The 53023-nt window shown below is 35.8% G+C and overlaps 1 long non-coding RNA gene across 1 annotated transcript; it reads right to left on the reverse strand.

The window, feature by feature from the left end:
• Window positions 1-16337: 16337 nt before the first annotated feature.
• LOC112482666 lies at window positions 16338-33889 on the reverse strand. The gene is made up of 5 exons (XR_003047378.1): window positions 33792-33889; window positions 32727-32798; window positions 30636-30740; window positions 17541-17671; window positions 16338-16679 (listed from the first exon to the last, which is right to left on the reverse strand). It is a non-coding gene; the product is annotated as an uncharacterized LOC112482666 (long non-coding RNA).
• Between the last annotated feature and the right edge of the window lie 19134 nt (window positions 33890-53023).

Here is a 53023-nt window from a genome sequence, read left to right on the forward strand (position 1 = left end):
CGCACACACTCGCGCACACACACTCACCACGTACACACAACCACTTTTCTGCACTTACACGTATAGATCTTGTCCCACACACATACTTTCATAGTTCTTCAAACACAGGCACTCGCCAAATTCAAGCTCGGCATCCTCCTGAACGCTCACGAAGTGCACACTATTTCCCTTCTACTTACATACACAGGACACACTACACCCTAAACCTCACAGCCCCAGTCTGTCCCACAAGTTTGAAACAGGGAGGAAAAGAGAAAGCTTGCGGAAGAAACAGTGTTCATCTCTCGCAGACATCACTGTGTTCGTTGCTTGCATTCTGTTCATTACCCCACTAACGGTTCAAACACAGATCGCTCCTCTCCTCCCAGCTAAGTGGCCAGTTGCACAAGAGGTGGACAAGAGGCTTACTCTTTTTATTCCGTGGGAAAGGATGTTTTTTTCTTGAATGGGGTGAACAGGAAGTCGTTTTCTATATGTTTCTCAAGAAATGGATTCAGCTGATTTATAAAGTAGAGGAGCAGGAGAAAAGCGGCTCTGAGATTGCAGCGGTGGTGAGCTAGATGCAGCTGGCATCTAGGCAGCGCTGTCTTGTCAAGGTTAAGAGCGTTTTTCTGTTCTCAAGATCAGTGTCTCACAGATGATAACCGGCAAATGAACCTCTGATCCTACCTGCCCCCAAGCCAGCCCACCCACTCAAACTTAGACTTGAAGCACCAGGGAAGAAGAAATTTGCTAAGAATGCCCTTGGAACTGTTTTTTCCCAGTTCACACTGATTCATACCCTCTTTTGCTTTGTGACCGAAAGCAGTTTTCTTTTTACTTTTTTTTTTCTGAAGAGGGATGAGATAACATTTTGTCACTGTGCCAAAGAGGGACGCTTACTGGCTGGCCTACACAAGGGGCGAGCCATATCACTGGCATGGGGGCTGGTAGATAATCATATACTATGCTTTAAGTTAATCGAAATTAGTATAAGTCAGTGGCCTAGTTAACAAGAATTGACTCTGCTGGGTACTGAAGTGTAACTGACATGAGGAAACTGGGAATGTGGGAAGTCAAGTGACATGACTAAGGTCAGACAGCAGAGGATAAGGAAGCCAAGAATCAAACCCAGGTGTGTTTATTTGATGCATACTCTTCACAAGACCCTGCCTTGTTGAGCAGAGAACGCCCCTTCTCTGGTTGCCTGCTGAAGAACCGGGAGCAGATGTACAACATAACTGCTTGATTTTCACCACCATATTTTCCTTCTCTAAACTTACTAATTACTATGCAAAGCACTAATTTAAGTACCAAAAGAAATTATCAAGGCGTCTTGCATCAGAGATATTTACTGTCTTTTTCTGGCAACAAATATTTTATGGGAACCTACTCTGTGCCAGGCACTGTATTAGGCCCAAAGAATAGTGACCAAAAGCAAACATCATTCCTGGAGCTGACATTCTACTGAGAAAAATAGAATGTCGACCAAAAATAAATAAATTACTCAAAAAAATGTAAAACTGCACCTACATCAAGCATTACAAATAAGATATTCAAGATATGAGAAACCATATAATGGAGTAATTGGATTTAGCCAGACAGGTAAATGGAGGCTTCTTAGAGACAGGGACTCTAGAGCTGAAAATAGAAGTTTGAGAAGGAATTAACTGGATGAAAAAGGGGAGGGAAGAGCTTTCCCTGAAAAAGATCATGAGATCATAATAACATCCCTGAAGGTAGCTATTCCTTGTTTTCCAGTTGGAGAAACTGAGGCACAATAGGTAAAATAACTAACCCAAGGTTGGACAAATAAGTTGTAGAATCAGGATTTGAACCCAGACAGTCTCCTTTGAAAATTAGACTTCAGGTGCTCTATACTTAGTCACTATACTATATTGGTTCTCAATAGGATCAGCAGAAGCAAAGATCCTATGGTTGAAAGAGGCAGCATGCATCCCTCCATTGGAGGAACTAAAAGAAGACCATCATAGTTGGTACAAGAAAACAAGGCATAAGAGATGGTGCTAGCTAAGGCAGGAGAGTTAAGTAAGGAGAAGAGCATGTAAAACCTACAGGCCAAGTTAAGGAGTTTTAATCTTTATCCTTAGAACAGAAGGAAGTCATGTAGAGGCTTTAAGTAAAGGATAATGTACTTAGATTTGCATTTTTAAAAGGTGACTATGGCTATAGTATAGAGAACAGATTGGGGGACAAGGATAACTATAGTATAGAGAACACATTTTTAAAAGGTGACTCTATAGTATAGAGAACAGATTGGGGGACAAGGATAAAAGTAGTTAGACCAATTAAGAGACTATCCAGGAAGTTTAGGTAATAGATGCTTATGCTTAGACTGGTGAAGATGGAGAGACATTAATGGATTTGAGAAATATTTTGATGATAAATACCACCAACTAAATTGGTGATGGATTTGGGTACGGGATGATGGAGAAGGAAATGTCAAGAATGACTCTAGGGTCCTGGCTAACATAATTGGAGAGAGATAGGTACCATTAATTGAAATAGGGACACTGGAAGAGGAGTGACTACACTGGAGGAAAGATGAACTTGTTTAGGCATCTTGAGTTTGAAGTGCCATTGAGACCCCTAGGATGATATGCCAAGTAAGCAATTGGACATATGGGTCTGAAGTTCAAAAAAAGGATCTTGACTAGAGATAAAAATGTTATTTCTTTGTTTATAGGTGGTAATTCTTACCATACACATGGGTAGGACTGTCTAGGGGAAGAGAAGAGAATTGGAAGAAAAGAGAACCAAGGAAAGAGACTTTCACAAATTCTAACAGTAGATGACAGTATAATGGGAAAGGAGATAGAAAGTGTTAGTAAGAGAAGAAGGAAAAAAAGCAAAATGGTGTCACATAAGCCCAGGAAAAAAGACTATTTCAAAAGGAAAGTATGATCATCTTTGTACAATAAGGGAAGTCAAAAATTTTTGATGTAAGTCACCGGGACCTTAGCAAGAAAGCCAGAATAAAGTGGTGGAGAAGTGAATACAGCTTATGAAATGAGGAGTAAAGACAACAATTTGGAAGGAGTTTGCCTGTGAAGGGGTGGGGAGAGCAATAGCTGAAGGATAATATGAGTAAGAGCCCTTTGTTGTTTATTGGATTGGTTGGCTGGTAGGTTGGATGATTAATCTAATGGGTAAGGTTTGAGCAGTGGAAAAAAAAACACACTGGAAATGATCCAGTTGACAGAAATTATATATATATACGTATGTATGTATGTATAAGGGGAAAAAAGAGGAGAAATCAATATTACAGGGCTTTGAAAGCATGGACAGAATAGACTCTAAGGCACAAGTAGAGGAGAAACAGCTCATCAAAAGATAAACAGATGGGTATCAATGTATGTGGTTTGCAGGTTTCATTTCTAGAACACAAGGGGATGCCATCTGATGGCTTTTATTTTTCCCAAAGAGTGAAAGTCAAAGTTATCTGTTGAAAGTGTAGGAGAAGGAGAGATGCCAGAATTTTGAGGAAAGCAGAGAGGGTTTGTTTATTTGTTTGTTTGTTTGTTTATAAAGGTTTTTAAATAGCCTTTGCATCTGTAAAAGAACGAATTAGTACTATTGAAAGTCCAGTTGAGGTTGGTAGTCATAAATTTATAATGGGATTAGCCTGCTTGTCCTGACTTTCTCCACCAGTGCTAAGCTTCTTGGATTCATAGGAAAACATAGGAGTCCTGCCAAATGCATGAAACACCAGGAGCTAAGAGGCAATGGAGCAGTGCCGGATGGAAAATAATTCCCAACACCGAAGTTTATACCCCGTACAAATATCAATCAAACATGAGGACAAATTCATGCTTAGTTATGGCAAGTCTCAAAAAAGATTACTTATACTCTATTAGAGCAAGCTACTGAAGATTGTGTGCCACCAAAACAAGGGAGTAAATAGAGATGCAGAGATAAACACGGAATATGGAAAATAAGAAATCCAGCATATGATAGAGACGAATGGGTTCCTCAGGATGATGGTAAAAGGAGAACAAAAACTGGAATAGGTCAGAAATCTTGGGATTGAGATTTCTTCTAGATTAAATTGAATTCCTGAAGAGTATGAACATATGTAGAGAAGATCAAGACAGTTGGTGGAGACTTTGGGGTTATATTCACGATAGGTTCATAGAAAATTATGTAACAAAAAATAAAGACAATAACTCTTTGTATAATAAAATATTATGCAGCAAAGTCAAAGTAGAGTATGTTACATGGCTGAGCCATAACCAGTATTTATATAGTTGTAATAAAGTAAACTATGAATACTGTTCTAATCTAAATTATAACTAGATTAGGAATTTGGAGGATTGGGAAGTATGCATGTGTGTCGTGGGAGCTTTGGGGTGGAGCAGTGGTGAAAAAATGAAACCTCATCTGCTTTAGGGGAATATCAATAGATGATGACTAAAACTTTTTAAAAATCAAGAAGTGGCAGGCACTGTAAGCCTGTTATTTGGAGCTGTGGAAGTAAAAACAGAATCAAGCTAAACATGTTAGAGGTGGTTGCCTGTAGAAAATGGGAAATGGAGGGAAAGCATAGAGTACTTCTGGTTGTTACAAAAGTCTTCTAGAACAAACTGATTCTTTAAACCATATGGATGCATTACTTTAATTTTAGAAAAGCTAATGATGTAACACATGCTTATAAAACCACTATTGAAATGATAAATAACAGAACCTTGAATTTACAACTTCTGAGTCCTGTGCTCTTACTACAAAAAATTGAACCAGAGTTAGAATAATTGATAATCTTTTTGTTTTCATAAAGCATTTTTGCTTTGTTCGTCTTTATCTTCCAAATCATTGAAGAAAAAAAAAAGAATTTTCAATTCACTCAAAGTATAGGAACAGATCAGATGTCAGGTAATCATTGCATAGATTTTTTTAATGAATTAAGGCTCTCAAAAAGAAAAATCACTAAGGAAAATTTAAATAACATCATATTACATTTTCAAGTTCACAAAATGTGAAAATCCATGAGATTTCTTTTTTAAAGAACAAGGAGTGTTATCTTACATTTACTGTAGAAATAAATGTCTAATTTTGATTAGTGGTCATCTGATGAAAAAAATTTCTCTCAGAAAATTTTAAAGTAAAATGGATTAGTATTCTTTTGTTTCCCCAAATTAGGCAAAATGCAAAACTATTGGTCCTAAACTTATGTATTTTTGGAAGAAGTTTCAGAACTTTATACTAAAAACACTTTTCTATTTTAATTTTAAAGCTTGGCATTTCAATTATGTTCAAATAATCTCAGCACGTGGCCAGATAAATAAAATGGCATACAAAGCTCTTAGTGGGCCCCCATTTAGCAATCCTATCCATTCTACTTTTATATTTTACACTCCAACAATACTGTAATTAGTAATTCCTGGTCTAGTGCTACATTCTCTTCAAGAGCTCTGTGCTTTGCAAACAGTGTCCATCCAACCTGGAACACTCTCTCATTTTTTTACTCTGGACTTCACAAACACTCTGCCACCTTATTTTTTATTTCCAATGAATGCTGTGCTTATTCCCATTGAAGCAATTATCTTTGCATATATTATCTTTATTATCATCATAATCATCACCACTATTATACATCTGATATCTGAGTTCCTGAAGGCAGAAAATGTACCTTTTTACTTTTGTATCTCTAGTACCCAGAAATTGCCTGGTATAGGTTTTAACCATGAACCTAGAAATGAGTGTTTAGAAATTATTCTGTGATACAGTTTGCACGATTATATAATAATCAGAGAGTAAATATGTTGAGGAGGAGCTTAAGAGAAAAGTTAAACTCTAATGCTAGAATTAAAAGCAGCCAATAGATCTTGGGTTTTCTTTTTCATACAACTTGGAAGTTTTGACTATGGGTAGTGGTGGGTCCTAGGTGTCTTTTTTATTATTTTAATGTGCCCAACCACAAACATGCACAGGAATAAGTATCCAAAAGGAAAATAAAAGCAGCTGATAGGTAGGGACATTCTCTTATCACTTTGCAGCTGAGGAAAAAGGCCTGGAGAAATGAGACAAATTGGTTTGAGCGCAACATTACATGAAAATAAACTTAGAATCATCAAGGTTGAATCCAAAAAATGCTCTAATCTAGTACTTTTACTTAAAAGTTCAAGAAACTGAGATCTAAAGACTCAAAGAAGAATAAAGTTGTACAAATATATGCATATTAACAAAATTAACAAAAAACGACTGATTTTCAGCAAAGCATTATCCAAAAAAAACTGTTTAGTTCCCCTTAGCTTTTTGGGTTTTTTTTCATTTTAACTTTTCGCTTAAATTTTTTGCCCAAAAATCTGCATAGTATATTTTGGAGATCAGTTTGCTCTTAAACAAATATTCTAAAATTGTATAAATTTTCCTTGCAATGTCAAGTTAAAAGAGCAGCAAAGTTTTCGATATTCTATTTTAATGCCTTTAGAGTTAGTTCTAGAAGGCATATTTGAAACAAACATAAATGAAGTAGTAAAGGAAGATGGGCATACCATGTATAATATCAGTGTTTATTCAGACTAATAACAATGCCTAACACTTACTAAGTATTTATAATTTGATGGACACTATGAATTATCTCATTTGGTTCTCACCTCAATCCTATGAAATCGGTACAACTATTATCTTCGTTTTAAAGAGAATAACTGAGGCCTTGAGAGAATAACATGCCTGGAGACCCAAGGTATAGTATGGTTGTGACTCAAATAGAAACATGCGACAGCGGTGATGCTCTTAACCATTACACAGGCCTCGCTCTCCTATCTGGAATCTATCACATTATATGCAGGTAATGTAAAATATTAGAGGTGGAAGGAACCTAAGGTTCATTGATGCTGGTAGTTTTCACATTTGAAAAATACAAACTACCTTTTGAATAAACTCTAATGCAGAAAGCCCATACAGAAAACTGGTAACGGAGTTGTTCTGATCGAAGAAGAACAGAGAACTCTCACTAGCTCAACTTTTTCCTTTCATAATTTCAGGGTTCCATTGATCTCATTCATATTCTCTCTCTCTCTCTCTCTCTCTCTCTCTCTCTCTCTCCAAAATTGCACAGCTCAAATCATCAAGTCATGTTCAAGTTTTTATTGTTTTCCATTCAGAAAAAGAGGGTTTTTGTGTTTTCCATAAGTCGAAGGCAGAGGAATCTAGTTGTCAGAGGACATCCTAGGATTCTTTTTCTATTTCGGTAAAATAAGATTCTTATAAAAAATATTCTGAAAAGTAAAATTTTCATGGGGATTTCAACACCTCAATGCTGAATAGTAATAGAGGAACATGGGTCACTGAAAAGGGAATAAATATGATCAAAATGGAAGAAATTAAGCAGCAAATGGAAGAATAAAAAGAAATTAACTTTCCCAATCACTTACCTGTATTCTAACATTGCCCAATACTTTGACAAAATGGGAAGGGCTGAGGGTGAGGTTGCTAGTAGTACTATGTTGAAAGTACCACCCATGGAGATATTTAAGTCCCAGCCTCACAGCTCCTGCAGTTCCAAGTTTCAAGGCACATGTTAATTGTGCTTTTGTCTACAGTACCATCAATATTTTACCCTGTCATCCAGGATACCTGGACTAACATTCACACACAAAGCTATTCTCATGACCTCCTGGGATGGAACGTTTTGCAAAAGACAACAGAATAAGCATACGCAAAATTGTACCTTCCTGAACTTTTTTGATGGACTGACAGTCTGCTGACAATATGACTTTTACATCTAGCCAGAAAAAGAAGGCTACAAAGCCATAAAAGCATCAAACTTCAGGGATGTGAGAACTGGTGCTGCTTCTAACACTACACTCAATTACAAGGTAAATTCCACCAATGCTATTTGTGTGCTAAACCTCACATCGAATGAAAATAAAAAGATTCCAGAAGTCAATGCCAAAGGAGCATTGAAAGTGAGCCTTCCTGGGAAGCTTGTGTGGCAAGAATGGTTCATAATAGGAAAAGATTGGGTCATCAAAAAAAAGACCAGGCCCCAAATCTTCAGAAATGCCAGTGGGCAAATAAACAGCACACGCTCCACTACATCCTCAACCTCCTCTCATGGCTAACATTACTAGTTGGTCATAGTCCCCTTCCACTCCAACTCAGGAAATGCTTCTCAGTGAATAGTCCAAAGGGCCAAGACAAATCCTTTGGACTTGGCTCTCAATATGGAACTTCATTGCCATGTTGGATCCAGTGCTGTGGTTAAGAGATTGGAAGACGGATAGTCATTCACTTGGACACAAGCTGTTGACACTTCTTTTAGGGGCGGTGAGCCTAAGAGCAAAGAAAATAAATATACTACTACTACACATTATCTGTCAGCTGTTCCCTTCAGGATCTCTATGTTTATATACAGTGAAAATAAATGAGAATCAAAATGAACCCACTACAGGTTCAGAAAGTGGTAGTAAGCCATGGCCATGAAGAACTATCAAGATATACCTGCTCATAGTCCTAAACTATATATTAGGAGACTTAGCTTTAATCCTCATTCTTTCACTAATTCTATACCTTTAGGCAAATCTCTTCATTTTGCTGGGCCTAATTTCCTTGTCTGTAAAAACTAGGAGCAGGTTGATTTGACTGTATGAATTTTCAAGTTCCTTCTAACTAAATTTCCATGATATAAAGAAAGTGCTCACTTTTACTGTATTCTTCTCTGAAAGAACAATTTCTAGTTAGAAAATGTTCTTTCAGAGAAGAATAAATAAAATCAAAGGACCAGACAATTGTCAAATTTAATGTGGTGGGAAAGTAGCTTATAAAGGTATAGGCTAATCAGAATCAGTGTCACACAGAAGTTGGCCCTGGGTTCCAGACTAACTGAGATACTCCTTTTATGACTTGTGTATTAGTTACCTCTTGCTGCATAACAAATTACCCCAACATTAACAGTTTAAGACAACAAACATTATCTGTGGATTTCTGGGGATCAGAAATCCAAGTATAAGTTAACTGGGTACCTCTGGCTCAAAATCTTTCACAAGACTGTAAATAATCAACGTGTCAGCTGGAGTTGTAGTCTCATTAAGAGGCTCAACTGAAAGACAATTCACTTCCAAGTCATTCATTTGGGTGTTAGCAGGATCCAGTTCCTCACTAGCTGTTTGACTGAGGGTCTTCATTCCTTGCTGGCTGTTGGCTGGAAACCTCTTTCAGTTTCTTCTACATGGGCCTCTCCTAGGACAATATACAACATGGCAGCTGGCTTCCATCAGAATGAGCAAGAAAAAAGGAGGACAGAATGAGTGAGCTCATCTCAGAAGTAACATACTACCACATTTTCCATACTCTGTTCATGAGAGGCAAGTCACTTGGTCCAGCCCACACTTGAAGGGAAGTGATTACACAAGGACATAAATACCAGGAGGCAAGGATCATTAATGCCATTTTAGAAGCTGCCTACTCTGACTTGGGAGCAAATATTTTACCTCTTCACACTTCAGTTACCCCTTATTTAAAACTGGCATTAAGTAGCTACATCCAAAGGTTGTTGTAAAGATCCATGAACATGTTATAATGCATTTAATGAACATGTTATAATGCATTTAATTTATTTAATACCTAGACTGTAGTAAGTACTCAATAAATAATAGATATTATTTTTAATAATTGTTTTGTACATAACTAGAGAAATTGAGAAATCTACTTAAAAAGAGAAGATATAATCACATACTTGAAAAAGATAAAGAAAGATTGAGGTGGGATTAGCAGTGTATTTTCTGCAACTCCCTGAATCCTGCCCCCCACCCCGCCAAAAAAAAAATCTAGATGAAACAACCAGTTTGTAAAAACAAAACCCACCAAAAATACATAAAAGAAAACTAGATGACTCTGTATCTGCACAAACTTCAGAATAGAGGCGGATGGAGACAGCATCGAGAGAACCCTAAAACTGCCATCATCTACTCATTAGAAAGCACAGAAAGCTAATCTGAAATTCAGCTGAAACTGAGTGGGAGTCCTGCAGAATCTAATTTGTAGGTGAGTGCAATGGAATGGCAAAAAGATCTGACTGTTGGTGCTGAAGCAGTCTGGATCCCAGGAATTCTCAAAACTAAAACCCCAAAGTTCTCTCCTAAGTCAAATCCCTGTATTGAAGAGAAGCTCCTGGAAATAGGATTGAATTAAGTAGGGCAGAGAAATAGGGGAAAGGAAAAGAGAAGGCCAAGATACAAGTAGAAAAAGGAAATAAAAAAGGCAAGTTCTGTAAGTATGGGGCCATATATTTTTATGTCTTTGCTAAAGAAATCTACTTTCGTTTAATATCGTACAACAGAAATGAACTGAGGTTGAATTATGAGGCAGAAACAGGACTAAGAAACTGAATAACGTAGGAAGAGATATTCCTAGAGATAATGAAAACCTGACAGAAAGACATGCCCGCCAAAGAGTTGAAAACTGTAATTTAAAATTTCAAAATAAGCAAAATGTTTTAAATAATAGAAGCTATAAAAGAAGAAATAAGTTAGAATTGAAAAAATCTAATACGAAAGGGAAAAATGGAGATTTGAAAGAGATAAAGAACTCAGGAAAGAATTAAAATAAACTAATATGAATTAAGAAATTAACACTAAATTAGAAGAAACTAAAGAGCAAAAACACAATGGATAATACATAAAGAAAAATAAAATTGAAAGTAAAGAAAAGATTTGTCAAAAAGAAATAAAAATATTTTTTAAAGATTTGAGATAAAGAGATAGAGCTAGACATCAGGAGACAGATTTCTACATAATAGGAATCTCGAAAGAAGAGAACCAAAGCAATGCATCATAATGAACACTAAAAATTGGAATTTAAGAAAACTTTCATAAAATAAAAAATAACATAAATCTACATATTTAAACAAAATTTCCTGAATCTAGGAAAATCCACCTAGAATAGCCAACCCTAGGACATATTCTAGTAAAGGTATTAGATTTTAAATAAAAAGAAAAAAATATTTGGACTACCTGGCAGACAGACCCAGTCATTTATAAGGAAAAATAATAAGATTATCATTAGACTTCTCATCAGCAACACTTTATGCTATAAGACAAAGGAATAATATAAAGTTTTCAAGAAGAAAAAAATTAAGGTATTCAAGAAAAAAAGAGAAAAACTTTCATATGAAGAATTTTATATCCAGCTAAACTTGTTTACTAGTATAAAAAGGCTACAGATAAACTGTTATGAATATACTTAGGAAAAATAGCTCCCATGAACATTTCTTACAGAATCTTCCAAGGAATATACTTTAAGCTCTCAGCATGCAAAATTATTTAGGAGCTATCCAACATAAGACTCAATATTAAATATATATAGTCCCTGCAAAACTGAGACTAAATGAGAGTTATAAAGGAGAGAGAATAGTATGTCATGTCTGTATATACTGACAATGTAGATACAGTACAACTGAAAGAAAGGAGGAAGAATCAGGAGAATATATGGAAAATAGAAAAATATAAAGAGAGAAAAGAAGAACAAGATAAGACCACACACAACCATCACTCTCATGCTTATTGGCATTAATTAAATTAGGAAAGTCAACTTCCTTTAGCAGAAGTTAATGACAAAAATGTCTTTAGGAGTTGTTCCAAGGCTTTCACCTTTCGATAACTCTAATATTCTGCATCATGAAGAAGAAATTTCAAATATGAAAATTTTCAAAATTTCTATGGTCCCTTCTTTAAAGTGTAGTCGAAGGCCACCTATATTAGAATCTCTTGGAGTGCTTATTAAAAATGCAACTTCATGGGACTCTTTTCAAACCAATTGAATCTGAATCTCACAGCAGGAGATGGAGAGAGAATGCTTGAGAATCTACACATTAACATGTTTTCCAGAAGGCCCAGAAGTCATTTGAAAATCACTATTCTAAATTCTTACTTCAACAAAACATAATCTCTATGTCCAAGTGTAATCCTTTTCGCTAAAGCCAGGTCTTGCTGGCTGGAGTTCAAATGGCAATGGAATATAATCAGTACCTGCAATACGTCTTTCAATGAAGTAATAAGATATCCAATTACGTATTCCTTTTTTTAATAATAAAATCAACAATTAAAAAAAACCAACAATAAAAAAAAACTTGCTCTTCCTGGAAAATATTTTTTATATTTCTGAACTCCTTCTTCCTTTTCTGGCCCTGATACTACTATGGTTTTGTTCTTACTCTTCCATTAGTACAAGTTTCTCTGACATTGTCACATACAATACCTGATCCACAAAAAAAAAAACGGGGGTGTGGTGGAAAGAAGAGGAAATGATGGAGGCTATTTACCAATGGTCACTGTCTACTTGATTGATATATTCTCATTAAGACTCAAAAGTCACTTCCTCAGTGGAGATTTTCCTAACCATCCCCATCCCAAAGACAGAATTTGTCTTCATGGCATTGTCTACCTGATTTTATCCTGTTATCTTTGACATATCCATCTTCATCTATTAAATCAGAAATCCCTTAAGAGCAGGACCTATCTCTTATCTTTATATCCCCAGCAGTTAACAAACCAGAGGCATTAAATTAAGTAAATAAATTACTGTCCTGCTTTACAATAAAACTGACTAAAAAGTAAAAAAGATAGTATTTCCTGCTCAAGCACAAAATAACTTGTAAGATTTCTTTCTTGCTTTTTTTCTCAAGTGCATGGCTGTTTTGACATATAGACTTGGTTTTCACATGACTGTTTCCATGGACTTTCAAAGGAAAGCCACTTCAAGGAAGGAATTAAATAACAGAAGTAGAAAAAAGGATGATCCTTTGTATATGGCGCCTTTATAAACATTTACTACCAGCTTGATAATTCTAAACACATCTCGTAGGTTGCAAAATTAGGATAAACATTCAAATTCTCAAGTCAAATAATGCAACATTTCCCCTAATTTATTTTTTTAAAATCGATATACGAATTTCTTCAATTTTAGGTTTTTCTATCAACAAGGTTTTTAAAATAATTTTGGAATCTACTGCTATTCGTTTATTGACAAATCAATTGGATTTACCTACTAAGCATAGATTAATGGAGAACTCAATTACCATGAACTTATGCTTATTTAGACAAGTTGTCTTTTTCGTATGCTTATTTAGACAAGTTGTCTTTTTGTGGTTATGAATTAATAACTCACCAGCACCCTGTGACTACAAAATGAGAATCACTTTATATCCCTGTGCTGGATTAAGATATTGTCTCTCAGCTACAAACCCACCCTTTTATATTCTACTCCACGATGCTAGGACTGGGGCTCTGCAAATGCCATTTCTCTTTTGCAACAGCACTTTCTGTTAAGTTCTGCAAATGGAAGCAATAGAGGGAGACAAGAAGGCTCAAGGAGGATGAAAGGATTTGATCCTTCCTTTGTACCCTCTGTGCCTGTCATCGCTGCCCCAGCAATGCCTTTTTACGCCAGCAGCAAAATTTAGTTGCAGTTTTGAGCTATTTCCATTACTGCTGATACCAGCTTCATACTCAGAGGTACAACAGCACATGGTGGCACCCCCTCTGTGGAGGTCTTTTCCCCAGCTTCTTAGGGCTCCTCCAAGCTTGCAGTTTTTGCTAATCTAACTCTTCTTTTTGTTCTCCCAGCCGTGGGGGTCAGAGTTGCTCCCCACAAGTATTTATCTGCATTACTTTAATGTTCTTTTTTCTGCCTAAGTACAACACTGTTTCATTGATTTCCTTTATTAAATTCTCTGTTAAAAATAACTAGTGTGTTTTTTGTTTTCTTGACTGGTCTCTGATGCTTTGTTTGATTGTGGTTATGAATGTATAATTCAAACATGAGAAAATAAGAATATCTGGTCCCCTTTCAGCAGACTGTGAAAGCAAATGGGAATCACATTTATATTTAACCAAGCACTTCTTCACTCGCTAAAGCTGGAGTTCAGCCCCATCTCAAATCATTCCTCAAAGAGGACATTATACATTATCACATATCAATCTGTTACCACAATCCATTATGAGGCGTCTACAATGTAATGTTCCAGTTCCCAGTAATCCATGTCTAGGCTCATAAAACTGTTCTGAAGACACCTCAGGGCTAATGTCTATATACAAAATGTATAGTAATTGATGCCTCGAAAGCCATCGATTCTCCTGGACTTGCTGGGTGGGTACTATACATAACTAGGAAATGCCAAAACTTCCAAAGACTGACGTGGAAAAATGTCTATACTATATAGGTTAGATTACAAAAGCAGCTTTCAGAACAATATTTATTTATGGTATTATGTTATAAATACATGTTATTTTTTAAAGTCTTGATTGTAAAATGGTAGAGGGATGAGAGGTTGAATATGTATGTATTAAAGTTAACAGTTAACAATGATTATCTCTGGGTAAATAAGATTGTAGATTAAAATTTTTTGCTTATTTGAATTTTCTAATTTATCCCCTAAGAAAATATAAATTATCTTCAATTTAGAACTTTAAACATATATATTGAATACCAGATAACCAGACATTTTTAAAAATCATAATTATTATTCATCTTCCTACAAAAGGAAATTATATTATATTTTTCTTCTGAGAAGTAAAAGAAGAAGAAAACTTCAAAATATCAATGTCAAAATTCATAAAGTATAACCCAACCAGTTCCCTCCCCTGTTTTAAAACTTGTACAAAGGTTAGCTTTAAGTTGCTTGGTGTTTAAAGTCCTGAAAATAGTATCCCAAAGTATAGTCCATTTATTCTGTTAAACACATGACTACACTGTTTCAAGGTTTATAAATATGTGATGCTGACTCTTGTACCTCAAATTTTTTAATAAAGAGTTTGGATCTATCCATAAAGATCCTAAAACTGAAAGTAAATGAAACCGCTTTTTAAAAATCAGCTAAATTCATTTGTCTGGGAAGCTGTTTACTCAATATGTGATTTCTGGTCTGGTTCACCCATTTTTCTGTTTTTGGCATCAAGGGAACCTTTTATTCTATACCACATAATTATAACCATTTCTAGCCAGCCAACACATATTATTTGTGCCAAGGGAAAATAGGTACCTTGGTTTTTGTGTCATAAATGTAACGAGGTTTTTTGTTACATTTAAGAGATTTTACCCAAAACTTTCATCTTTTATTTTCTTAGGATAGTATTGTTAATCACTAATTTAAGGGTTATAAAATTTGAGACATTATCTACCTTTGAAATTTATTTTCTATAAATTTCTTTATAGAAATTTAAAGGCATATGCTTATGCCTTTTGCTGGTGACATAAGCATATTTGTAAGTATGCCCTACTTTAAGACAAGCTGTCACTTGGCAATTAAAATCTGAGAGAAGTAAATTGGGGGTAGGGAGCTAATTATTCTCATTCAAAAGAGATACCCACATATCATGAGCTTCTTGACAGAGCTGAGGAAGAGGGTGTTGATAGCTTGCAAAACAAAAAGAGGGAAGAAATACTTAAATCTTAAGTGTTAAATGTCTGTAGAAAAAGTAAAAATGAATCTGAAATTATAAATCTATAATTTATAATTATAATTTATAATTATAATCTATAATTTATAATTAAAGGCAATGAGATACATATTTCATTTATTAAAAATTCGTGTATGGCACAATTTTTAGGAAAACATATGTAATATGGAAATCAACATTCATCCATAGTGGAAACTGTCCTTCATTCATTCACATACTGAACACATTGAGTGTCTGCCTTGTTTCAAGGCACTTTACAAAATAGTCACTGATGATAAGCGGTGGAGCTATGGCCTAGCCAGCATTAACATGAAAAGCAGGAATCTATTAGCATCACACAAAAGAAATGTATTAAGCCATTTAAAGTTGCTGGTGGCATCTGTGATACCTGAGTACAGTTCTTAGGCAAAGCTAATACTTGGGCTGGTAGGGTGTGGATGGGCCTAGAGAGGTCTGCTGGGAGCAGTCATGACTCATGAGTCATCTTTGGTTTTTCCAGAGACTTATCAAATGTCAGAAGAGTATCTCCAAATGTTCAGTCTAGTGAGTAGCAGGGAATTTTTACTGTGCATATTGAATGTTCTTATTCAGAAACTTCCATTTCCAAATGGTCCACTCTATCTGCAATTTAGCAGGGAGAACTTGCACCAACTGCAAAGAAAAACTTGAAATCACTGAGAATTATTTATTTTTTTAAATAAATTTATTTATTTAAATTAGTTTAAAGTATACAGTACATTGGTTAAACATCTATAATGTTCATAAAATGATCCCCCCAATTGTTCCTCCCTCCCCTGGCCCTCCACCTAGCCAACATATTAATGCTAACTGCATTCCCTCTTCCATGATCCCCGTGCCCAACTATCAACTACTAATTTGTACTTCTCTAACCCTTCACCCCATTCTCCCAGACTCCCAACCCCCCCTCCCCTCTGTCCGTCACCAAATTGTCCACTATACCTGTGAGTCTGTTTTTGATTAGTTTGTTCTATTTGTTCCTTAGATATAGCATATAATTGAGATTTATTTTTTAAATTGCCATTAATTTGAAAACAATGAGCTGAAAAACCAACTGATCACTAAAAAGACCATATTTATTTCTTAATTAAATCGTATTTATATCTATCTTAAGGTGGTTTTCATGTAATTAATAGGAAACACTTATTGATAGCTTACAATATGCCACTCGCTTTCTGAGTACTTTAGGGTTTTTACCTGATTTATTGCTCGCAACAACCTTTTGAAATAGTTTCTTTGATCATGGCTCCCTTATATATAAGAAACCTGAAACACAGAAAGTGAAAGCAATTTAACTAACCACACACAGCTTATAAGCATCAAAGCTGATCCACTATTCAATGTAGCCTCAATATTTAATTTGAGTGCTCTGTTTTTCCAATCCATGGATGTTTTAAAGGTTAACTATTTTTTTAAAAACTTGATTCAAGTTTTTTTTTTCTAGGTCATTAACAGATTCCATCTGCCAGTTTTCCAATTGATGAGTTTCTATATATAGGTCTTACCTTATTGTACCTCTTACATAGTTTGAAAAGTTTACTCTTCTAAGCAAGAACAAAAGTAGTTATTTTCAGGACTGATTTGAGAAGAATTTTTTTTTCCATAAGCTACTTTTTTAGTAGATCATGGGACTCTCCAAATAGAATAAAAATAGTAAAGTTCAAACCCATTTGGGTAATAGAAGCTAGAAGTATGCATAATAGAAGATGGTTTAACTTTTCCTCTTTGTACACCTCAAAAACATCTGAAAAGATTTAACCTTTTCAAAAAAAATGCTCACCTTTGAGCTGAAACCAAGAAGAAAGAACTTCAGTTCCAAAGGAAGCATTTCTTAAAATTCTGAGTGAATTAGACGAGGCAATTGCCTGGAATTTGGTTGCATACAAAGCTACATTTAGCGCCCACATGTGCTCTAGCATCGACTTCCTGTTCAGTCCGCAGGAACAGAATAATAACTGATAGTTATTATTCTATAAAATAAATGTTTGCTTCTCAGGGCTATAAATCCTGAGACCACCTCAGAATCTTTAATGGACTTCTTCATCTCTTAGAACAGAGGTATACAGCCTCCTATTTCTTTTGGTACAGGATTAATGGGTGATAAAAGAAAGATATTGGGATAGATACCTTTCCAACCAAGCCCCATCTCTAGGGGTAACTATATTATATCCTCCATGGAAAGTAATTGATGCCCTGTTGATAATAGATGCTGTGTTTCCTCGGTTTTAAAATCTCGCCAGTTTAAAAATAGTTTGGGGCTGTGAGAAGGAAAAAGAAGAAATATTACAACATAAATCATTAAATGAACACACTGATTATTAGGCATGACTAGATATCAGTTACATTAAATTATGAAAAAGTATGTCTTAGAATGAAAGAGACTTGAGTATTTGTTGAAATGAATTAAATTGAAATAAAAGCTCTCCAAAGAATTAGAACTAGAAGATATGAACCCCTATTTCTTTTTCTCTTAATTTATATTAAATGGCAGCCATTGCTGCCACAGCTTTTTCTAAGAGAATCGACTCTCACCCCTGGCTCCTACTGCATCCCTAATCACAACTGACTGGATGATGAATGGACACTTGACCCTGAGCCAATCAGATTTTTGTATCCTGGAATTTGAAATCACTGAACATGACTGTCTCAATGAGTTGGGGAAGCCAAGTTTCAAAGACATTAAAATCTAGATCAATGTCAAGCTCCTGGCCAAAATCACACATATAAGTCAAAGTTATGCGAGAGCAGAGATAGCCAGTGTGCAGAGAGAAGCACAAAAACGTAGACCATGTGGAAGAGACTCAGTTTCCAGATTTTTACTTTCATCAGCTGTTCAACTCAACTGTTCTTAATTTTTTGCCAGGTTTAGCCCTAAAATCAACTCTTTTATCTAAAATAACGTGACTAGACTTTTTCTTTTTAACAAAACAGTCCCATTTCCCATTCTCAAGCCATTATTTGTTGCCTTCCTGGCAGTCACAATGCAATATTCATGAGTACCGGTGATATCCGCTACAAAATTACATAGCAAGATCCAAACAACCAAGCAAAGTTCAATGACTTGCCCAAGGTTTTATCATCTAAGCCAGAGCTGGTTCCTAATCCAGGTTTTCCCAACACCTAATGAAATGATATTTGGTCTTTTTTAGCATGCTTCTGACTGAAAGCTACATTCACTTGGAAATAAATATTGGCTGTTCCAAAATTATCTTCCCAAAGTTTGTCAGTACACATTTTCTTACAGAAATAATATTTTAATGGTGGCTGAATTTCAAGATTAGTCCTGTTTTAACTATCATGAATCTGAAACCCACTTTGTTTATTAAGAAAATAGTGCAATACAATACTGTAGTAATGATAGTTATTAAACAAAACAGTAAATTGAATAAGAACTCTTTTTATGTATTTTAAATATTTGGTTTGAGGAAGAACAGATTTTATGGGAGGTTTTATGCTGATTCCTAACAGAAGGTCTGGGTATTTTCAAAGGAATTTTAGAGTTTCAGGAAACCAGTTCTTTCCCATTATGCCTAACTATACCCCAAAGTTAACAACATCAGAAAAAAATTGAACCAATAAGCCCCAAACTGTTATCAGCAGTTGCCTCTTGTGGGTGTGGTTATATGAGACTCTCTTTCATACATTTTTATAGTGTTTAAATTTTTTAATCTGAATAAAAACAGTAAAAATACAAAAACTTTATAGTTTTCTTTCCCTGTTGTCTCACCACAGTCTCCTGTACTTATTATTTATAATTAGTCACTTTTTGACTCACAAATAGAAGAAAGAGTGCACTTAATCATGCAGAGGTGGGACGAGAGAGGGTGATAAAGAGGATTTGAGCTACGTGAGAGATTTGTCTGAGATGGAAATATCTGAGTTGTAGCTTGGCTGAGTTATCATCGTCAGGAGAAAGGAAAGAGGTGGTAGTAAAAAAAAAAAAGAGTTTCTCTGCCTTCAAAGACCTAGAATGGCTTTCTAGAACAGAAGAGTTAAATGGGAGTGGCTTCAGGAAAACAAGAGGTAGAATCAGTATATGCAAGACTAAGATTGCCATAAAGTGGGCATTCAGAAACAGGGGGAAACACCTATGAAGACAATAGGACCAGCCTTAAATCCAGATTGAGGTAGGAGAGAATATCCCCATCTCCTCGCCAATGTACTACACAAAATGACTTCACTGAACTTCTTTCAATGTTAGAAGGATTGTTACTCTCTGTAAAAATAAATCGAAGTGAAGAATGCAAACATTCTTGGTAGAATAGAGTAACAACCTGAAATCATACAATTAGCAGTAATTAATATTAAAACCTATAAACTTACAGAGAATAAATTTGTTATAAGGGCGAAAGAATTGTAATATAGTAGTTGATGAAGGAGAAAAGAGACCATTGCAAAAAAATAATAAAAAATAGCCAATATTTATTAAATATTTGTTATGTGTCTGGCATCGTTAAATGAAGAGATTATGTGCATTATTATAGTTAATATTCTCAATATCCTTATGTGTGACAAGCAAACTGTGATTCAAGATTCTCAAGGTCACATGGCTAAAACAGCAGCACCAAGACTCAAAGAAGAAATTCAGTGGAAAGGAGATCCTGAGGCCAGTACTCAACTACGTTCCGATTTGAACTGAGGATGGTCAGGATACAATTTAATTGTAAAAGAGACTCTTGTGGAGAAGGAAGGTTATAATATCAATGGTAGTTAGAAGGCTAAAAATGAGGTGGAAAAAGTTTAGGGCCTTCAGGAGGGAAAAGTATAACCACCCTGTCTCATCTAGGCCCACTTGAATGTATGTCTACCCTGAAAAAACAAGTGCAACTCTGACTCATTCCCACAAGTGTAGGGAGAGAACACAGGACAACGGGTGTCTCTTCCGCAGCTGAGAAGGCAAGGGCACCCACCTCATTCAAAGGGATAACTAAATTCACTATCTTATGCCTCACAGCCACTTAAAGTGAAAGAAAGAAAAAGGAGAGAAGAAGGAAGGAAGGAGGGAAGGAAGGGAAAGATGTTCAGTCAGCAAACTGAACCACTCTTCACACTTATGACTGCAGCAGGCATGATCAGTATCTCCATCCTGCCTCCCGTCCTGTGGCTTGGCGTTATCAAGGGGCACTTTTTCACAGGGCACAGCCCTCATCACTCTTCGTTTCTTCTAGTTCTAAATAAATCCTATTGCTTGGGGGTCCCAACTCAGTGTAATTTGTAAGTCATTTTTGAAAAGTGATGAACATATAGATATGCTCTAAATGCTCATGCAGACCCACTGCTCCCCAAACAGATGTGATAGGAATAGTCACCTAACACCACAGGCCCATTTCCTCATCAGTAGAAAGATGTTGGTTTCAATGATCACTAAGATCTTAAATAAGTCAATAAGAAAATAGCAACTATTAAGGTAAATGGAATAAGTGGTCAATATATAATCTTTCAGACATTTCCTGTAACGAGAGAATATTTTCTTTCCCTCTCCATCCTTCTCACATGCATGCACGCATGCACACACATGCACAAGTTGAAGATTTTAATATGCACCATTTCTTTATGTATTAATAAAGAAAAAAAACGGTGCCTTCTAAACCATGACACACCATTGATAATAAGATCCACCCCAATTTCAGAGATGTTAAACTGCAAAACAACATGGATCCTAGAATCGATAAAATGCAGTGTTTGAGGTGCTGGGAGACACTCACTTCTTAGTTAAACCCTGACACGTTATTGGCATTTGCTACAATATACCTGTACTACTCTATCACACAGTGCAAAGTTCATTCTTACCTCTCCCTATTTACATCTCACTCACTCCAGGCTTCCCAAAGCCTCAAGCTCCTACCTCTTTCTCAAATGTCTCTAAAACTTCCTAGGAGTATTTCTTACTCCTAACCATGATAATTTTGACTTTTCTAGCTCCCCTATACCTTTGAAAATAATTTATTCCTATTCTCATTCTTTTAGGTTTTGTTAAATGACTGGAATAAAATTTATGATGTGATTATAGCTAGATTTTCATAGTGGCAGCAAAATTTTCAGATGTCAGGTTTTCATCTAAATGTAAGCTTCCTTACAAAAGAAATCAATGTGCATTTATTGAGGAATAAAGAGGGTGGTATATGGAGAGGAAGAGTTTTGTTCCCCTCAAATCATACTGCTTCGATCACTATTTATTGCCTCAAATATGTTAGTCTGGGTGGCCCCACTGCCTTCTTACCACAGTGGCTACTAAAAGTCTGGGGAGAAACCTCACTTTCCTTTATCTCCTGCAGAAAAGCAGAGGCAAAATCTCAGAAACAAAGTAAATCCAAGGAGCTATTATCACCACCACAGATGCTGTGAGATCATCCTCCTCTTTCTCCGCCTCTCTATCATCACCATCATCGTCATCATTATCATCATCATCTTCTTGCTTCCCTTTTTGATTTGGCTTCTAAAAAACCCTCAAAATGAAAGTTTTCCTCTTCTCCAGGATCTGTATAGGAACCCAGTGCCTACATTTTGAATACTAATCTCCTGAAAGGAGATTAGTATTGTACCCTAATTTTAGACCCTTAATTATTTTTATTTCTATATTAATTTGTAGTAGTAGACTACAAATTTGGAGAGGCATTTTACTTTTTCTTTAAATAAGAATGGCATACATTCATTAGCTCTTTATAGCTTTTTAGCACTTCTCCATTTAGAAAGCCCTTTCGTTGGTACCCAAACACATTGCAGATGGGAACAAATATTAATAAGATTTCTCTGGTGGGCAATGTGTCAATATGCATCAAAAACTTTAATATTATGCAGGAGCTTTAAACCTAGAAATTTCACATCTAAGAACTTATTTTAAGAAAAAAATTTGAGATCAGTACAAAAAGTAATGTTTAAGGATATTCACTATAGTGTATCTTATAATGTCTAAAAATATGGATTTGGTTAGATAAATGCTAGTGAATTTATATGATGAACTGTTAAGCAGTCATTATATGTCATATTGTTCAAGAATACAATTGATGTGGAAATGTTTATAATAAATTGCTAACCTAAAACACAGGCTACACAAGAAAATGCCCACTATTATACTGTTTGCATAGGACATAAGGGTTTAAGTGTTTGGAGTCAAAGACATCTTGGTTCAAACCTTGATTCCAACACCCAGTTCTGTCACCTGCTCCTTATACAAATGTGGGTAGATTACTCAGCCTTACAGAGCCTTAGTTCCTTATCTGTCATTTGAAGATAATAATATCCACCTCTTAGGGTTTTTGTGAGGATTAATTTAAATAATGTATGCAGTAAGTTTAAATAATGTATGTGTGAAGCCTAACTACACGGCCTCACATATAATAAATGCTCCCTAAATGGTTCTCCACATAGAGCATGTGTACCACTCGGAGTTTTCAATTACAGGTGACAGAAATGCACTTTGGCCATCTTAAACAAAGAGGAATGTATTGAAAACAATGCAGAAAAGTTGGAGACCCAGGCTAAGGAATAGGCAGAAAGCAATTGAGTTTTAGGGGCTAGGAAGCAGGAATTACAGGGTTGGTCTGGTAGTGAAGCAGTCTGGTAGGGATGTTGCTGCCAGGACAAAAGAATACCAACTCCTTCACTCATCTAATTTCACACTCTCCAAAGTCAAAGTCGCAGCAGAGGGCTTCCATGGGTTGAGCTGAAGCCACTGTCCACCTCCTGGCAACAGGGGGCAGTAAAGAAACAATCTGGGTATTTGGGGCACAAGCAGCTGGATTTTCCATCCCAGCAAGATTACACACAGTGGTGGTCAGTTCACACTGGTTGGCCATTAAATGGTAGATGTTCTTATGTGACAGAAGCATGAGGTAATTTTGAAATAAAAAATATATGAATTAAATGTTTATCTTAAAAAGAACAAAAAGAAAGCTCTTCCATATGCATATGACTATCATAAAAGCTCTATGACAAAAGCAAGCAAGAAATTATGTTTTAATTTCCAAACAAAGAGAAACTGAGGCTCAGGCAAGGCAAAGGACTAGCCCAAGAGCTCTTCACTCATGTGGGGCAGAGCTGAAACGGAGTTCCAACCCATAGTCTAAGGCTCTTCCCAAGGAACCCACTGGACACTGCCAAACACCTCTCAGCCTTCCCTGCTCCCCAGCCCTACACCTCAAAGGACACAGATTACCGGTTGGTGGTGCTTCCCTTTGCTATAATGGCTGGTCCCCTTGCTGCTTAGAGTCCAGGCCCTGAGCCGGAGGCCCTGCTGGAAGCAGTACAGTTGGTGTGGCTGGGGGTGGCGGAGAGACGGGGCAACCCACCTCCCTCACATCTGGGGGAGTGCGAGGGTGGAGAACCGAAGGCTGAGAAACCACTGGAAAAAGAAGGCAGGCTGGAGAAAGATTAGAAGGCAGGGGCCAACCTGGAGAGGAAGTGGTGTGGAGAGTGGGCAGTAGGGAGACAGAAAGAATGATTTTTTAAAAAGAAGCAGCAGCAGCCAAAGAATTAGGAAAATTGTTAAATCAGCCAGGAAAGAGCCCCGTGATTACCGAGATCTCCTGCATCTGGCTGCAGAGGAAGACGTTAAAGTCTCACAAAACTGCCATCGCCCTCCCTGGAATAAATGACCTCCCAGGATTTGACATGACATTTGGCACCTCAGTTACTAAAGTTTGTTTTCTGCTTTTTACTTCTTCTTTCAGCTTATATAAGAGCCCACCAGAAAGACCAAACCAATTGCAAATTCCCAGACTCTATAAGTTACAATGACAGATTAATAACTCTAGAAAGATTCTATTTAGGAGTCATCTTACCTAATATACGCACCTTTCAGTTACAGAAACTGAGGCACAGAATTACAAATATGTCCACAACTATTTATTTATTCATTTAAAAACACTTAAAATATGACTACCTTGATCAAGGATTGGCAAACATTCTCTAATAAGGGCTATATAGTAAATATTTTGGAGCATTGAGGGCCATATGATCTCTGTCACACCTACTCAACTCTGCCACTATAGAGCAAAAGCAGCCATAAACAATATACAAACAAATGGATATGGCTATATTCCAATAAAACTTTATTTTTAAAAAACCAGGTGAAGGCTATAGTTGGTCAGTATGCTATAGTTTGTCAACACCTGATCTAGATGTAGTTATTTATTAAATATCATGTGAATATCCCAGAAAAACATATGAGCAAATGGTAGGCATAAATTAAATTCCCATAGGAAAGATAATAATAATGGCTGCAATTTATAAAGCATTTTCTATATGGTTTTCCTCACCGAATCGTTCCACCTGCCCTATGAGATGAATACTATTATGCTCTCCATTTTTTCAGACAAGAAAATAAAAACACATGCATGTCAAATAACTTACCAATGGTCCAATGGTCATACAGCTCTAAGGTGGTAGTGTCAGTACTTGAACCCAGATCTATCTCACTTTAAGACTCAAATGCTTAACAACAACACCAAGTAAAAGAATAAGAATACCCAGAAGGAAAAATAGAAAACTAAGTCCTGTTTCTCACAAAGCATTGAATGTTTTTATGTTATTCTGAAGAAAACTTCCAGTAGTTTAAATATTTTAATAATGCATCCACATCAGCAACTTGATGAAGCACTAGTCAGCATCTCTTCTCCCTTTCTCTCTCCCTTTCTCTCTCTCTCTCTCTCTCTCTCTCTCTCTCTCTCTCTCTCTCTCTCTCTCTCTCTCTCTCTCACACACACACACACACACACACACACACACACACTGGCTCTTTCTTTGAAACATTAACTTTTTTACCTATTTCTCATAATCTGTGGAGCTCTCTCTAGAACACATACTAAGATTTAAGGAAGGATATTAGCTGGAGCCCACACACCTCAGACACTGAGAAGCAAGAGGTCTCTAACTCTGAGAGGAATTCAAGCCTGAAGGGGAGAGGAGGACAGCTCTTGATTATCCTAAATTTTTGAAGCCAAACCAGGGAAGACTTGAGGAAATGACTCACTGAACCCAGGAGAAAGAAAAACAGACGAATGATGGCAGGAGAAAATGAGGATAATATAGCCTTACTGTTAAAGTGAGGGTTAGAAATCCACAGAGACCCAGAAAGGAAACACTGAAATGGCTGAGTTACATTCCTGAAACTAACATGCAATATTGTTTTATCGGGCTTATGGCTGTTTGGGCCAAGAATGAGGCAGAAACAGATTTCTTCTTAACAGAGACATCATCTCATGTTCTTTACTGTCCCCAGATTGTCTCCCCTGCTAGAGCCCTAAGGGGGAACCCTTCGATTCTTGAATCACAAAACTGGCTGTTCCTGACTCAGATGCTGAGATGGTGTGACAAACAGATGTACTTCACTGCAGCCATTAAAAATCTCCTAATATCGATAATGAGCCCATGAAAGGACTTTGAGCCATCAACTTTCGAGTGAAAAAGAAGCCTGATAGAAAAAGTTGAGGAATGTTTTCAAGCATGAATATAGTTGGAATTCACTTGGTAGATTGTTAGAAACAAAAACAAAACTATGAGGTAAGTAAACTTTGTCCTTGGCCTTTTCCTATCCATCTATCAAATCGTCACTGAATTAACTTTCTTATCCCAAACCTCTGATCATGTCACTCCTGTGTGCACTAGCCTCCAAAGTTAACACACAGTATTGTTTATGGTGCTGATGGAACTGTAAACTGGTACAGTCTCCAAGGAGAGCATTTTGGCAATGTCTACCAAAGTTAAGAATACACATATCTTTGATCTAAGACTTCATTCTACAGCTGTACTTGAATTTGTATGAAATGAAGCATGTATAAGATTATGTGTTACAATATTATTAAATAACAGATTATACTTCTGCTCCTGGATACAATGTAGGAGGTCAGGGCAAGTCAAAGCTCTCGTGGTAACAACTAAAAACAAATGGATACATTGAAAGAACATGTTAAAGACATCAAAGAGCTGTGGAGAAATAGATGAACTAAAAGTCCATGGGGAAAAGCCCTTCTTAGGCCTGGGACAAGGGCAAAGCAGAGGTGCACGGACTCTTGCTAAAGTTATAAATCCAGCCCTCAACTCAGTCTGTGATTGAATTGAGGTAGTTAGCCCCTGACCCTATCTGCCTAATGAAGAAAAATAGGATCCCTCTCTGGTGGAAGATATCATGAGAAATATCAATAGTTTTTTATACACAATGCCAGCATATATTCAAAAAGCATTATATATCCAAAGAACCAGCAATGGTTATCAATAACCAAAAAAATAAAATAAACACAAACCCACAGAGAATTGAGATAACACAGTTATAATAAAAGCACAATACAATAAGTATGCCTAATATGTTAAAGAAAACAGAAGAAACGATAAAGGATTTAAACAGAGAACTGGAATCTGTAAAATAAATGGATATTTTAAAACTGAAAAATATAATTTCTAGATTTAAGAATCATTGGGTTGGTTTAAGAGCATACTGGACATGGAAGACAGAATTAGTGAATTCAAAAGCAGATCAAAGTAACTGTTTTGAATTGAACCACAGAAAAAAATTAAACTGGAAAGAAAGAGTATGTACAAATATGAGATATACTCAAATAGTATAATATACATACAATGGAGTCCCAAAAGGAGAGTCAGGAGAGAGAATGGAGCAGAAGCATATTAAAAACATATGACTGAGAAATTTCCTGTAATGATAGAAGACATAAACCCATCAACTCAAGAAGCTCAGCATTCCCCAAACATGATTAAAAAGAACAACAACAACAACAATTAAAAAAAAAACCATACCTGGACACTGTTTAGAAATTGTTTAGAAAACAAAGACAATGAGAAATTCTTAAAAGCAGCTGGAGGAAAAAATGTCCACTGTCTTAAGGAGAGCTACAATAAGACTGACAGCTAACTTTTCAAAAGCAACTGTATGTGGCAGCCAGCAAAGTGTACCCCTCAGATCTTTTGTCAAGAGATCTTGCTGCAGGGAGCATATCTGATTGACAGCTGCTGCACTTTTGGATCCACTGAAACCTTCATGCCAAATCGCACTTGCTTAGATGCTTCTAGTCAATGAATAAGCACAATGGATGTACTAGATCCAGGCCATTTAGATAGATGCAGGATTTCTCTAACAAGTAACTTCAGCCCAGGAGATCTCCGTTGGCCTGGCCAAACATTTTTCAGAACTGTTCTACAGTCTAAGGCTCTTCCAACTCGATCCTTTCTTTCTCTCTTTTTTAACAAGTACGAGACCTTCCTGGTTCTCTGAAGGTTCTCCCTACCTATACCTTTTCTTCTACTTTTAGCTTTCACAGGCATTCTCAACACACACACTCCCAATAAATCTCTTTTAGTCCCATCTTAGTGATTTCTTTTTGTAGAACTCAAACTGACACTATGGAAGTCAGATAACACCATAATGACATATTTAAAGGGGTGAAATTTTACTTTGGGTGGTGAACACACAATGCAATATACAGATGATGTATTATGAACTGTATACTTGAAACCTATGTAATTTTATTAACCAGTGTCAACCCAATAAATTTAATTAAAAACCTGCCAACTTAGAATTATATACCAGTGAAAACATTTCCATTAAACAAAAACAAAGAGAATTTGCTATCACTAGCATGGGAGTATGTACTAAAGGGAATCCTTTAGGCAGAAGGGAAATTTTCCCAAGTAGAAACACACACAAAAAATGAGAGGAAATGAAAAGTACTGAAAAGAGAATACACATATGAATAAATATAAAATACTATTTAAAACAGGAATTATAATATATTTTGGAGTTTAGAACACATAACATAGTATAGTTAGTATATAGTATATACTATAGTATAATATAGTATAGCATAAGATAAATATAGTATAATATAGTATAAAATAAACGACAACAATAACACAAAAGGTAGGGCATGGATAAGTGAAGTCAAGTTGTAAGACTGTTACATTCTTCAGGAAGTGTACTGGTCAGGTAGATTGTAACATTTAAGAATACATATTGAAATCTCTAGGGCAATGGTTCAAATGGGAGCAATTTTGCCTATTGAGAGATATTTAGCAAATAAATAAGTAAATAATGTCACACAGAGAGTTTGAGAGAGTGAGGGAAAATTGACAATATTTGGAGACATTCTTGGTTTTCACAACTATGAAGGAGGTGTCAAAATCATCGTCAGTTGAGACATACTAACTAAAAGACTGGGATTGTCAGAATGGATAAAAAAAACATGACCCAGCTGTATGCTGTCTCTAGGAAACTTACTTCAAACGTAATGATATAAGTAAGTTAGAAGTAAAGAATAGAAAAAGAGTTTCTATGCAAACCTTAATCAAAAGAAAGCCGAGTGACTGTTATTAATATCAGACAATGTAGATCACAGAGCGAAATAATTTGTTAAGGATGAAGAATGCCATTACGTAATGATAAAAAGATCATTTCACCAAAAAACATAACAACACTAAATATGTTTTTACTTTTAACAGAGATTCAAAATGCATGAAGCAAAACTGATGGAACTAAAAATAGGAATAGGAAAATCCACAATTATAAGTTAGGGACTTCAATTTACCTCTCAGTAATCAATAGAACAGAAAATCAGTAAGGATGTAAATGAACTAAATAACATCATCAACCAATCGAATTTCATTGAAATTTTTAGAACATTTTACCAATGGCAGAATATACATTATTTTTAAGTGCATGTGGCACACTCACCAAGATAGACCATATCTTCAGTCATAAAGCAAACCTTAACACATTTAAAAGAACTGAAATCATACAAAGTATGTTCTCTGACTGTAGTGAAATTAAAATAGAAATAATAAGACAAAGATAACATGAGGTCTCCAAACTCGTGGAAATTAAACAACACCCCTCTAAATAAATTTATACATCAAAGATGTCTCAAGGAAAATTTAAAAATATTTTAAACTGAATGAAAATGAAAATATATCAAAGTGTGATAACTTAAAGCAGTGCTTAAAGGACATTTACAGCATTAAATGCTTTACAAAGTACTTTTAAAAAACTAGAAAAAGAAGAGGAAAACAGACCCAAAGCAAGCAGAAGGAAGGAAATCATGAAGATAAAAGCAGAAGTTGATAAAATTGCAAACAGGAAAATAGAGAAAGTCAAAACAACCCAAATCTTATTCTGCAAAAATATCAATAAAATACAAAATTAACATATAGCACAATTGATAAAAAAGAAAAAAGGCAAATTACTGATATCAAAAATAGAAGAGAAAATGTCACTATAGACCCTGTAGACAGTAAAAAGATAAAGGGATACTGTGATCAAGTCTACACCCCAAATACTGACAACTTAGATGAAATGGAGCAATTCTTCAAAAACCACAAACACCAAAATTCAACAGACAATGTGAATAGTCCAAAACCATTAAAGAAATTGAATTCATAGTTTAAGATTTTCTAAAAAAAAAAAAAAAAAAAGATCCAGCATTTCTTCTGGTTTGTAGTGGAAAGATTTCAGGTTATCTTAGCTCACTGTATCGTCAGCCTTGAAACTCTTCAGTTTCTTTTTTAAGCCACTTTGAGTTGAGATTTTTGTGACTTAAAGACAGACTGCTAACACATCATAGTTTTCTGAGGTTCAAAATAATATCATAGTTGTTGATACTTAGATGACCCAGAGTAGGAATTATAGAAAGACTGGCATAGTAGCAGTGGTGGTGTCGTGGTGGTAGTAGTAGAGAAATAGCGGTAATAGTAACTATGACTAGCAGTTACTAAGCACATACCACAGCACTCTGCAAAAACATTTGCATATGGAATATGAAAGCACAGTTTTATGGTTGAGGAAACAGAAGTACAGACATTAAGTAGGAGAGTGAAATCACAGTGGCATGGCGCATTGGGTGGAATTTTCTGAAGAACAGTGTTCTCCTCAGCCTACTGTCAGCTGTGATCCTCCTGTTCTGGGATAGAATGGGACTAAAAGACTTGCCTTTTCCCTCCACAAAAGGATCCCTGCCAGACAGGGGGCCAGCTTTGTGCTTCTTCAGCCAGGACCTGCCTTTCTCACCAATTAAACCACAGATCCGTCATCTGTACCTGCTGAAGGTCCCCAGTGCCCTCTGAAACACACACATGCGTGCACACGTGCACACACAACCACAAGCAATGAATGGATACAGAATTCTCAAGAAAGCTCCCAGCTTACCAGGAGGAACATGTCAATGAGATGGCAAGTCTTTGGGCTGAAAAAAAATGATTTTCAAAAAGAATATACAGATTTACCTTGTTCGCTTATTGAAGTAAGACCCTGAAAGGGCTGCTATGCAGTGGTTAACAGTATGCCCATAAATTCTTGCTAATTTCAAGTAACTACTTTCCATTAATCTCCTGAAAATTGGAAGAAAAAAAAATTACATGCAAGCGAACCGAAAAAACAAACAGATGAACACCACTTATTTCTACACTTTGTCAATTCTAAATGAGGCAGTGGTCCAAGAAACCACATTCTTTCACTTGTAAATCAGCTGCCAGCATGAATGTGATTCTTCAGCTATGAGAAAATGTCTTTTGAAGGGTACAGGTTGGTTAATATTGGAAATTCTTATGTACTTTGGGAGATAACAATATTTGCCCTGATAAGAACCAGTACTTTTTCCTTCCTTTTTATCTGGACTTGTCAAGAATCAGTCATGTCATCTGCATTTTTCCTTTTTCTCCCTCTTGCCTGTGCCCTCTTTGGAACTCATGCCAATAACAGGTTTTCCTGAAATGGTGGTGGATTTAATCCAGTATTGATGTCCCCTATGTTAAATAAAATCTTGAGACTTAGGAAAAGTTCTCATTTAGGAATAATAAATAAAAATTACAATGCTGTGAAGCAGCTACAAAGCAAGAATACACTAACTGTGCCAATCCAAGTGTTCAGCTTTATGACTTTGAAATCTTTTACTGTAAGTGAATTTACTGACATTAAGGTTTGGACTTTAAATGAAAAGAGGATGGACGGATAGAAAGAAAGAAGAGAAGGAAGAAGAGAGGGATGAAAGAAATGAGGGAGGGAGAAATGAAAGAGAGGAAGGAAGGAAAGAAAAAGAAATTCAAGTGGGAAGTCAGGTACTTGAATTGCAAAAAGAAAATATAGCCAACTTTGGAGCTACCTATTGGTAATTGTTTAGAGAAAATCACTGACAAATGAAAATTTACTGTCAGTAAAAAGGTCCTATTCTGTGAATTCAGTGAGCTTTATGCCTGGGACATAGATGGTTCTCAGTAAATATCTGGTAAATAAATATATGAACAGGTAAATGTATAAATTTCTTTTTGTATGTTAGTAAAACTAAAGCCTACATATGTTTAGTGAGTTGTCCAAAATCATACAGAAAGTCTTAGATGCCTCAAGTATATCAAAAGGAAAATGTAAGAAGGATCACCAGTTGGGACCTGAGAGATCTGGATTCCAGTTTGGGGTTAGTTTTTGAATTTTACCTTTTGTATTTCTAGATTGCAGAAGGCAGGGACTCATCTATATTGTTTTCTGGTGTACCTTCAATGCCTAGCTCAGAATGTAGTACATACAATATACCCAATATATATTTAAATACTTACCATCTCCTCATCTGTAAAATTTACTTTCCATATATAAAAAACAAGAGGGTTGGCACCAAGGCTTTCTGAGTGCTCCTTCCTATTCTATGTCACTGTGTGAGAGGATATCTGCCCCAGTCCTCATTTCATCCCCCACTTTCCAACTTTCACTGTTCAAGTTGTACGGGAAGGCAGATACAGGTGGGTGAGGTCACAAAATCTTTTCTCCAATGTTATACCATCATCCTTCTGAGCAATTATTACCACAAGAAGAACCACAAAAATGCAGTCTTAATTGAAAACAGTGAATCAATCAATTACTTCATTGTCTATTTTGTAAAATGAGTTCCAGAATCACTAGACCTCCCAATCACCCAACCTCAGCAGCCAAAGATTCCCAAACTTTCACATTAGGTGGTTCCAGCCACTCTTCCCTAGAGGAGAAGTCAAGTGACACTCTTCCCTAGAGGGAAAGTCAAGTGACATTTTTTTCTCCAGTGCTCTTCTGAGCACTCCCAGAAGACATGACTTCTGGGAGTGCTCAGAAGAGCACTGGAGAAAAAAAAACAGCCTGGAGAAAAACAGCAGCAACAATGCTCCATGTAGTATAGGATGATGTCCTTGAAAGAGACTAATTCTCCCACACTCCCAGTGTGAACTCTTGCCCCTCCTTTCATGACACCCCCACAGTGAGAAAAACAGTAGCAAACACTGAAGCACAGCAAGAGAATGCCATAGAATTGGCGGCATAGCTACCCGTTTGTCCAGAGTGAGAGGAAACCCACTTACCCAGAAGACTCATGTTTCCCCTCTTTTGAGGACTCCTTTCATGAAGGGGGACAGCTTCAGCAGTGGCTCACTCTGCATGATTACAAGATAATATATAGTATCCTGAAGAGGGCCCCAGTTAGGGAGCCAAGAACTCCAATTTGATCTCTGACATACTGCGTGACTTTGGAAAAGTCACCTTCCTTTCTGAACTTCAGATTCCTCAATTTTTAAAACTTATTTGCCCTTTTAAGTTGCTAAGAGATTCCTTTTTTAAAAAAAAAATACTTTTCTTATTCTAAAAATAATACCTAATAGTGTAGAAACATTTAAAAATACAGTAAATTAAAAGAAAAAGTAGCAATCATTCATAATCCTATCACCCAATGATAATCATTGTTAACATTTTTGTGGGGTTTTTTGGTGAGATTTCTTGAGGATTTAACATTATTGAATGTTTATCTCCCAGTGAGGGTTGCCCCTTTAATGACTTTCTGAGATTTGTACTTGTGCCAATATGCTGTCCATACGCTAGAAAGTTGGGGAATCTCCTCTAGTAAATAACTCCCTGTAGACTGTAACAAAGCCTTTTGAATGCCTTTGGTGATAAGTCATCTGAGGCTGGTTATGAATAGTATAAAAGTCATTTGAAGATAAGTTGCATGATTAGAAGAATGACCAAGCTGGGTACCTCCATTTGGTGTTTCTTTATCATCATCATCATCATCATCATCATCATCATCATCATCACTATAAACTTTGAAGACTATTTTTTATCTTTCTTTGGAGTTTCCCAAGTTTTGATAATTAAATATATCAAAGGAGAGGGATAAATTTCATTATTTTAGAGCAATATTTCCAAAATTGTGTTCTACAGCACTGAAGATTCTAGGATGTTTCTCTGGGGAGGAAAAAAAGACTTCTGTGGTCAAAGGAGTTTGGGAAAAGCTACACACTTGATCTATTCCCTTAAAAACTCTCAGTGCCCATTTAATATATTAAAGGCTCTGAAATTGCTCTGTAAAGAAAGATCTTTAATTTTAAGTAACTGTGTTTCCTAAACTTATTTGAGTTTAAGACACTTACTTCAGAAGGCCACATCAGTTTGCTCATCAGTCGGTCATGACAGAAAGTATAGTTTGGTGGACGATCATGCAGACTTCTATGGGCACACAGCTTAACCTTGCTGAACAAAAAAAAAAAGATAACGATTAAAACTATACCTACATCACAGGACTACTCTAAAAATTAAATGAAATAAAATGCGTAAAGAGCTAGACCAGTGACTAGCACACAGCAAGTATTCAAATTAATGGGAGCACTTATTATTTATTAGTTGGAATAGATGAGATGATGAGGAGAGGATGGATAAATTTTGTGGAGGAAGGAAAGGTGAATAAGGGCAGTGATTCCTCTTAACTGAGATAGCAAGTCATTGCCTAAACACAGGACATCTATTTTTGACATTAAGGCAATCTAGATTCCAGAGAAGGCCTCTCAGTACAGAACATCTAAAAATGATTCTAAAATATAAAATCCATATTTTTAAATACATGACTGAACTAGTGGGAAAAAGAGGAAATCAACAAAGCAGAAATCCAAAGAAGAAAGCAAGCACTGACACCACCCTTCGCTAGGGTCATTTACAAGTTTCTAGGACCCAACGATTTGAGTTTACTGGCCTGTGATCAAGTGGCAAAAGACAAATCCTGAGACCACTGCCATGTGGGAAGTTGTATTACTTCCCACTGTGTAAATTCAGCAGCCCCTAAAAGATAATGAAGTCAGTAGATGAAGTAGAAAAAGAAAACCCATAAAGGAATGGGTGGGAGAAACAATTGACAGTCGCAGCCCTACTCTAGATGGAGCAGAATAAAAGAAAACTTGATAATTCCTAACTTACCACGAACCTACCCTCACACAAGCTTGGAGCTAGAACTCATACCATCTAAGCAGCCTCAGGATGATGGCACCATAAAACACCTGACAAAAGCCAATCTTTTCTTGGTGAACATGCTTAAAGACAGGCCTCAAAGGAGGAATTTGAGTGCAGAATTTAAAAAGTCTCTGAGTATATTTAGAAACAAATCATCATCATCGTGTAATATATAAACTGCAGAATCAGCCCCAGACATACAACAGAGGCTAGAATTAGCAGATATTAAATATGAAATAAATTTAAAGTATTTAAAGTAGCAACATTGATAAGCCAAAGTGAGAAAAGCCCAAATAAAATGTCTTAAAATATTTAATAATTAAAATGTGAAGGTTTAAACATTGGTTTAGACACAGATAAAGGGAAAATTAGTAACCTAGAAAATAGATCTGAAAAAATTACATAAAATGAAGCACTTGATTTGAAGGAGAGACCAGCAAATCTACCACCATAGTGAGAAATTTTCTTGTATCTTTCCTAGCAATTGATAAATGAAGCAAACAAACAAAATTGGTAAAACTATGAAAGTTTTCACTACATAATCCACCCATTTGGATTTTTGATACCTGGGAGGAATGGCATCATCAGCTGCCATTTACTCGGCATTTAGCGTGAATTATTTTACCTGGTTCTTCTCCTGTGATAGCTAGCTTAAAATGATTCTAAGGGAAGGAGATCTTAAACCTGTCTCAAGCCTCACTTCCTTCAAGAAGACTTTCTATAAAACTCTCTTGCAACTGGACTTCAATAAGGTTTATGTTTATGTGCCTTTTGGTTCTTAATGTTTGCATTTTGCATAATTCCAGTTGTTATTTTTTTTTATCTGACTGCCAATGTAATACATGCACATTCTTAAAAATTTGCAAAATAAGGATAAGGTCCCCAAGTTCCACACCCCAAAATGAAGGAACATGTTTGTGGAACATTATTTATAGTGTTAGTAGCTATATAAATGTCTAACAAATTGAATAATGGTTTGAAAAGTTGGGGTGTTGAAAGACAGGTAAAGTTCTTTCTTCTTGGTTTCAGCCCAAAGGTGAGCATTTTTTTTGAAAAGGTTAATAACAGTACTGCTATCAATAGTATATGTAATACCATATGAAAAAAAGACAACAAAACAGCAAAGACAGAAGCTATTTCATAGACTATCCAGCAATCTGGTTTTATTGAATCTGGATGATTAATGGAAAATATGATTGTATAATTATTGGGGGAGGGCATTGAAAGCCAGGCTGAGGAGTTTGCACTTAATTTTATAAATGGTGAGGAACCAGTAACATAATATGAGTTGCACTTCGGGAATATCAAGCTTGGGTTATTACCAATTTCACAGACAGACTTGGTAGTTTCCACTTTATCTGAATAAAGACAACGGTGTCTGTGGCCACAGCACCTGGGCATCAGGACTTCACCTTCAGGAATCTCCCTGTGGCCTCAACTCTGAGTATGATTTGCCACCAAAGCAGGCAGCGTATATTTTCCTGAAGCTATGCAAAATCTTCTTTTTCCTTTCTTATGTTGCTATCTTTTGGTTCACAGAGTCACTAAACATCAACAGTCTTTGAAAAGATCCCAAACCAACTCATTCCAATGAGTATAAGAGTTATCTAGGAATTAAAGGGATATTATATACTAAGGCTCTTTGATATAAGCCTGCTTCCATGTCACAGCCTGTAATATCTCTGTCCAAGTTTTGAGGGTAACCAGGTCACTAACAATAGCTTTTCACATTTCTGATTATCTTATGTAAGAGGCAACATGTTTTTTTAAGTTTGTTGACACATGAAGCAAATAAGCTGTTGGAGAAGTCTGTTGCAAAACTGGAAACAAAATGTATCTCAAATAGTTTACAACTCAGGGTTTGGGAGGTGGCCCAAAAATTCCTGCTTCCTGTGGAAAGCACATTCAGCTCAGTGGGATAAGTTTGTCTGGTTGTGATATGTAAATGATCTCCATTGTGTATTTACGCTTGAAATTTTCACTGATTACTGTTATTTCAGACCACATACGCCCACACAACTATGGTTACTTGGAATCCTTAACTGGAATCCATCAGGAGTAATTGGATTGGTATGCCATCTTTTGTTGATAATTGGAAACTTTTGGATGCAACACAAGAAGTTAACAGATTCCCTGAATTTAACAATGTTCGAGGAGTTATAGCAGTAATAATTTTCTGTACATTCCTAGCTGGAACCCAAGGAGTTTGTGACTACTGCACAAGTCTAGCCCTAATGGTCTCCAGAATATCATTTCATAAACAGAAACAAGATCCGTGCTTAATAAATTATTCATAGACCTAGTCAGGACCCCATATTGCACAAGATCTATTCAAAAGGCCTTTCTTTATTGAACTACAGTCAGGCTGCAGGGCAAAGATAAAGTTTTCCATTGCAAGGCAAATTAAACAACCCCTTGCAATTTATCATGTGTACTCATTTAAACTGGAGAACTCAAGGAGATGTTAAATATTTTCCACATCTGATTATAAAAGTGAGAGAAGAAACACAGATGGAGATGATTGTGCTTTGGATGAATTTAGAAAACCAAGGAGACTTTATTCTTTAATATACCACATTTTCCTCCCCTAAATACCTAGTAAAAGAGATATTTCTCTAGAGAAACTATCAGATCAAAACTAGTCAGTCAAGATGAGGAAGCAAATTTGAGTCACACATATAAAAACAAAACTCTAATTCAACAGTAAGGATAAATACGATAAAAGTTTATTGGGTAAGGATATACACAATCCTGAGTATACATCGGAGAAAGCAAATTTATGTCAAGAAAACATGGTATAGGAATTGTTCAAATAGTGTGAAGTAACAACATTATCAATATCAGATGAGGTCAATAAAAGCCAACATGGTAAAAATTTTAGTTGGGCTTTGAGTAGGGTCATTACTTAATGACAGAGAGGAATCATGATTAGTCTAGAGAAGTTGGGACTGAGATCCAAGAGACAAAACTGCCAGTCTTGCTTTGCACTAACAAGTTGTGTGATATTGGGTTACTCACTTATCCTTTCTGAACCTCAGTTTCCCTCTCAATAAAATGGGGAGGCCAGGGTATATATCTTTAATCTCCCTATCCATGCTAAAACTTAACTTCTTGTCCTTTCCCTCCTTCCTCACATTTCTGTTCTTATGCCAGAAGAAAGAATGTTTTAAAGAAAACCAAGAGTTTATCATTAAAAGGATTTTATATGGATGGTTATCTGCAAACAAATGGCTTCATTCAGTCAGGCATTTTATTCATTCTTTCAATCGTTCGACAAAAATTGATTTCAATGCTGAATGACTACTATAAACCAGATACTGTACTATCCCATAAAAGCCTTCCATATAATGTATAAGAGTGAACAGGACAAATTATCTGCCTTCAAGGAGTTTATAGTTTGGTAGTAGAGACAGACACATAAATATATAATTTTAATAAAAGGTAGAGGTAAACTCGTCAAGGTTTGGGAGGATATCTCTTCATCTGAATTGGGAAGGAGACATCCGAACTAAAGAATGAGTAGGGCTTATCTATTCAAGGTAGAGAAGAAAGAAGGCCAAAGTGCAGAGTAGTAGAAGTAAAAAGATTAGAAACTGTTAAGAGTTGCTAGAATGTAAAGCACGAGGTAATGACATAAGAGGTAAGAACGGACTAGATAGTGAAAAGCCTGATGTGAAGTATCCCAGTATTTCAGATTCAATATAAAGTTTGAGAATCACCTGCGGTAGATGTTTTAAATCCATTATTTTTACTAAATTTCTACTACAATCCTATGAGTTATGGGAGTTGGGGTTCCAAGCGAGTTCTCATTTTCTAGAACTGATGAGAACAAGATAGATAGTATGTGCTGAATAAATATTGGGATAGATAGATGAATGATTATCTCAGGAATGGAGAATAAAACTAGGATTGAGTGCCAGAAATATGTTTCAAAATGAGGATTTAATCTCCATAATAAAGCAAAATATACAGGTTACAGACTAAAGTATATAATTAGATGTAATACATACTAGCAGTTGAAAAAACCTCCTCAAATCTGTTTCATCAATAAAAATGGAATAATAGTCTTTCAAAGGACTATGTAGGATCTAAGACAGTACCCAACTTGCAAGTTAATAGGTTAATTTGACAGACTTTCATGGATGCCAGTAGATGACACAAGATTCCTGGGTCAGAGACAAAGGACATCTTATGACATATAGCAGTAACGGTATCCAGAGGATCAGTATTTCTGCGCTGGCTCCCTGAGCCTTATTTCCCACAGGAAGATGCAAAGAGGGTTGTGTTACCAAAAAGGAACCCAGAGTTTAAGGAACCTGAATCTTATAATAGTCAATAAACATGCCTGACCTTTGCTCTGACAGGAGACACTATCTCTGTCTTCCAAGACTGTTTGTTATACAAGCATCCTTCAAAAAGTCATCTGGAACACAGGGGAGCCAGTGCCTCATTCACAAGATGTCCAGAAATGTAGGAGACCTACAGAGAATTGTCTCTCCATAATACATACCTCACAGGCTGAGATAATGATTAAATAGAATCAAGCATATAAATTCTTTTAAAAAAGTTTTTAGAACACATACATAGTTTGGTAAAAGTAATTTCAATTATTACTGTTATAGTAAATGTCATTTTAGTTCTTGTTGCTGTTGTTAAACATTACTCAAATTAAAGTTGGCTTCTGGTTTACCTACTAGCCTGCAACTTATCTTGACAGTTTGAGTTCAAAACCCAGCTTTATCACTTTCTGGTTCTTAAGAGGCTGCACCTAGACAGAATGAGCTCAGGCAGGCCTGAATACTAGCTATTCACTAACTAGATGACTTCTGACTGACCATATAAACTTTCTGAGCCTCACTTTTTCTATTTGTAAAACAGGAATGATGAACCTTGTAGAGTTTGCTGCGAGTAGTTAATGATGTACCTATTTGTAAAACAGGAATGATGATACGTACCTTGTAGAGTTTGCTGCGAGTAGTTAATGATGTAACATGCCTAGCACAGTGCTTATCACATTATAGCAGCCACTCAACAAGTGTCCTAACATCCACTCCAGCCCTCAAGGGATCTCATCTTCCTCTGAACTTACAGCACTTGATGACCCCAACAGGGATGGAATACTCACATGTCCATGGGGCCCAGCACATAATTGAAGTTAACAAGTATAAGTAAAATAACACTTCAATTTTCTGCATACAAAGCAATTGGCAGTTAACCTCAGCACTGGGGAGAAACTAGGGAGTGACAAGGACTGGGGAAAATTGGGGTAGGGGGTGTTTGTTTCATCTAACGCATCCACCACTCTAGCTCACAGTTGCCCCACATGAGAACAAACCCATATAAATAGAACTTCTGTTTTTTCAAAAGTCAGAAATACAGAGGTAAATGTCCTCAATTTTTAAATATTGGCTCACTAAAAAATAAACACACACATAAACAAACTTGGAACCAAAACAAAATAATTTCTGAGCTTAGTCCAGCCCACTGACCAAGAGACTCTGTTCAGTTGCATTTACTTGCTATCACTTAACACTGAGCTTCTATTGCTCCTTAACTCTTTTTACATTATTATGTAATTTTTAGTGCTCAAGTTCTGTCTCCAATTATATCCTACTTGAATAAGACATTTGAGAGCAGGATTGGTGTCTTGCTCAGGAAATAGCTGCATTTGGTAAACTCTCTTTGGGTTATAGCCTTTAAACTCTTGAAATGGCTTGCTTCCCTCCAGAAGAACTTGTTGATTTCATTCTGCCATGACATAGGAATACAACAGCTGGCTGCCTCTGGGAGGTTGAAAATAAACAGGTTCAGAAGCTCTGAGGACAGCAAATGGGCGTTATAGGTGGAGAAACAGCCCAAAATAAATACAGCTGTTGAGGCAGAAAATTCTATTTACTTGGGCTCTTTTGAGGTCTACACTGGGGGAGGGAGAGCTGCTAATCCCAAGACTTTTCATATACTGACGACAGAGACCCCACTTAGCGTCTGGCTCCCAGTGCTCAGCACATTTATACAAGCCATTAAGTATATATTTGATGATTAACAGATTGACTAGGTATCTCAAATGATGGAAGATATTTTAACAAAATGAAAACAATGAGTTAAAGGTCTCTGCACTGGGAGACCAGTGTTAATATCTTCTCTGGTTTGGAATATAAACCATATTGAACATTCTTTAACAACTAGCTTTTGTTTGCCATGTAGATGTAATAGAAAAGACACTAGCTTGGGAGGCAAAAAAATCTGGGCACTAGTCTTAGTTTGCTCACGACTATGTAACCTTGGTAAATCATTGCCACATTCTGGGCCCCGGTTTCCTCAACTATAAAGAGAGGGATTCAAAGAGAAGATCTCTAGAGAGGCAGTGAGAGCCATGGAAAGGGCATGGGACGAAGAACCATAAGGTCCACATTCTTTCCTAATAACTCTTTCTCATGTGAAACTGGATGGCAAAGAACATAATTTTTGACTCTCTCTGTCTCCACCTCTGCCAGGCAGGACTAATCACAGTCTCCTTCCTAATGTTGCAACTGTGAATTGGAGAGTAGAAATTATACTAAAGTGCTTTGTAAATAAATATACAAGCAAGACATTGGTACCAGATAAACTTAGCTTTGAATCCTGACTACACCACTTCCGTGTGCTTATGAAAAGTTGACTTAAGATCTTTAAGCATCATTGTCCTAATATACAAAAAGGAAATAATAATATCTACTTCATAGGGTTGTCGTGAAGATTAAATTAAATGAATAATGTAAGGAAAGTGCTAGGGCCTGGCACAAAGTGCAGTAGATACTAATTATTATTGTTAGTAAAAGACAAATGAAATTGATATAAGAGCTCCATTCCATAATTCTATGAATCTGATTAGCAGAGTTCCAAACCAACTTCTTTTGTACACTTTGATCTGAACCAAAATTGTTTCTCTCCCTTTACCGAAAAAAAAAAAAAAAAACCTCAGCAAACAATGAAACAGAAAGAGTGATCAAGTTCAAGTTGAATGTGAACTTAGCTGTTTTCTGAAGCTCAGGAGAGAATAGACTTAAGACATCCAAACACTTTGGCCCACATTTAGCCTGGCTTGCAAGGGCCTGTTGCACTGAGGTAAAAAATAATGGGAAAGTTTCCTTCAGAAAGAAAAGGAAGCCTACGGAAATACTTGGGTCTGTAGCAGTACAGGAAGCAAAAGCAAAAATCCCAAATGATACTGTTGCAGTTTGTGTTCTCAAGAAGACATTCCAGATTTCTGTAAAATCCAGATAATATAAGTAACTCTATATAAATGGCTCTAAAGACTTTGCCAATATCACAGGGTACACTTAAAATCAAACTGCATCCTGCATCCAAATGACAAGAAATGGATTAAAACTCTTCTCGCAAGACAACTAAATTAATCATTCATTTATTCATTGATTGACTCATTCCAAACAAACTATTCTGAGTCTAATAATAGGCACTATGCTAGATGCTAGATGCTATAGCCATAAACGAGGCTAAGTCCCTTCTCTCAGTAATGCTCTGAAATACAAAGACTCTCACACATATCACTTTAAGCGCTTTGTAATGTCAGGGTTCTAGTTACTAAATATTAATATAGATGAAACGATATTAAATGAATCTACTCTATCACAGATATCTCACTGCTAACAATCTATCCCCTAAAAGAGAAAGACTAATTATACACATAAATGTGGAACATTATTTATAGTGTTAGTAGCTATATAAATGTCTAACAAATTGAATAGTGGTTTGAAAAGTTGGGGTGCGTGAAATAATGGAATACTTTGCAGACACTAAAATGGCTATATCAAAGACCTTCCACATGAGGTATGATTATATCTACAAAAAATAAATATTTGTTTCTGAATAAGGCCTGGAAGAAAATATAAAATATTTGTAGTTTTATAAGAATAGTGGAATTTTGGATTCTTTTTTTCCTTTTTCTAAACTTTCTATAGTGTTACTATGTGTGTAAGCAAAGTAAGAGGTTGACAAATGCTGCGATTTGAGTGATGGGAGGAAATATTTCTTATCCTTATAAATACCTACTTCAGTACCATATCACTGAATACAAGGTTTATCAGATTTTAATTCTCTTTCAAATCTGGTCTTTCAGCATTCTTGTTGACATTGCTTTAATTCACTTCTTCAGTTCCCCAGCCTCCTGCAATAGCCTACTAACTCACTCATGTCTCCATTTTCAGACTTCCCAGGTATTTTGCCATTCAACCAACATACTTCCTTTTTCAAATATTCTGTCCTGGTGATTAAATCACCTTCCTCCAACACACCAGACATGCACATGCATATCATATCTGTGTCTCAGGTTGCCACCATTCCTGAAATTAGAGATGCATGTACAAAGCACAAATGCACAGCTTCTCTGCCTATATTTCACATATCCTCTCTATGGCATGACTAATTCTGAAGTCCTTCCTTTTATTTATATCTGGAAGGTAGAAGAGTATACTAAGCAAGACCTAGGTTCTGCACAAGAATAGCTAAGATACTTCTCAAGAATTAGACTAAGGTGAGGAGAATTGATATACAAGATATAAGACTAATTAAAAACTAAAATAAATAAAATAGTGTGGGTCGCCTCTGCTCCCAGTAATGATTAAGTAGCACCTATCAGACTATCCTTTCACATGTAACAACTAAAATCCTGGAAAAAATGTAACAAACAACTCCCAGGAAGAAGTGGAAAGCAACTAAAAGCAGACAGAAGTTGGAGACGAGTCTACACTTTGATGAACGTAATGAAACTGGTGAGTTCTCCATTTTTAAATGCATTTTTAGTTGAGGGCAAGCATAAGTTGGCTAAAACTCAGATAGAAGTCTGTAATCTTAGTGACTTGAAAAATGAAAGAACAGAGTTTGGGGCCAACACAATAGCTGAAAAGTGAGAGGAGAAATCCAGGAAAGAAGAGACCCAGAAAGAGAGAATCCCAACTGTTCCACACTTGCTAAGGCTAAAGGGGTTAAACAGATTTCACCTGCAAGGCAGACGAAGTTAGGAGTCTGAAGTCAGCAGTTAATTGCCAGCAAAGCTAATTGCTTGCAAAGCCAATATTCTCAGAAATATAGCAGAATTCAGAGACTATGAAAGGTCATTTACAGTGTCCAGGATATAATCTAAAATTACTAAACATGTAAAAAATATAATAATGTGATACATATTCAAGAATGGAATATGTGCTGCATATTCAGGAGAAAAGGCAGTCAGTAGAGACTGGCCATACGTTGGAATTAGTGAAGATTTTATTATAACTATCCTCAGGAACATAGTAGAAAACATGCTTATAATAAATTAAAAAGTAGAAAATCCTCCAGCAGAGAAACAGTAACTATGTTTTTTTTTAAAATGAAAATTCTAAAATGAAAAAATGTTTGAAATTTAAAATAAGAGATTTTTCTCAGGAATAAATGGAATGACAAATAAAACAGAATAAAAAGCCCAGAAGTCGACCCATGAAAGTGTGGAAACTTAATATACAACTGAACTGACAGTGAAGATAAAAATAGACTATTCAACAAAGTATATGGGATAAATAGACATCCATGCCAAAAATAAACAAATAAATAAATAGCTCCCACATTCTACATGTGAAATCAAATCTAGATGGATTAAAGACTTCAATGTAAAAGGTAAAACTTTAAAAATTTTAGGTGATGGTATAGTAGAATATTTTCATGACTTTGGGCAAGTAAGGGATTCTTAAATAAGAAACAAAAATGACTAAATATAAAATTATAAATTGAGGAGAGGTACCTAAAAATGGCATAGATGATAGAGGATTTGTTCATCCCTCTTGTGACCACATCAAAGTTGGGACAGAAACATGGAGCAAACAGTAAGCAAAGTCACCTGGAATCTAGATGAACAGAAGAACTACAACTAGGGAGAGAAATAATTAATCATCCTGCAAAGGCAGAAAGTAAGACGGGTCTTTGCCTGCCCGGTTCCCAGTGGCTGAGTGGGACAGAGGCTGCTGCAGTGGCAGCTTCAGACACCTCTTAAAGGGGTCATGTCCATGAGTGGACTTTCCTGGTGGTGGACCTGCTGGCTCTCGGCACCAGTGCCAGGTCAGCTGCTCAGGAGGCACCAGGGACTTACAGGTGGACACTGAGTTGTTGGAGCAAGGTCCAGAGATGAGGCTTTCTTCCAGGCAGAAGTGCTGGTGGTATCCATTGTTCCTCTGTTGAGTCTTCCCCACTCCCAGTGTGTGGACATAGTGCCCATAGCTGAGACATCATCGAACTGGATAACAACGGTTGCTCTGCCCAGAGGATTCCCTGAAACTCTACTTACCCCAACTCGGGGCCATATCCAATTGTGTCCTTGGTGAGTCTGGTGCTCTTTACTGAGCCAACCCCAAGACCCACACTGATGGCACCTGGCCTCAGTTTCTGGCATGGGTTCTTGAGGCAACTATAAGCACAGCATCTGTGGATTGCTTGCTGAATCTTAATAGGTGGCCCTGGAGTGGCACAAGCTGGGGCTAAGCTTGGCCTGCAGCTGAACCCCTCTCAGGATTGTGCCACTGGACACCTACCTCACAAAGCCACACTAATAAGACTGGGTGACTTATGAGTTTTGCTTAGTACATAGAAACAGACATGAAAAGGCAGCCAAAATGGGAAGACAAAGAAGCAGAAACCATGGAGAACAAAACAGAGATCCAGGAATAATGGAGTCGAGCAATCTAACAGATGCAGAGTTCAAAACTCTGGTTATAAAGATGTTCAATGAACTTAGGGGAAGTATAGATGAATTCAATGAGAACTTTAACAAAGAGATAGAAAACATAAAAATGGAAATGGAAATTATAAAAGAGAACCAGTCAGACATGAAGAACACATCTGAGATGAATATATTAAATGGAATAAACAGAGTGGATAAAGGAGAGGATTGAACCACCAATACAGAGCATGGGGCAGCCAAGGACACTCAATCAGAAAGGCAAGAAAAAAGAAGCCAAGATTATAATAATTTAAGGAGCCTATGGTACACAATTAAATGTAAAAATATTGGTGTCACAGAGGTATCTGAAGGAAAACAAGAAGTTTAAGAGCTATTTGAAGAAATAATGATGGAAAACTTCCCTAATCTGGTGAAAGAAATAGACATACAACCCCAGGAAGCCCAGAGAATCTCAAGAAAGAAGAACCCAAAGAGGCCGACACCAAGACACATCATAATTAAAATGCTAAAGGTTAAATACAAAGAGAGAATCTTAAAAGCAGCAAGAGAAAAGGAGTTAGTTACCTACAAGGGAGCTGATTTCTCAAAAGAAACTATGCAGGACGGAAGGGTTTGGCAAAGAATATTCAAAGTGATGAAAACCCAGGATCTACAACCAAGAATTCTTTATCCAGCAAAGCTATCTTAGTGTTGAAAGACAGGTAAAGAGCTTCCCAGACAAAAATAAGCTAAAGGAATTTATCAACACCAAGCCAGTATTACAGGAAATGTTGGAGAGACTTCTTTAAGAAGAAAAAAACATGCTTCAAAATCATGAATAAAGAATGGTAATAACTAAATTCCTATCAACAAGTACTTCAAATGGAAAAGAATTAAGTGCTCCAAACAAAAGATAGGGTGGCTGAATGGATAAGAAAATAAGACCCCTACATATGTTGCCTATAAGACCTACTTCAGATTAAGAGACACATAAAGACTGAAAGGCAGGTGATGGAAAAAGATATTGCCTTAATGGATAGAGGGTATTGCATTGAATGAAGTTAGTCAGATAGAGAAAGACAAATGTCATATGATTTCACGTACATGTGGAATCTAAAGAACAAAACAAACAACAAATAACAACAAAAATGGAAACAAACTCATAGATACAGAGAATATTTTGAGGGCTTCTAAATGGGAGGGTTTTGTGGAGGGCAGTGAAAAAGGGGGAAAGGATTAAGAAGTACAAATTTGGGGGAGGGCAGTGAAAAAGGGGGAAAGGACTAAGAAGTACAAATGGATAGTTACAAAATAAACATGGAGATATAAAGTGTAGCATAAGGAAAAGAGTTAACAATGTTGTAATAAATATGTAGGGGGAAAAGGGGGACTAGATTTAGTGGGGTGATTGCTGTGAGTTATATAGATCTCTAATCACTATGCTGTACAACTGAAACTAATATATTATTGTATGCCAACTATAATTGAAAAAAACTCACTGAATTGTACAAAGGAAATATGAGCAACTAATTGTTTATTATATTTAATAAAGCCGGGGGAAAAAGGAAAAAAAAATAGATGTGGGGATAAAGTCAAGCTAAAAAAAAATTATACATTGAGAAACTCGAATATTTTTTTAAAAATTTTAAGCTAGATGCAATAGAGTGTGTATAGAGTACACTACAATTTTTATAAGAAAGAAGAGAAAATAAGAGTGTATAGACAGTTATTGATGAAAAGAAGCAAAGATGACCAGCAACAGATGAAAATGATTATCAATATGGCGTAGAGTAGTTGGGAACTGAGCAGAGTGAAGAAATAGAGAACAGGACTTTTCTTGAGTGACTGTGTATTTATATCTTAATAAATATGTAATATATACTCACCTGTAAAACATGTAAATATTATAAATATTTTTAAAGTGAAATCAAAATAGACTCTTAAACCCAAACTTTAAAATTGAATAAGAATGAAGAACTCTACCTATAAATCAAACTGATAGAACATTTAACCACACAGGGAAAATAATTAATTCAAGTAAATTTTGAACACAATTCTCTGACTGTTCACCTTTACTATGAGAACATTTAAGATTAAAAGAGAACTGCTAAGGAATTTTGAACTCTATTAAATAGTTTTGTTTTGAATCAGTGTTCTGGTGGTATTGCTCTAAAACTGTATTGTGTGCATCATAGGAGAAAGTAAATGAGTAAATATTGTTTGTGGAGGTGTTTTGAAAGCAGGATATTCACTATGGTAGAAGAGAGATACAAAAACAGAATGGGAGAAGATAAGAAATAACCCTGTGGTATTGGATTTCAATTAGAAATATCAGTGAGAACTCAGGATTTTTTAAAGTTATTTCTTAGCGCTTTCCCTTGAAAAGAGCTAGAAACAATGAGGCAGCAGTATCAATGCACATACCTAAAGTCCAGATGTGTGTCCTAAATCTCATTTCCCACCAAAAGAAACCAGAACGCCTTGGAGAAGTGGCTGGCCCAACTCCAGAACAAGGAATATACAAAGTAAACTGAAAACATCACATGATGTCAGAAAGCAAGTACGTGCTTAAAGACTAGTGGATTCATGCTGTTATCAGCAACAGAGTTATTTTCCAAATGGAAAATTACTTGGAACACTAATATGTAAAGCAGAACTTTGACAAGGGTGGGTGGGTCTCAGATCCTTGGTCATTCACCTTCTATCTTATCTCCTATCCCCATTCAGTGGCAGACCCTGAAACCCATAGTTTGAGAACCAACAATTTATCGAAAAGAGCCTTGATTTAAATATCTGGAGACCTTGATTCTAGCCTAAATTTGGCCAAACACTAGCCATATGGTCTTAGGTAAATATTTAGTCTCACTGGGCCCTATTTACTTATGGGTAAAGCAGGGATAAAGCTCCCAATTTCCCTATTTCACAGTTGTTGTGACGATCAAAGAAGAGAATAACTGTGGAAATGCTTTGAAAGGATAAGCAGAATGGTTCTATACTAGTGTAATTTATTACACCCCATGGGGCATTGAGACACATTCTTGTACACCATTTGGCAGCTGTCATTCTTAGCAGTTGCCAAATGGCAATGTAGCCGTGAGGGATTTTTTAATACATATCAGGAGAAGATGAGGTATCAATCCAGCTTTCTTTCATCACAAATGTACTAGTCATGTACTATGTCAGGCATCTGACAGCACAAAGACAAAGATGCAAGACTACTCACTGTCTAATAAAGGGATATTAGCATAAATAAAATACTTGCAATGTAGTATAAGCACAAACACTGGTAACATTCATATTACATTTGCAACCATAAGAAAATACAATTAGCAATGCCAGGATTCAGGGTAGAGAAAGGTGGCAGGAAATGCTGCATAGAAGTTAAGGTGTCAACATAGTAAATCAGCTGACAAAAATTAATAAAGGTAATGATGGCAGACCAAAACATGCACCTACTTTCACTCACCCTTGAAACTCCACTAAAGTGTCAACCTGAATCTGACAGTATAGCAAAAGCATATAATATAAACCAAGTTGGGTTTACACCAGCAATTCAAGGTTGGTTTAACACTTAAAAAATAATCAATCAATGTAATTTGCCATATTAAGAAATTAAAGAAAAACATTGTATGATCAATTCAATAGATACAGAAATAAACATTTGATAAAATTCAACATACTTTTGTGATTAAACAGAAAAAGCTCCACACACTAGGAGTAGAAGGGATCTTCCTTTCTGAAAAAAAGAAAAGAAGGAAGGAAGGAAGGAAGGAAGGAAGGAAGGAAGGAAGGAAGAAATACAGACAGAAAGGAAGAAAGAAAGAAATACAGACAGAAAGAAAGAAAGAATTTAAAGGAGAAGGAAGGAGAAGGAAGGAAGGAAGGAAGGAAGGAAGGAAGAAATACAGACAGAAAGGAAGAAAGAAAGAAATACAGACAGACAGAAAGAAAGAATTTAAAAGCCCACAAGCACACTTCTTCTAATGAGAAGACACTGAAAATTGTCCCTTTGATATAAGAAACAAAATAAGCAAGCCACTATCCCAATTCTTGTCAGCATTGCTCTAGTGATCCTAGCCAAAACTATAAAACAAGATAAAGAAATATGAACTATAAAGGTTGACCACAACAAAAACTATAAAACAAGATAAAGAAATATGAAATATAAAGGTTGACCACAAAATAAAATGTCCTTATTTGCAGGTGATATGATTGTAGTCATAGAAATACAAAAATAATATAGAGATAAATTATTAATTTAGTTTAGCAAGGTTGCTAGGTACAAAATCAATTTAAAAATTTATTTCTATATGTGAGAAACATTTAGAAAACAAAAGTAAAAAGACTATTCTATTTATTACAATATCAAAAATATTAAGTAACTAGGAATAGCTATACTCTAAGATTTGTAAGACTTAAATGGCAAAGACTGCAAAATTTTAATAAAATGAAAGGACATCTACACAAATAAAGAGATTGAAAGACTCGATGTTGTAAAAATAACAATTCTCCACAAATTTATCTGGAATTTCAATGCAATTCAATCAAAATCTCAGTAGGTTTCTGGAAGAATATTGACAAGCCAATTCTAAAATACAGATAAAATACAAAAAGCCTAAAATACACAAGAAACAATTACAGTAAGAAGACTGACTCTACTGGAAATTAAGACATTAAACTACAGTATTTAAAAGAATGAGGTAGTGGTGCAAGGATAGGTAAATAGACCAACAGAATGAACTATGTGTGTCCCAGGAACTGACATACACGTGTATGGATACTTGATTTATGACAAAGGTAGTACTGCATAGCAGTTAGAAATGGGTGGACTTTTCAATATATAACAACAAAAAAGTTGAGCATTATTTTGGGGAAGAAAATTATATTAGAACACTTACCATGCAGCAAAATCATTTCCATTTAGCTCATGGCACCAAGTAGGAAAGGCAAAACAATAAACCCTTTTAGAAGATAACATAGAAGAATATTTTTAGAACTTCACAGCACAGAAATATTCTCAATAAGACACAAAAAGGATAAGGTTAATATTAAAAATATATTAAATTTAAATTAAATACTTCTGTTTATGAACATACACCATTAAAAGACACACTAATAATCCAGGAGTAATGATCGAGACTGTGAACTCTTTATAACATTTCTCCAGAAAGGAAACCAGGGCACATTATAGAAATGGCAATTCCAAATATATAACAGGAAATGTACAGGATGAATCTGAGACATCTTGACCAGCCTGAAAACAGCAAGGTTATCAGCAGCTACTAGAGTCATACCAAAGAACAAGGGAGCCACTTCGAAGGGGCTCGTACTGGCCAAAGATGAGACAACTCAAGCACCCCCAAAATAATGGCTCCACTAAATTGAAGTACAACATATATATACAAATCCATTGGTTCATGATACTCTTAAAATAAAAACTCATTGATCACTTTTAGAAGTTGCTAGAGCATGAAATCTTTATTCTAAAAATGATAAAAAGAATCAAGTTTTTATACTGCTTTCCTCCTACACAGTACTTCAGGCTAACAAAGTAAGTGACTGAGCAAATTTCTTCTTTATAAAATGAATCACAGCTAGTAAATGTTAGAAGAATGATAGCATTAGAAAATCACGTTTGCAGTCTGCACTGAAAGATTTGTCTAAGCAAAGCTAGTGGTCCAGAAATATTAAGTGAAAGGTCGATGGAGAGCATTTTAATGGTAGATCATTTTTAATACTATCTAAACTCAAATGTTATCAAGACTAAGGAGAAAACCAAGCATTATGTGCCTCCTGACATAATGAAGAGGAACTATTATACATCTATATGCTAGCAACAAAATGTTGGAAATTGAAAATTATTACCATTTATAACAGCAACAAGAATATAAAGTATTTGTGGTGACCTTGAGTTAAACAAAGATTTATTAGATATGACACCAAAAAGACAATTCACAACAACAACAAAAAATCATAAATTAGACTTAAAATTTTTAAGTTTTGTTCTTTAAAAATGTTTTTTAATGAAAAAACAAATATTTAAAAATGAGAATAAAAATCTTTACAAAACATAAATCTGACACAGGACTTGTATCTAAAATACATAAAGAACTTTCAAAACTCAACTATAAAAGAACAAAAAACACAATTTAAAATTAGGAAAAAAGATTTAATCACCTAAGATTAACTACTTCACTAAAGAACATATACAGCGGGCATATTAAAATAAGCTCAATATCATTAGTAATTCGAAAAGTATAAATTCAAGCCACAATGAGGTATACTACATACCTATTAGAATGACTAAAATTAATAAGACTGACCTTATTGAGTATGGGCAAGGATGTAGAAAACCTGACATACACTGCTGGTGGGAATATAAAATGGTACAACCACCTTGGAAAAGATTTTGGCAGTTTCTTTAAAAGTTAAATATATACCTATAAAATTATCCAACCATGTGATTCCTATGTATTTATCCAAGAGAAAAGGAGATATAAGTCCATACAAATACTTGCACATGAATGTTTATAGCAGCTTATTTTTAATAGCCAAATAGTGGAAACAACTCAAATGTCCAAAAACAGGTGAAGAAACAAATTGTGATATATCCATACAGTGGGATACTGCTCAACAATAACAAGGAATGAACTAGTAATATGACAATATGGATGAATCTTAAATTACACTGAATAAAAAAAGCTGAGTGAAAGAGTACACACTGTATGATTCCACTTACTTCGAACTCTAGGAAACTCAAACTAATCTATAGAGATGGAAAGATCAGTGGTTGCTTAGGGAGGAGCTAAACAGGAAGATTACAAAGGGTCATAAGGCTGGTCACAGACCTATTGCATGGTGCCAAGAGCATCAGTCAAACGATAAGAGCATAAAAGTAGGGGAAGGACCAGCAGCAGTGATGAGGAATTGGTTGCAAACAAGGGATTGATCAATTAAGTAAGTCTATTAAGGATAATGGGAAGCAGTTTCCTATCACAAGGAAGGGGGTAAAAATGTAAAAAGAGAGAAAACTAAAATGAACCCTGTGCTATTGAATTCAAATTAGAATTATCATTGTGAACTCATAGTTTGTAACACATAGATTGATAGAGAAATAAATATAAGTATAAACGTGTATTGTTATGTGTGAATATTATATATCCACATTATATATGGATATATACACATATACATATACATATAAATATACACATACACATATATATATTTTCTAGCCATGTCCACTAACAGGGCATGGGAGCAGTAATGCTTTCAATAGCAATCAGCACACCTACTCTCCTAATCTTGTTTTCTAAATATCTACTAAAGAATCTTGGAGGTAAATTTCTTGGAGAAATAGCTGGTTCCAAAGTAGGGGCAGAGAAAGTAGATGACCCCAGAAAATTCTTTCTTCTTATGTCAGAAAATAAGGAATTGCTCAAAGAATGATAATGACATGTTAAAAAGGTAAAGAACGATCTCAAAGGGCTACCACTGGTCAAATCTGGAACAATTTTAGCATCAAAATAAATAACATATTAAAGCACTATACTATACTCTGAACAAAATTGGAAAAAACCATTACTCAAAATTAATGTAAATTTTAAAATAAATAAACTGAAAGTTTTGTGGAATATTTAAATGAGGTTCTTCAATATTTTGAAAAAAAAATCTCCCCACAAAAAATCTATTAATTGT

Source organism: Pteropus alecto, unplaced genomic scaffold, assembly GCF_000325575.1.
Source record: "Pteropus alecto unplaced genomic scaffold, ASM32557v1 scaffold155, whole genome shotgun sequence".
Lineage (NCBI taxonomy): Eukaryota > Metazoa > Chordata > Mammalia > Chiroptera > Pteropodidae > Pteropus > Pteropus alecto.